We start from the raw sequence: 72,089 nt of genomic DNA on the forward strand, positions 1-72,089 counted from the left end.
TCATCAGCAAGGAGTTTATTTAAAAAGTCATTGCGATGTATATCACTATTTATGAAGATCTGCCTGCGCCACATCTTTCTCTAAATAAGTTTCCTCCTCCTGTTCAAAAGTAGGTAGGCAGCACCAGCATCTGTCTGCACCGACATCTCTGCATAAACTCGTTCAAAAATTAAAGCAACCAATCGCAATGGGCGTAAATGAGTCGGCAGCATGCTGCAATGATTGCTCCCGACGCGACAGCATGCTGCGTGGCAACCAACGATAGCATGCTGTAGGCAACTAGTTGCCTCGGTGTAAAGGCCCCTTAAGAGTCTGTCAGAAACTCCTACTGTTATTTTGGAACAGAGTGTTCCGACCAAGACCTACAGTTCTTTTTTTGGAACGGTTATTTTCTCGGAACTGTTCCGAAAGTACTGCTATATTATTTTTCCCTCTCTCTATCATAGACTGTGGATGTAGATTGTGCTCCTGCTTAGCTTCAGCTAGAAAGGACAGACTGATAATGTGGTGATATACGTAGGTACTGTATAAAAGCAGGAAAAAGTCTGTGTGATTTTTATTCACATTTTCCATTAGTCAGATTTCTCAGGCTTCATCAGCAGCTTTCGACAGACTGTGCATGTTCGAATCCACATTCATATACGAACATAGTTTTCTTTAATGAAAATAAGTAAATCCCATCACAGAACTAGCTAAGTTAATTCATTTGACTACAATCTACAAAATTTTCTCAGTTCATGCACTGGCCAGATCATAGTGTATAATATTGAGCAATCAGTACGCAGCAAAGAGGCTAAAAATGTCGTAAAATTAGCATTACAGAAGATCAGGAAATATTCTTACTAATGGTCATGCATTAAGAAAATGAAAAGAAAAAGTAGAAATCTAAAATGCAGTACAGTATTTAGTTTTATTCAGCTTTCATTTCATCCCTAACTTAACATAAATGTAAATACTAGTATTAGGCATTCACATTACTTTAAGTTTAATTTGATCAGAATGAGAAACATTTATTATCACGAAAAAGCAGCCACCATCGCAAGCCCCCGCTGTGCCCGCGGCAGCGAAACACGAGCGCAGCGGGCTTCAGAGCTGGCTGAGATGACGTCACAGGGCATCGAGTTGATGACCACTGTAACAAAGCATGGGAGACATTTTTATTAACTACCGACTTCTCCAAAAAGTAGAGCACTGTTCAATTGAAACTCTCTTTCACAAATCTATGTATGTCTCTTTTATGGCCTAGTGGTGTTCGGTATGAAAATGTGTTGCTTTTTGTTACGTACGCTGCTCCATACATTGTTAAGGCAGGCAAAATACTACAGGGACATCATTTTATTTTTACTAACATTTTTAATATTAACCTGGCTATATCATTGGATCAAGATTCAGAACCGCAAACACCGTTTGCTACCCCCTTCCACGACTGGAGTTCGATGATACTGGCGTAAAATACAATAAATTATTTTCTCGAAATCTGCTGAAGCTATAGAGCTGACATTTTTACAACACATGGGCACGTATCTTTTTCTTATGATGTAACAGTAGTTGCACTGTTAATTCATTTCCTTACAAACAATTTCCATATGAATATTTTCAAAATATTCAATACACTATCTTCAGTAATACGTATTTACGGTTTATTAGATTTACGAAAACATTCTGTAAGGCTACTAAATAAATAGGCCTATATCTGAAAATTTCACTTTTCTATTTAAAAAGTTGAGAAAATATTTCTTTTCAATAAAGAAAATCAAACTTGTGAAAAATGAACATTAAAATTAAAACTTTCATTCGTATAATGCACTTAAACTTCTCAGGCAAATCTAAAAATTACCATGGATACAGTTTTAATAAGTTCTCTTCCCTTTATCTATTGAATCAGTGCTGGCCATCCCTGAATATAGCTCGACCAAGCGGCATATAAAGGATGCGTCAGAAAGAACGGATGGATTTCAAACTATCGATACGCAACGAGGAGAGAGATATAGTGAGGGGGACCACGACTGTTGGGTCAGCCATAGAATGCAGTTTCAGTTGAGAATATGGTGTTGGTCTGGTGTACAACGTGCTTTCATCGTAGAGACATTTTTGAAAAATGAAGAGTCTGTGATCGCCACTCAGGACTCATTTCGACATCGGATGTCACGCTAGGATTCCAACTCGGAATACAATTTTGCGATGGGTGGCTTCATTTTGTATCACAGGTTCACCATTAAAGAAGAAATCACCTGGACGAAATTCTATTGCACTGAGATTGTCCGAGGCTACGGTAAGATCTCGCGCCCTGCGACTTCTTTCTTTGGGACCATTTGAAGGCGTAAGTTTGTAAACATCGATCACATACACTGGACGAACTGAAGACAGCGATTCGTGAAGAAATCGTGGCAATTGCACCAGCTATGACTGTGAAAGTGATGGCGAACATCAGAAAACGCCTCGATGCCTGTATTGAAAGCCAAGGACATCATATGGATAATGTTGTTTTCCATAAATAAACTGCATGTATTGGTGAATATGTTGATAACATTAAATTTTTGATTTGATGAATCTTTACAATTTTCTTGCCATGTGAAATCCATCCGTTCTTTCTGACGCACCCTGTACTACTTCTTTCGTCTGTCTCTTTTCTTTCCGCTGTAAAGCGCTCAGGCTCTCCTGAGCTCTAAAGCGCGCGCTTGTTCCTATGAGCATCAATTGACATGACTGATTTAAGCGATAGGCGAAGGCGATTCAGCTTTGACAACTTATGATAATATATCGTCGTTTACTGCAACGCTGGTAATTCCATCAATGATGACGAGGTCTGAACCTTGCAAGATATGTACTACAGTACGTCATTTTTCTTTTCCTTCTGACTGTACGGAGATACAGTAGCATGTTGAAGTCGTCTGTTTACGTTTAAAACCTGATGAGCCAATGGTCTGAATGAAAAAAATGGAACATATAGTAAATGTGCACCTACATTCAACGATGTCATCCCGCATCCACTGTCTACTGATGATACTTTGGAAATAAAATGTAAGTTCAATGTAGAATAACACGTTAACGTGGAACATTGATATTGTTAGTATCTGCGTTACATGTTTTCAATATTGTAATATTTCAGATCTTTATTCACATATATTTCGATTGTTGATAGCTAAACGTAATTTTATAGTGTCTGAGGAAATTGCTATTCAGTTCATAAACCTAAGAGGCAAGTTTCATGAACTGTTTACTGGAAAACTGTTTATAAACACAGAATTTGAATTTTCAAAAAATAACAGCTGATAACTCGTATTAAACTGCATTAGGACACTGCATTCTTAATTTCGTGGTACAGCATATCGTAATTTTATGGCTTTTAGAAAAATAGTCCACAGTATAAAGAAGATAATACCACAGTCCAGTATATACAGTCACGAAGCTTGTGTTGTGAGGGTACTAGGGACAATAGACTGTGCCGGTACTATTTCGCATTGTCTGTAATGAGGCGATATTAGCGATCCTAGTGGTTAGCAACTATCTATGGATGTGTAATTACTACGTAGGCCTATTGAGCTTCGTGACTGTATATACTAGACTGTGATGATACAGTGAAACCTCTCATTTACGGATATCGAAGGGACGTAACAATCTGTCCGCATGTGAGAGGTGTCCTTTATTATGGAGGGAGGCTCATCAATCTAACAGTAAATTTATAATAGGCCTATGCATTATGTATCCTTTCACGCTTTAAATGAAATGTATTACTGTAGTTTAATTTTAAATATAGTATAGAGTACTATAGTAAATTCTTTGGGACTTTGAACTACAGTAGATAATACCGAAAGAGGAAAATACAGTACTGTGCCATGCAATTTTATTCTAAGTCTACAGTTATGCAGTACTGTAATTTAAAGTTTTCAACTCAACCTGTACGTTAAGGTGCCATATCTCTAGAAACAGAACAACTGATTGAAGTGAAGAGAATAATCCTACTAACCCTCTCATGTGTTGAATACAATTTCACGATCACGGAAACCTTGGACTCATCAGACAGGTTGTTTATCCACCTGCTTCCAGCTAACAAGGGGTAGCCGGCTGGGCTAGTGGTAGCCTACGAGAACCTTATTGTCTTCTTTCATGTTAAGGAATTTCTGGACTAAATTTTCCATTTTTGTAACACATTAGATCTTGAAATCCAAGTTCTGTCCGCAGTCAGGAGGTAAAACAAGCTTTAGGACTGTGAAACAGCTGTCCGTGTCCGTGTTTGAGACTGTCCGTAAACGAGAGTTAAATTTATCATTATTTCTATATTATTTTAGTTGGGACATAAAAATCTGTCCGTATATGAGGAGTGTCCGTATCTTGGGGGTGTCCGTAAGGAGAGGTTTCACTGTACTGTGAATAGTCTATGAAGAAAACCATGATTCCAGCATATATATTCAAATCTCTCTAGTGTATTGACTCAGGGTTGCCAGATGTCCCGATTTGGCGGGACATGTCCCGATTTTCATGTAAAAGTCCCGAGTCCCGCTTCGATTCTTAATTATGTAGGTTCGCATATTGAAAAAATGAATATTTTGGCAAGTGCAAGGTTTGTAACAACGGATTCAGTGGTAAATATGATATTTTTAAACATTTAAAAAGAGACATTCATCAGAAATGCATGGCACAGAGAATTGAAAAAGCTTCTTGAAAATACTGAAGTCCAGTGATAAATATATGAGAAGCTCTAAAAATGTATACTTTATGTTAAATGATGGGTTTGGAGCAGCAATATGCTAAATCCATGGCGCTACAGCCCTGAAGAGCCCGGTCCGACCAGCCGGCTGCTGGCCTCAGGCCCACATACCGGAGCAGAGGTGGACGATCATCTAACCAGAATGGAGGTATCGTGTGGTCAGCACGATGATCCTCCCAGCCGTTATAGCTGGTTTGTTAAACCGGATTTTCGCTACCTATCGTAGCTCCCCAAGTGCATCACGATGCTGGGTGGACACCGGTCCCATACACAGACCGAAATTTCATGAGAAAATTTCTTCCCCCATGAGGACTCGAACCAGCGCGCATTCCGTAACGCGAGTCCTAGGCAGGATGCCTTAGATCGCGACGCCACGGTGCGGGACAGCAACATGCTAAGACACAAACTAAATATGAATTTAGGTATCAATAAATTTTATGTCAATGTTATCAATTAATAAACTTTAAAATTGGAATATTTTGTCACATGTGATGACAGTCCTTAAGTTAATTTGGCATAACATTATTGCCACAAGCCCTTCAGAAAGACGCCAGACAAACATGATGTAACTTATGGCCAGATGTTTTGTACTTGGAAAACTGTATCCACAATAAGTCTTTTATTTAAATTGCATTTTTGAGATTCATATTACTTTCTTCAGCTGCGGTATAATTTTTTTATTTTATTTTATTTTATTTATATACAGACATGAAAATGTCTATTCTGCCCATATTGATATCACTCTTTCTTTAACACAAAACATTTAAGTACTATAATCCATGTTGAATCTTTCGTACACTACTTTTAACACTTGAATATAAATACTTGATTAAGTGGCGATCTTATTCGTGTTAATTGTGTAAGCATGTGCGGCTTACAGCTGTTTCGGTGCTTCTTCATACCATCCTTAAAGCCTACTAGATCTCGGCGTCATCTCGAACTTCTCGAAATGGTTACAACCCAAACATAATAGACATCATAAGGAAGACAAAACAAAAACTCAACAAACACAAAAACACACAAAACACAACACAAACACAAGAACACAAGAAATACATCACACTAACATACGACAACAAAACCACACACAAGATCGCATCCTCATTCAGAAAACAGAAATACAACATAGCATACAGAACAGAAAACACACTACAAAGACATCTCAACACACAAACAAATGAATAAAACCACACAGGCGTATACAAACTCGCATGCAATAGTTGCGACAGTTTCTACATTGGACAGACAGGCAGATCATTCCAAACTCTATACAAAGAACACATTAAAGCAATAATCAGAGGACACAATACATCTACATATGCCGAACACATAACTAATGCTAACCACACAAAGAATAACATAAATACAGACATGGAAATCCTACACACACACACAACCCAAAAACCAAAAACTCAATACACTAGAATAATATGAAATATACAGACACACTAAAACACACACTCATCAAATTCTCAACACACAGATCAATTTCAGAACACACACACTATTTGACACCACATTTCAACACTTTTCAACAATCAAACGCACCCACACAACAGGCAGCGAAGTTCGAGATGACGCCGAGATCTAGTAGGCTCTGACGATGGTGTGAAGAAGTACCGAAACAGCTGTAAGCCGCACATGCTTACACAATTAACACGAGTAAGATCGCCACTTAATCAATTATTTATAAGTACTATAGCCTATATGATGAAAAAGGATGTCCCTCCTTGGTAGATGTAAAATCTGGCAACCCTGTGTATAGTTCACAAGTCAGCTAGTTGCTAGCCACTAACATGTTGTATAGACTTGAGCTTTGAGACACGCCTCAGTGAGCCTACTATGAACTTTTATAAAATCTTTAAAATAATAAAGAAAACAAAATAATCCTTACAGTGCAAATGTTTATATATTTTAATAGTATCTAATAGTTAACACGCATAATGATGTACAATCTAGTACTTAATTGTTCTGTTCGGTGTGATGAATATGTTCCATTTATACATGGCTACAAAATGTTGTATAATCATTTGGTTTTAGGGCGGAAACCTGTAGCGTCATTTCTGCGTATGCATTTAGCCTATTTCGGTAATTTGTTTTCAGAATAAATACGCATAGAATCTAGATATGAAACTGATAAATATTATATTCATTTTTATACCTTTAATAATATTAATGATATTAATAATAAAGAAGTATAATAATAGTTAATATCTCATTTTATAATAATTACTATTATATAATAATAATAATAATAATAATAATAATAATAATAATAATAATAATAATAATAATTGGTGATTTTTGAGTTCATTTTTGAAAATTCCAATAAGTCCAGTATGAATTCAAAACGAATGGTATTCAATCATATGACTTATTTTAATGTAAATTATACAATTGAAGAGTCCACTGCAAGAATGATGGATGTCACTTTCTTGTCGAAAATGAACCAAGACTGTCAATGCATAGCTTAAGACATATAGAATGTACATAGAGAGTTATATGGCATTAACACTGATAGTCATTGTCCAGTAATGATCGGAAAATCACAGTTAAGCTTTGAGCGCTAAGCATTTCAAACTTTCAATTCTTTCTCCTGAAAAATGTATTCCAAATGACATCCATCACTCTTGCAGAGGACTCTTCATTTCATATAATTATTCGAAAGCCATGAAAACAGATTTGAAATCAGCACGAAAAATGCTATAATAATGACCCATTCTTTATCTTTTAACAAAAAAATGTTTAATTTTGTTGACCAGTGTTATTAATGAATGGTTATAAATTAATACTAGTGGCTTGTAGCAGCAACTGCTGCTTGATAAAAATGGAAAATCACAATAAAATTCCTATACACAAAGTCCCACATTAATCATACTATTCATGACCTTCAAAAAACCTAACACAGCTGTATTAATAACTCAAATGGAGATGAAGTACATTACCGGTACGTGAAGCACTGCTCTCCCCACAACACTACGAAATGAACTGCAAGATGCGATGGACGTACAAATTTTTAAAATTATTTCACATCGTAATATGTAATACTGTCTTCATGCAAAATTTCACGTCTTGAAACGTTGTTACAAACATCATTTTCCACATAGGCTATTCGTTCATGAGTTCTTAATGCAGTTACATTTCTAAACGTCCAACCACATTTTCTTGGTCGACCAGTTACACTCATATTAATGAACTCATGAAGAAGAACTAAATTCACAACTTAACAACACTATTACTTTTTTAGTAACACCAGATAAAAATCATACGTACAATATTGAAGCAAGAAAAAAATACGTAACAGTTGAAAGATGATCGGTAAACAATTATTATCGATGTCTCGAAAAGCATGATATTGTGACGTCAACATCTCGCATGTACAGAAGGCTTCGATAACTACATTTATGAACGTTTTAAGGAAACACGATGTTTTGTTGTTTGAAATTTCATTATTTGAAACGTAGCCTTTCCTCTGCACAAAGCCCCACATTACTGACACCTCAAAAAGCTGTATTAAAAACTTAAATGAAGATAAAGTACATTACATGAATCACGGCCCTCTGCACAACACTACAAAACGAACTGTAAGATTTCCTCTTACGGCATACGCTTTACTGCGACGGTCGTACATTTCTTTTTTAAATTTCAAAGCTTTTTATGAACTTCGCTACAAACCATTTAGATTTTCCCGCAATATTAATATTATTAGCTTTCGATTGAGACATCACACAATCTCACAGAATGTATAATTTTCATAAAATTTTCCGCCACAGTTCAAATTAAATATACAGGGTTAGTTAAAAGTCCCGCACCACCTAAATAACTTTTGAAGCATACGGTTCAGTGGCATGAAATTTGGTATGCGAGGATAACCATATACTAAGAACTCAATAATGGTATTACCGAGTTTTTTGTACTTCCGGTTTAACCGATATATCTAAACCATTTTTAAAGGTAGATTCTTGAAATAGCATGCTCTACAAACTGTCTGTGACAGAATTTTGATATTACTCCCTACGTTTGTAAAATAAACAATTAAAATTTAAAACACTTTTCTGAATTCCTTTCTTGCAAACAAACGGACGTAGTTTTAAAATGAAATCAATTAACAACATTCTGTTACAGAGAAAAGTTTCCTAATAGTCTAAAGAATGTGTGTTCTAAATCTCATGCATGTATCTTTAACAGTTCAGAAATTATATCCATTTTTGTCTGGCAATGCAGCAAAAAATTGAAGTTAACGTAAACCGATAAAAGGGGCAAGTGATTTAAAAATCCATAGCGCAGGAAGTTTAAAAATTGCGTCTCAACATCCGATAAGGGCATAAATACCCACGAAATGTTCTGCAATGCATTCCACATATATCAAAGAGTATTTTAAAGATTTTTTTTTTTTTTTTGAAAATTCAATTAAACCGGAAACAACAATAAAATGGGGCGAGTGATTTAAAAATCCATAACGCAGAAAGTTTAACAGTGGCGTCTCAACATCTGATAAGGACACAAATACTCACAAAATATTATGCTATGCATTCCACACATCACAGAGTATTTTAAAGATTTTTTTTTTAATTTGCTCATTTTTCACTAAAAAATACCATGCTCTCCCCTGAAGCTTGGTGAAACCGGCCCTGAATAACAAATTCTTTTCGAACATTGGCATAATTTTGTATAGTTTATCTCCAATAGTTTTTGTATAAAACTTTTTTCGCGAAATTAAAATTTAAGAAGTTATTAACAATATTCCATGCTTATTGTTCACCCTGTATAAGAGTGTAAAGGTATTTAAGAAAGGATATCAGCAAGGGTAAACGCGATCAAGAATGAGAATTGTGACTTCCTTACAAACTCTCATTTCATCCTGAACAAATATAAAAAAACTATTTTAGACAACTACTAAATTTACATATGCCAAATAGCAATGATTGGGACGATATTCAAGTACAAACTGCTGAGTCATTTATACCCGAACCCACACTTTCTGAAGTCGAAATTGCGATAGAAAATCTGAAAAAGTATGTCTCCAGGTATCGATCACATTCTAGTGCGTAAAATTAATACAAGAGAGTGTTAACACATTATCCGGTGAAATAAGCTTGTACTTGCTATTTGGGAAAAGGAAATTGTACCAAAACAAGTAGGAGTCCATAACTGAACAGCAGCGGTCATCAGCACAGAGCACCCTCGGGCTAGCGTCTCTTACCCGCGGATAAGAGACTGCACTATGGTGCATCCGTAGCTGCTGGTGGGTATGCTCTCTCCTTCTCTGCCTGCTGCGCAACGGGGCATTTGAGGTTGCACCAAATCCCTTTACCCATTTCAGCGAGTACTGACGACCACTGCTGTACAGTATCTAACTGTAGTAACTTTCGAGGAATATCACTTTTGTTGACGTACAAAATTTTGTCCAATATTCTTTTGAGGAAATTAACTCCATATACCCATACAGATAAAATTACCGGAGATCATCAGTGAGGTTTTAGGCGAAAAAATCGACTACTGATCAGGTTTTTTTTTTTATATTCGACAGATATTGCAGAAAAATGGGAGTATAAGGGTACAGTACATCAGTTGTTTATACTTACTTACTGGCTTTTAAGGAACCCGGAGGTTCATTGCCGCCCTCACATAAGCCCGCCATTGGTCCCTATCCTGAGCAAGATTAATCCATTCTCTATCATCATATTCCACCTCCCTCAAATCCATTTTAGTATTATCTTCCCATCTACGTCTCGGCCTCCCTAAAGGTCTTTTTCTCTCCGGCCTCCCAACTAACACTCTATATGCATTTCTGGATCCGCCCATACGTGCTACATCCCCTATCCATCTCATTTAATGTTCCTAATTATGTCAGGTGAAGAATACAACGAGTGCAGTTCTGTGTTGTGTAACTTTCTCCATTCTCCTGTAACTTCATCCCTCTTAGCCCCAAATATTTTTCTAAGAACCTTATTCTCAAACACCCTCAATCTCTGTTCCTCTCTCAAAGTGAGAGTCCAAGTTTCACAACCATACAGAGCAACCGGTAATATAACTGTTTTATAAATTCTAACTTTCACATTTTTTCACAGCAGATTGGATGATGAAAGCTTCTCAACCGAATAATAATAGGCATTTCCCATATTTATTCTTTGTTTAATTTCCTCCCGAGTATCATTTATATTTGTTATTGTTGCTCCAAGATATTTGAACTTCTCCACCTCTTCAAAAGATAAATTTACAATTTTTATATTTCCATTTCGTACAATATTCTCGTCACGAGATATAATCATATACTTTGTCTTTTCGGGATTTACTTCCAAACCTATCTCTTTACTTGCTTCCAGTAAAATTCCCGTGTTTTCCCTAATCGTTTGTGGATTTTCTCCTAACATATTCACGTCATCCGCATAGACAAGAAGCTGATGTAACCCGTTCAATTCCAAACCCTCTCTGTTATCGTGGACTTTCCTAATGACATATTCTAGAGCAAAAAAAATTCAAAAGCAAAGATTTCAAAAAGGCATATGATTCGTTTAAGAGAAAAGTTTTGTGTAACATTCTTATTGAGTTTGGTATTCCCAAGAAACTAGTTCGATTAATTAAAATGTGTCTCAGTAAAACGTATGGCAGGGTCCGTATAGGCCAATTTCTGTCTGAGGCTTTTTCAATTCACTGCGGGTTAAAGCAAAGAGATGCACTACCGCCTTTGATTTTTAACTTAGCTCTAGAATATGTCATTAGGAAAGTACAGGAAAACACAGAGGGTTCGGAATTGAACGAGTTACATCAGCTGCTTGTCTATGCGAATGGCATGAATATGTTAGGATAAAATCCACGAACTATTAGGGAAAACACGGGAATTTCACTTGAAGCGAGTAATGGGATAGGTCTGGAAGTAAATCCCGAGAAAATAAAGTAAATGAATATGTATCGTGACCAAAACATAAATTAGCACGAAATGGGAATATAAAAATTGAATTGGACATTTATCCTTTGAAGAGCTGGAAAAATTCAAATATCTTGGTGCAACAGTAACAAATATAAATGATAATCGGGGAGGAAGTTAAACGCAGAATAAATCGGGAAATGTCTGCTATTATTCGGTTGAGAATCTTGTCATCAAGTCTACTTAAAAAAAAAAAAATTGAAAAGTAGAATTTATAAAACAGCTATATTATCGGTTTTTCAGTATGGTGTGAAAATTGAACTCTCACTTCGAGAGAGGAACAGAGATTAAGGATGTTTGAGAATAAGGTAAAAGGTAAAGGTATCCCCGTAACATGCCATGAAGGCATTTGGGGGGCATGGAGGTAGAGCACCATGCTTTCCATGACCTCGGCACTAGAATGAGGTGCTGTTGTCGGCGAGAATAAGGTGCTTAGGAAAATATTTGAGGGATGACGTTACAGGAAAATGGAGAAAGTTACATAACGCAGAAGTGCACGCCTTGCTTTCTTCGCCTAACATAACTGAAACATTAAATTCAAACATTTCATATGCGTTGAGCATGTAACACGTAGGCCTATGGGTGAATCCAGAAATTCATATAGAGTGTTAGTTTGAAGCCTGAGGGGAGGCCGAGATGTAGATGAGAGGATAATAGTAAAATGGATGAGATATGATGATAAGAGACTGGATTAATTTTGCTCAGAACAGGGACCGATTCGGGTTTATGTGAGGACAGCAATGAATCTCCGGGGTCTCTAAAAGTCATTTGTAATTTATTATTATTATTATTATTATTATTATTATTATTATTATTATTATTACTTCATGAAACTTGTTCACCACACTCTGGAGGAAAAACGTACTTAAATCATTGAAAATAATTTGAAAATTGTAACATACCTTTCTAGAGACACTATGGGTAGATTTCTAAAACGAAGTCTAGACCACGGCCATGGCTTTAAACCCCGTTTAGATTTTTGAAACGAGGACTTTTTCATTTATCTGAGCCATAGCTCGAAACCATGGTCTGAAGCAGAGACCATGGCTGGGGTAGGTTTAAAACCACGGCTTCATGTAGGCTATACAAGATTGAGATAGTAGATCAGCTGGATAATTATCAAAGGAAAATTTGTATCTACGGTATTAGTTTCCCGAATTAGAGTGATGAGAGACTGGAATAATCCTTTGTAACTTTATAACGACGATAATTTCAGGCGAATATTTCGATTTTCGAAGGAATCAACGCAAAATTTAGCAAGAATACTAAATAATAATCTGCAACGAAATGCAAGAGGCGGAGGGTTGATAATTTTTTTTACACCTTTGATTTCAAGGAAGTAAGATATATTTTATACTAATTGAGGGCTTTGCCGGAAGAAAGGCAGATAGACCTATACGCCCTTCTTCGGGAAAACGGTCTAAAATGTAGTGAATTATATTATAGTAGCGAAATTTTGTTTTGATTTACTGTACATACCTACAGGACAGGGCTGCATGCGTGTATAACATTTTATTCAGGTGCGTTTTAAAATCTTAGATTGCATGTATCTCAATTCGCCATATTGACGTATACGCCCTTTTTCCGGGAAACCCCTCAAGTATACCTTTATGCCTATAAGACGATATAACTTAATTCTTAGTCTTTACAGTGGTTGTGGACATTTTATTTAATACTCGAAATTGATGTGGGCCTACAAGAATATGAAATAAACGTTATTTTGTCTTCTTATTTTACGTTTTATGCTACTGGGGCTTTCCACGCAGTACTAGTCTAGTATATGCGAAAATAGAACCATACTACATGTTAGTTTCAATTGAAATTTTAATCCAATTAATATTAGGTTATTAATTCCTTAGAACCGCGTTTTCAGGTAGTTAATGTTGGTAGTAGTTATGAACAAATGATAAACTACAACTCGATTTGTTCTAATTATTTGGGCAATATCATTCTGGTACCTAAAAATCCGTTCCCTATTAAATACTAAATAAACCTAGTATTTTAAACTCACATAGGCTACATTCTGTAAATTAGTAAAAATATAACAATACCTTAGCTGAGAACAAAAGAATGTATTGCAACTTACTCTGCCCTGCTAAGCAAAAGTGCCGTATCTGCAGGAAAATTGAAAAATGGGGTTTTCGCACTTTATAGGGTTTTGTGCTGTCAGAAATTCATTGGACTAAGTAAAAATGCGGTATCTCTAATGACAAATGAAATATAAGCTTTTCATTTTGCCGTATCTGCACAAAATCGCTAGTAAACTAAGCAAGACTGCAGTATGTGTCTCATGCTACGCAAAAGTGCGGTATGTGAGTTGCAGGTACTGCATTGTTGCTTAGTACCAAGTATATACCGCGGTCTTTCTTAGCATTGTCACACTCTTTTTATCCACATCTTTGCACCTGTCAGTGTTATATTAAACAACAATCTCTGTTAAAAACAATTATAATATTATGTCTACTTCTTCTAGATCTAAACAATTAGTGAAATTAGCTTTGGAAAAATGTTCTTTATCCAACATGATAGAAAATTAAAATGTTAATTCAAGTGTTGCAAGTTAACTTATGAATTCTAGCTTATCATGAAACATTCGCTTCAGTGGGAAAGAAATCTAAATTGAAACCTTTTTCCATTTGTATGGAATGAAGTTATATTACAGGAAGAAATAAGGAAAGTATTATAGGTACGTTTTACATGTTCCTGAAAGACTCAGGAATGTCAAAATATGGTAATTTGGGTAGATAATTATTCAAGCCAGAACAAGAATTGGTGTCTGTATTCTTTCTTGGTCTTCATGGTGAATTCCAAGGAAATAGCTGCCCAAGAAATCAACCTTTTTCATTTTGAACCAGGACACACATTTATTCTGCTTACAGTATTCAACACCAAGGTCAAAATGTCTCTCAAAAAGCAGAAAAGAACATACGACTTTGACGATTTTGTAGATGCTTGTCAAGATGAAAATGATGGAAAAATGGAACTAATAAAGATAGATCACACAAACTTCCACAAAGGAAAGATTCCACTGCCCATCAGAAAAAAAAAAAACTGCAAACTACCTTACCTCAAGGATATCGTTCAAGTGAAATAAGTGAGAGGTAACTATGTATTGGAGTACAAAACAACATAAGTTACTGTACAATGAAACTGAAAGTTACAAAACACAGAAAAAACATGGCATGCAATTCCCGGAACATCTGAATAAGCCCTGTGGATTTGATCTTGAGAAGAAATAGAATTGAGAACACCTTGAAAGAAGGCATTCCAGAAAACAGACTTAAATTCTGACGAGATTTACTAATACAGTAAATATTTTGTGCATACTTATGTTTAAAGATTGATTATTATTAACAATATTACATTGTTAATACTATAATTTTGTTCATGAATTACATAAATTGTGATTTTTTGCAACTCATAATGTCATGTTGTGAAATAATTAGAAAGGATTTATCATATGTATTCAATTTTTGTTACTAATGGATTTCTGCATATTTGCTATTGTATATTATTCATGTAGCATTATTAATTAAAATAGAGAATCGTCAACTTCAGAACTTCAACATAAGAGACTCCTAGAATCATAAGGGCCTGAAGCACACTATGGTGAATTTGTATATTTTAGCATATATGCATGTTCTTATATATTTTAATAGATGTCGTGGGACGTATAAGATTGTACCATGAACAAATCAAAACCTAACATATTAGAAATCTGAATAATAATTTGAATATCATAAATTAATGTGAATTTTTCTCAGAACTTCGATTCCGTACTTTGGGCCCTTATGGTTCTGGATGCCTATTCCTTCATTTCTTAATTTTATGCAGATACCGCACTTTTCCATAGCAGGGCTGCAACATACGGCATTTTGTAGTTAAGGCAGATATTTATATATTAAGTCATGCTGTGTTAAAGAGCGGTATCTGCAGTTTCTATTAAATGGCTGAATTAATATAATTTTTGTTTCTTTCAGTAATTTTGTAATGTCGTATATAGCTGGAAACCACATAAATCATGTAATCATTAGAGCGGTGCAGACGGAGCACATGACAGACAGAATGGCATCATAGCAAGGGTTCCGACGTTACTCGGCGTGTTCCCTGTGTACAAGCGACGGTCATGTACACGATGTGTTGACGTACAGACGACACAATAGAAATGACACAGTTCCCTAACGTTTCTGCAATTAATTTTCTACAGATACTTTAATAAGATATAAAAATTGCAAAACTAATTAACCATTTCATCCTAAACAAATAATATATACTTTACATGTATGATTTCATACAGAACGCAAACAAAATCACTGTTTATTTGTAACGGGTTCATGATAGTCTATTCGCAAAAGCACTTGAACTATTGTTTTTTGTCTTTTTATTTTCTTTACAATGAGTGTGAGTTATTAACGCACACGTTATACGTTATCACTTTTCTTCCAAATATTGTTACAGTGCACAACAAATGACATTTGTAAGTTATTAACAGAAAACGATTATCGTCTATCTGATAGCATGGCCTTATATGTGGAGAAGCTTCTTTCTACGCCTGTTGAAACAACTGGGGCATACGTAAAATCCTGTACAACATTTTTTTTTCAACTTCTGTTAGTTCTTCAAAGGAATCCTTATCTCCAGAAATACTGTCACTAATCTTGCAAAGTTTATAATATCCACCATTTTTTTCAACATATTTGTTATTTTCGCAGATATTATTTTAGAAATTTTATCGTCTACTTGAGTCACTTTCTTCCAGATATTTCGCAAAAAAACTGATCAACCAGTTTTGTACCAGACTTTTCTAAAGCTGTTATGCAATCACGAATAAACCAGTAATTCGATTCAATGCATTCCAATTGTTGTTTTATGCTTGAATCAACCAACAAACGTTGGGCTAGTGGTATTGCAAATGTATCTTTCACATCAAATGATTGAATAACATTCTGGACCTGGTCGAAATATTTACAGTAATAAATGCAGGCCTTCAATCAGGAATCCCATCGAGTAAGTATAGGAGGAGGAGGAAGAGATACACCAGGACATATCTTCTTGAATGCTTAACAAAACGCATCACACATTTCTTCATGGAACATGGATGAAGAACTATGACCCTGCTTACATTTTTCGCCTTTTTTTTTCAATTTCATGAGGTCACGTTTGTATACATCCTTATTTACATGTCTTAGAATATTACATGCTCTATTTACTGAAACTGATATTTTACACAATTTGCAGAATAGTTTATCTTCGCTGCAACAAAAAAACATCACCATATTCGGAAATAAGTCTCTTAAACTTCGCCGAACGAATTTTCTCCCCCTCAGGCATCGTAATACTAGAACCGAACTGTTCTCATGTTCCTTCAGTATTGACGTTTGCTTTACTAAGCTGTACCTACTGCTTGCAGCTATCCTGTGTACCGCAGAGTCAGACCTCTGCAGGTACACAAGGTGAATTTACAACCCTTGCCCTGTTGCCGTTGTGTCGAAAAACTGCTCCCTTTGCAGTGCTCTAGTAATCATACTTAAAAATCGAAAGGGGCTGTACAGAAAACTTTAAACTCATTTTTCTCGATACTTTGCTTTTTGTAGATACGGCACTTACCCTTAGCAGGGCATTACTGCAATTCAATAAAAATATTAATCCCGATGTTCATTTATTTCTAATATCGACTGTTTACAAGAATAAAAATCGATTCTAAGCTCCGTTCCCATATATAAAATCCACGAATCTCGGTTCCTTCTCAAGCCGCATCTTGACTTTGTTTTAGAACTCGCATAAGGATGCAGACCTCGATCGCGGTTTGAACCATGATTTCGTCCGAGTTTTAGAAACCGACCCTATGTCTCCACCAACAAAGTTATATTAGTACCTACGAAAAAGATCCATAAAGCACAACCCTCCATATAGGATAATTAGCAAAGCAACATCTTTAGCACGACGCGTAGCGTCGCAACGTGTGCCTCGTGGGCCATCCCAAACTCACCCGACCCTACCTCCACCCCTCTCAATGCGAGTCCTTATACACTCGGTCATTTATGGCAAATAAAACAATTATAACTAGATCGAGAAGACGAAGCCGCGAGCGTAATGTGAACTATCGCGATGCGGTATTACGAACGCAGGAGCAGCAGCGCCACGGCTCCGGACTGCAGGACTCCACTGGCCTTGGTCGAGTAATAACAATAGGTATCTTTGTCAAAATGACTTAATGCAGTGGTCGTCAGCACTCGCTGAAATGGGTATTGCAGGGATGTCGAACAGCGCTCTCAAGCTGTGAAACGATTAGGTACTGCTTACTACCTGAGCTGGAGCGGTGAGACCAGTCTACCCTTACTGCAGCAGTGTTCTGTACGCAACTCTGGCGGCTGGCATGGATATGGAACGATGTTTCAATAGTGAATGGATAGATAAACATTTCTTTATCTTAAAGGGCGGAAAGGAGCGTTGCTTAATATGTAGGAAGAAACTTTGATACATAAGCCATAATAATATTAAAATGCATTTTAATTCAATGCATGCTGAAGCTTATGGAGCAGAAAAATTATTCGGTTCCGCTCGTGAAAAGGCAAAAGAGATATGTCTAGAATGTTTTTAAATCTCTAAGTTTGTCCCGTAATATTGTTGCTGAGCGCATGACAGAAATGGGAGATAACTTAGATGGATAACTGATAGCAAGAATGAAAACTTTTACTTGTTATGCACTAGCTCTTGATGAAAGTACCGACCGCAAAGATACGGCGCAGCTAGCTATATGCATAAGGGATGTCGATTCAGATTTCAATCTTCATTAAGATCTTATAGATGTCATTTTACTATAGGATCGAACTCGAGGAGAAGATATTTTTGAATCTGTAACAAAAACTATGAACAAATTTCAAATCATAATAAGATTAATTAATTTTGTACATCAAAACAGTTTACGTTTTTGAACTTGCACTGCTACAACATACACATAAAGTCTATATTTTAAACATGAATCAGCAACATTATTATGATGATTTATTTCTGCCACTAACGAACAACATTCATGAATGATCCAGTAGATAAAACGATATTATTATTATTATTATTATTATTATTATTATTATTATTATCATCCATCCATCCATCCATTCATCCATCCAGCCTCATGTAGACCTACATTCTTCATTCATCAAAGTTTTCAAGCGAAAATCTAAAATGAGCTCCTAAAAATTAGTAAGATGTATAAAAATTATGTAAGTACCAGCCGCCGCTTTAGTAGTTTCGCTTTTGTTTACGATCATTCTCCCGATCTGCCTGCTACCTGTGTTGAACCGTTGCACGGTAAGGGAGGAGTGAAGGCTCTTCAGTTCACAGCTCGAGAGCGCTGTTCGAAATCCCTGGGGTATTGGGTAAAGAGAGCAAGGAAGCCTGCACCTCCGTGCATGCTTCGAGGAATGGAAAGGAAGGAATCTGGCCTTAGTTGATGCGGACGATCAGTGGAGACTAGAGTAGTAAGTACTATACACTTGTGGGTGGTTTGTGTACGTACATGATGGCAGAAAGTTCATATAGTGATTCAAGTAGATCTTCCACCCCTATGTTGTTTAATCCTTCATGGGAGGAGGCATTTTTTTACAGAGTTTGAAAATGTAACAATATGTTTAATTTGCAGTAAGATACACCATGTGATAGATAAGAAAATACAACCTGCAGCGTCACTATGACAACTGTCATGCTAATGAATACGACAAATTAAAGACGACGAAAGAATCGAAATGGTGGAGCAGTTAAAAACACCAATATATGACAAGCATTATTATTATTATTATTATTATTATTATTATTATTATTATTATTATTATTATTATTATTCCGATACTGATGTGCAGTTAGTCAGACAAGGTTTCCCTAGGCCCGCAGAATACTGCATCGGACATAGTGTCTTGGACGAGACAGTTTCGTCTCGGACCATCTGATACTGGACAAGACTGTTTCGGACTTTCTAGAACTGTCGACAGTTTCGAACAGAGTTTCGCCACGACGTAAGTAGTTTCTTTTCATACATTGCTATTCTCAATTGCGACTTGATAGCAACCGACGACAAAATCGTAGCAACGATCGATTATTTTATGCGTTTAAAAGAAGAAAATCACGTAAATAGAAGTTTGTTCGATTCATCTTCAAAACCCAAAAATTTATATACTTGGTTTCATAAGTACATAAATTTCTTTCAAAACTTCTTTCCGTACTTTATATATTACATTTCTCCTAGTGTTATTTTTTTCAACGTATAATAAAAAGTGGGGGTCCTTGCATGCACATAACAAGTCTATCTGCGTCTGTATCCATTTTTAATCCAATTGGAAAATGCTCGTAAATACAATGTAACAATAACATTATATTATTGAACATAACCCACGCTGGACATACAGCAAATCACGTGAATGAGTGAGTGTACAGCAGAGTTCACGCATGCGAAGAATGAAATGTGCGATCTTGTCCGCTAGTGGACGAAACTTCAGGTGACATCACAGGTCGATACCGTCAGAGACGGTCCGTGGTTGACCGAGGAATTTCCATGCAGTATGCTGCCGGCCTTGCTCACATTAGCGTTCTTGAGGATTTTTAGTACTTTGTGTTATTCACAGGAAGACATTCATGAAGATGATGTCAGTGTTCGAGTTAGTTACAAAATTGCTCTGCGTCTTGGAAGAAAATTCCGACCATTCACGGATGGTGATTTATTGAAAGAATGTATAATAAACACTACCGAAGAACTCTGTCTTGAATAGCTACCTACCATTAGAATAATACATTGTCATAGAATTTAGTCCGGAGAAATTATTTCCTCACATTCCAGTGAAATATCAGGATTTGTGGCTTGTCTCCTCCTTTGATTCGACTTTAGAATTTCAGAGGTGATTTTTTTTTTAAGTTATTTGACATTAAAAACGGAAATCCTGAGTATTTATTAACTATGTAAAATATGCTTACTTAAATACGGATGTGAACATTGGGTGCTTCATGACACTATTAGTACTATTGAATTCCACTGGGTTAGGCCTACGTAATTTATGGTACGAACAAAAAGCCGCCACTGAAATATTACTTACCCGTCCGTTCCCATAAATGCACTAGAGGGCTAGAGGGTAAGAGACGCTAGCACGAGCGTGCACTCCGCTGACGACCGCTGACTTAATGCATTAACAGATGGAACAATAGTCTTGTTCCAGCAAGTAATTCAATAATTCAGAACGATCTATGAACCAATACCGAACTTCTTTCGACGCAGGCGCTAGTTGAGTACGTTCTCAGAACTACTTCGGGATTTTACGTTGTTGGAACGTTTCTTGAATAAAATTGTTCTTTCACGGCCTTCGGAGTTTCTTCTCATATTAAAATTATATTCATCTTTCGAAATTAATTCGTCATAAAATACATCACATTTCCTTTCAAATCACTCAGATCGACTATTTTTCTATTTTAACCTGCCCAGTCTCGAAGAATTTTAACCTCAACCTCAGATTAAATCATCTGAGCATGCGTCAGCAGTTCAGAATTCCCAGTTCCTGCTCTTAATCGAGAACCAATTTCATTCGTTCCGAACGAGTTCCAAAGTGCGACTTCAGGAACAGTTCAGAATCAGTTCAAGTCTTGTTGGAACGCAAGAGATACTGCACATGACCAGTTAGTTCAGAATCAATTCTGAACTGTGCTGGAACAAATCTTATTTATAAAGTAATTACATAATACAAATATGATCGTTTGGTCCAGGCAGCATCCGATTTTGCACAAGGATAAATCCTTCACCATGTTTCTGAATTGAATTAGTATCTTAACAATAAAGTACCATAATTTTAGTCCAGGGAGCATACATCTGGAGCAAGAATAATTCCTTTAAGATGTTTCTAAATCAGTCTTGGATACTGTCCTTAATAAATCACTTCAAACTAATTTCAATAGCGTGGATTGTGTAACCTATGAATGTAATTTTTTGTGTTTGTTCTATTGTGCATAATTGTTTACGTTGTAGGCAAACACAAATAAAAATTAACGTGGAATATAAATATTATTTTAAGGAAAACAAGAAAAATGTGGGTAAATGAAGAGCACAGAAAAGCCATTTCGTAGCACTTTGTTTTCTTAAGCATTAGGATAACCTAGAGCAGTGGTTACCAAAGTGGGGGTCGCGACTTCCTGGCGGGTCGTGTAAAGAGCTGAGGGAGGGTTGCGAGATGATAAACAAAATGCTCCTTATTAACATAAATTTATGTTGCATTTAAAAACATAACGCTGAACATAAAAATAAAAAACGTTTCGGTAGTTATAAAGTAAAAATAATAAAATGCGATAAATGTGCCCTTCTTTAAGACAGTAGCTTCTCAAATTAATCTGAACTCCATACAAACTGTACGATGAAAGAATAATGGAACGGAGAAAAAAATTCTCTCTGGCATCGGGATTTGAACCCGAGTTTTCAGCTCTATGTGTCAACTCGACCGAAAATGGGCAAGGGCGCTCATCATTGCTTCCGTACGGGGCAAGCGTGCATTACCTCGTGCTCGGCATTATACAACCCTGTCTCCCGTTCAGTAGCGGCTCTTGGTAGAAGCTAGCTGCAATGTTGGATAGAAGTAGTATGTCTCAATAGTCGTCAGGAATTTCATTCACAGTTTCAAGACTTGAACGTATGATGTCAGATTTTAAGATTTTCATAGCCTAGCATTGGGAAAAATCGTTCTTTTTCTGGAACTTTTCCAAGAGTTCCGTTTCCAAGAAAGTACTAGTTCCAAAATAACAGCAAGCGCCTGACATAACGTAATAATCACCAACATTTTATATTGTTTCGGAACTAGTTTCGTTTTAAAAAATCTTATACCATAATGCAATTCGAACCACGACAGCTGTTACAGTCAGATGTAACAGTAATTTATACAAACTATAAAACATCGCAATGGTTTGACCATTCCTCCTGTTAAATAAGGGATATTACTACTACGTGATATTAGTCTCTATTAAAGCTTCATAATTTATTTGTAATAATTAGGGAACGGAATTTGTAGCAGTAAAAGCTAGTATTGGCATCTACACAGCCATTTGTTTACAACCCTTTATACCAAGTCCTCCCCTCCATGACATACTCGCAGATCTCTGCACGTCAACAACAGGTGAACGGGAAAGTTGTCGCATAAGAACGTCAACATGCAGGTTTGCAGTTCAGAGTAGTGAAGTGCAGGTACAATGCCGAAAGTGAAACCAACTAACAACACAAAATTGAAAGACTAGCCTATATTTGTAAAAGCTCCAGATTGAGTATCAAAATTCAGGAAACAGTTCCCTAAATTGTCGCTTCCCCTATGTTCACTTCTTAAGAGATGGGGATCATGGTTAGAAGCTTGCAATTATTATGCATATCACCTCAAATCTGTGAAGAAAGTGGTCCAGTCTTTCGATCCCGATGACGCGGCTGCGATTCAAATACGCCAGAAACTGCTAAATTATAGAACAATCGAAAAAGAAGTCACGGATATTAAGTCAATTTTTTATATTTACCGGATGCCATTATTCGATTAGAATAGTCAGGAGTAGAACTAGTTAAGCAAATAAATATTATGAGGACTATTGTAAATAAACTGAGTGTAGTAGAAGGTGAAGTAGGAAAACGTGTTGGTGAAAAAAATGAACACAGTTTTGATTAAAAGTGATGGGTACAATATTCTTAGTCGAATTTCAGATGCACTAACAAAGACGTGTCCCAATGACATCATTCAACATGTGAATTTAATTGACGTATCTTGTTTCAAGTACTCTCCAATTGTCTCTGCAGATGTTAAAAAATGTCCCTCCTTGGAACAGAGCAAAGTTGTATTTTGAAAATTTGAAAATGATATTTACAATTTATTATAACAAGGCACAGCAGGAATAATTGTTTCATCAACAAAACATAGCATTAATTGAAAATGTCATTTCGTTTGCTTCTACATTTTGTTCAACATTTAATGATACTATATTAGGGTATGTTGTAAACATTGTAGTATATTGCATATATTGTAAATACTGTAATATACGTTATATACATATTATCATATTTCATGATATTGTAAATAAATGTTTTAATTTAACACACTCCTGACAGAAAAACATACATATTCGGAGGCGAGTTCCATGCAGAAGACAACTGTCTGTCAGCCATCAAGTTTCCACTGATACGCTAGGACGCAGAGATTGATATTTAATTATGTATATTTGTAATGTTTATTGGTGTCTTGTGGTTGCCAAGAAAAACACATGTAGTTCAAAATGAAATGCAGATTATGTATGTAGGCCACTATACGTCATTAAATTATTACAATTGTTTATTCTGAAATACGTTTACAGCACGTTACGTGTAAGTTTGTATCAAGTGGACTGTACTCGTCCATGCAGCTCGCTTGACAGTCACCGAGCTACGAATATCTATATTACGTTTCACCATTCGTTATAATACTCCAAATCCCTTTCCCTGGTAATAAACATTGAGATTAGCTGGGCTACATTTGCACTGTCATTCATTCATAGTGTTCTGTCCGAGGGCAAGTATTTCACTCCGAATCCAGCATTATCCAGTCTTTCTATTTTCTGCCTTCCTCTTAGTCTCCGCATATAATCTATATAATATCTTAATGTCGTCTATCATCTTCTTCTGTCCCAAAATATTCTCCCGTTCATCATCCCTTCCTTCAGAAGGCAGATATGTTACAATATACAAATTTTATAACACAATACCGTGCGGTATATAAATTTGTATAATTGTTTTCTTCATTTGATATAGTAAAAGAGTGACTTTGAAATAGTAATAATAATAATAATAATAATAATAATAATAATAATAATAATAATAATAATAATAGGCACAATATCACAATTTTATTTTTTTATTCTTATTGCTATATTAGTAGCAAACAATGTAACTGAAGCCGATTGGCGAATCAGAGTGATCATTTAATATTGAAACGCGCCCCGCAAATTCATTTTAGTAAAAAATTTCGCTCTCCTTGCAACTATTCAATTCTGAAGGAACTACTGTACATCCAAGGAGAACATTTAGATTGGAACTGTTATGGTCTCAGAGAGTACCTGGAGTGTTCCAGACAAGATAGTTGGACGGTACGTTACACAGTACTCCAGTTCCTATGAGTAAGAGTCTGTCATAAACTCCTACTGTTATTTTGGAACAGAGTGTTCCGACCTATAGTTCTTTCTTTGGAACGGTTATTTTCTCGGAACTCTTCCGAAAGTACTGTTATATTATTTTTCCCTCTCTATCATACACCGATCTACTGTGGATGTAGATTGTGCTCCTGCTTAGCTTCAGCTAGAAAGGACAGACTGATAATGTGGTGATATACGTAGGTACTGTATAAAAGCAGGAAAAAGTCTGTGTGATTTTTATTCACATTTTCCATTAATCAGATTTCTCAGGCTTCATCAGCAGCTTTCGACAGACTGTGCATGTTCGGATCCACATTCATATACAAACATTGTTTTCTTTAATGAAAATAAGTAAATCCCATCACAGAACTAGCTAAGTTAATTCATTTGACTACAATCTACAAAATTTTCTCAGTTCATGCACTGGCCAGATCATAGTGTATAATATTGAGCAATCAGTACGCAGCAAAGAGGCTAAAATGTCGTAAAATTAGCATTACAGAAGATCAGGAAATATTCTTACTAATGGTCATGCATTAAGAAAATGAAAAGAAAAAGTAGAAATCTAAAATGCAGTACAGTATTTAGTTTTATTCAGCTTTCATTTCATCCATAACTTATCAAACAATTGCTTTCATAAATGTAAATACTAGTATTAGGCATTCACATTACTTTAAGTTTAATTTGATCAGTATGAGAAACATTTATTATCACGAAAAAGCAGCCACCATCACAAGCCTCCGCTGTGCCCGCGGCAGCGGGCTTCAGAGCTGGCTGAGATGACGTCACAGGGCATCGAGTTGATGACCACTGTAATAAAGCATGGGAGACATTTTTAGTGACTACCGAGCTTCTCCAAAAAGTAGAGCACTCTTCAATTGAAACTCTCTTTCACAAATCTAAGTATGTCTCTTTTATGGCCTAGTGCTGTTCGGTATGAAAATGTGTTGCTCCATACATTGTTAAGGCAGGCAAAATACTACAAAACTATTATACTGGGTTAGTTAAAAGTCCCGTACCATCTAAATAACTTTTGAAGCATACGGTTCAGTGATATGAAACTTGGTATGTGAGGATAACCATATACCAAGATCTCAATAATGATATTACTGAGTTTTTTCTACTTCCGGTTTAACCGGAAGTACCTCCAACTCCAACTATTATTTTAAATGGAACACCCAATATATTTTGTAATTTTTGAATAGTGCTCATTAAGAGCTTTTCAAAAAGTACCCACACTTCATACTTCTGTACAAATTCAGTGTTTCTAAGTCAAGGAAAACAGAAAAGTGTCTCGAATATTAAAATAATAAAATACTCCTTCCGTAACAACAACAAAACAAATCTAGCTCACCTTCTAAATTATGTGTTCAAATTGGTATCCCTCAGCTGCTTGACAATGTGTCAGTCGATCATAGAAACCATTTAAGGAATGATTTAACCAGATTTAGAAATATCTTGCACCACTTCCATTATTCGATGCTCCAGATTTCTAAGTTGTTGCGTCCTTCTCGATACCACAATCTAGTATATACAGTCACGAAGCTTGTGTTGTGAGGGTACTAGGGACAATAGACTGTGCCGGTACTATTTCGCATTGTCTGTAATGAGGCGATATTAGCGATCCTAGTGATTAGCAACTATCTATGGATGTATAATTACTACGTAGGCCTATTGAGCTTCGTGACTGTATATACTAGACTGTGATGATACAGTGAAACCTCTCATTTACGGATATCGAAGGGACGTAACAATCTGTCCGCATGTGAGAGGTGCCCTTTATTATGGAGGGAGGCTCATCAATCTAACAGTAAATTTATAATAGGCCTATGCATTATGTATCCTTTCACGCTTTAAATGAAATGTATTACTGTACTTTAATTTTAAATACAGTATACAGTACTTACTTACTTACTTACTTACAAATGGCTTTTAAGGAACCCGAAGGTTCATTGCCGCCCTCACATAAGCCCGCCATCGGTCCCTATCCTGTGCAAGATTAATCCAGTCTCTGTCATCACACCCCACCTCCCTCAAATCCATTTTAATATTATCCTCCCATCTACGTCTCGACCTCCCTAAAGGTCTTTTTCCCTCCGGTCTCCCAACTAACATTCTATATGCATTTCTGGATTAGCCCATACGTGTTACATGCCCTGCCCATCTCAAACGTCTGGATTTTAAGTTCCTAATTATGTTAGGTGAAGAATACAATGCATGCAGTTCTGTGTTGTGTAACTTTCTCCATTCTCCTGTAACTTCATCCCGCTTAGCCCCAAATATTTTCCTAAGCACCTTATTCTCAAACACCCTTAACCTATGTTCCTCTCTCAGAGTGAGAGTCCAAGTTTCACAACCATACAGAAGAACCGGTTATATAACTGTTTTATAAATTCTAACTTTAAGATTTTTGGACAGCAGACTACATGATAAAAGCTTCTCAACCGCATAATAACACGCCTTTCCCATATTTATTCTGCGTTTAATTTGCTCCCGAGTGTCATTTATATTTGTTACTGTTGCTCCAAGATATTTGAATTTTTCCCCCTCTTCGAAGGATAAATCTCCAATTTTTATATCTCCATTTCGTACAATATTCTGGTCACGAGACATAATCATCTTACTTTGTCTTTTCGGGATTTACTTCCAAAGCGATCGCTTTACTTGCTTCAAGTAAAATTTCCGTGTTTTCCCTAATCGTTTGTGTATTTTCTCCTAACATATTCACGTCATCTGCATAGACAAGAAGCTGATGTAACCCGTTCAATTCAAACCCTGCCTGTTATCCTGAACTTTCCTAATGGCATATTCTAGAGCGAAGTTAAAAAGTAAAGGTGATAATGCATCTCCCTGCTTTAGCCCGCAGTGAATTGGAAAAGCATCAGATAGAAACAGCATACAGTACTATAGTAAATTCTTTGGGACTTTGAACTACAGTAGATAATACCGAAAGAGGAAAATACAGTACTGTGCCATGCAATTTATTCTACGTCTACAGTTATGCAGTATGTAATTTACAGTGTTCAACTCAACCTGTACGTTAAGGTGCCATATCTCTAGAAACAGAACAACTGATTGAAGTGAAGAGAATAATCCTACTAACCCTCTCATGTGTTGAATACAATTTCACGATCACGGAAACCTTGGACTCATCAGACAGGTTGTTTATCCACCTGCTTCCAGCTAACAAGGGGTAGCCGGCTGGGCTAGTGGTAGCCTACGAGACCCTTATTGTCTTCTTTCATGTTAAGGAATTTCTGTACTAATTTTCCATTTTTGTAACACATTAGATCTTGGAATCCAAGTTCTGTCCGCAGTCAGGAGGTAAAACAAGCTTTAGGACTGTGAAACAGCTGTCCGTGTCCGTGTTTGAGAGTGTGCGTAAACGAGAGTTAAATTTATCATTATTTCTATATTATTTTAGTTGGGACATAAAAATCTGTCCGTATATGAGGAGTGTCCGTATCTTGGGGGTGTCCGTAAGGAGAGGTTTCACTGTACTGTGAATAGTCTATGAAGAAAGCCATGATTCCAGCATATATATTCAAATCTCTCTAGTGTATAGACTCAGGGTTGCCAGATGTCCCGATTTGGCGGGACATGTCCCGATTTTCATATAAAAGTCCCGAGTCCCGCTTCGATTCTTAATTATGTAGGTTCGCATATTGAAAAAATGAATATTTTGGCAAGTGTAAGGTTTGTAACAACGGATTCAGTGGTAAATATGATATTTTTAAACATTTAAAAAGAGACATTCATCAGAAATGCATGGCACAGAGAATTAAAAAAGTTTGTTGAAAATACTGAAGTCGAGTGATAGATATGTGAGAAGCTCTAAAAATGTATACTTTATGTCAAATGATGGGTTTGGAGCAGCAATATGCCAAGACACAAACTAAATATGAATTTAAGTATATCAATAAATTTTATGTCAATGTTATCTATTAATAAATATTGAAATTTAAATATTTTGTCACATGTGAAGGCAGACAGAACTATTATTAAGTCCTCAAGTTAATTTGGCATAACATTATTGCCACAAGCCCTTCAGAAAGACGCCAGACAAACATGATGTAACTTACGGCCAGATGTTTTGTACTTGGAAAACTGTAATTTATCCACAATAAGTGTTTTATTTCAATTGCATTTTTGAGATTCATATTACTTTCTTCAGCGGCGGGATAATTTTTTATTTTATTTTGTTTTACTTATATACAAACATGAAAATGTCTATTCTGCCCATAGGGTAAACTAGGGTCTGTTGGACAGTCGGGCATGTTGGACACTCTGTACTTTAACGTGTTACCTCGTCACTTGTGGGCACCACATTCTGCTAATAGTCAATGACGTAAGTAGCCCCACTCGTGGCTACTTCCGTCATTGACTGTTAGCAGAATGTGGTGCCCACAAGTGACGAGGTAACACGTTAAAGTACAGAGTGTCCAACATGCCCGACTGTCCAACAGACCCTAGTTTACCCTATTCATATCACTCTTTCTTTAAGACAAAACATAAGCCTATATCAATGGCGGGCATTGCCGCAGTGATGTCAGACCTCAGCGAAGCATCAAACTTACCCCCTACCTTCCCCTTCCCCCACTCCATGAAAATACTGCGCGTGTACGTGGCGGATTATACTGGATTGCTGCATTTTGTTACTGCAGAAAAAGGCAGTTTAAAAATGTCACCACCCAGACTACCATGTAGATCTCTTTTCAAAAATGAAAAGATTATGACAATCTACAATCTATATATTTTTGAACTTTTAATGTATGTAAACAAGAATATTACTAATTATACAAGTATAGCTGATCTGCATCGCTATGAAACCAGAAATAATGATCAATTAAACGTACCACATGTCAGGTTGCAAAAAACACAATCAAGCTATATAATTACTGCAATAAAAGTATATAGTAAGATACCAACAAATATAAAGGCACTTAATGAAACACAATTTAAACTTCAGCTTAAGAGATGGCTACAAAATAATCCCTTTTATAGTATGAATGAATTTTTGGAAAGCGATGTAGTATTTTAGTTATAAATTTTATTATTTTTACTCTTTTAATATTTTAAATATTGACATATTGTTTTTCATATTATTAAATTGACGAGGCCTCTTGTATTCTTGTACTTACAGGCAAATAAAGAATATGAATATGAATTCGGAGCTTCATTAGTGATACAATGTCTTTCGCAGAATCATATGAATCGAGAGGATATCACATTTACAAGAAAGGCGATTCTTTCATTTCTCATGTTTAGGATCAGTTACAAATATTCAGGACGCGGACTTAAATATGTAATTCTTAAAATAGATCACCTGTTATGCGAGTTCAATGAACACACATTCAGTGATTTTCAAGGGATGGGGAAAGATTTCAATATTTTTGCCACTCCTTTTCATGTTTAAATTGAAAATCTTATCCCAGAATTGCAGTTAGAGGTACTGATTTTGCAGAATGATAGCCTCTTGAAAGCAGAATATGAAGGTCTGCTGGGGGTTAAAATTTTTTAAAAGATGTCCAGTACTACATATCTACTAGTTAGACAGTTTGCTTCAAAAATAATGAGTACCGTCATTTCCAATAACTATGGTCCTGGAACATAACTATTGTCCACGATGCAACTATTCAAATTTTGTACTCCATAGCGTAGTACCTCGTTTATCTATATTTCTGCTGCACTGTAGTTTGAATTCAAGTCACTGCAACTATCTACGAACTATATACTGTATGTTACTTCTACAATGATCTTTGAATGGTTGTATCGTGAACCATAGTTGTGTTCCAGGACCATAGTTATGGAAAATGCCGGTATGTATTCATCAACTTACCAGTGCGAACAGCTGTTTTCTAAAATGAAGTTTATGAAGTCCAGCCACAGATCCCGCTTAAGCGATGCTCATCTCCTTGCGCAACTGAAAATAGCATACACAGATATAAATCCCAATTTCGAGGAAATTGCTTTGAAAAATGACTAAATATAACGTGAATGAACTCTTCTAATTACATATGGTAGGTAGTGGCGCAACTGTCTGTAAATCCGTCACAGCACTGTAGAGTGCAACCCCTCCCACAGTATGTAGTTGCCATTTAAATCCTGTCTTGTGAGTTGCGTTCATTTTGCCCACCACTGGCCTATATGATGAAAAAGGATGTCCCTCCTTGGTAGATTTAAAATCTGGAAACCCTGTGTATAGTTTACAAGTCAGCTAGTTGCTAGTCACTAACATGTAGTATAGACTTGAGCTTTGAGACACGCCTCAGTAAGCCTACTATGAACTTTTATAAAATCTTTAAAATAATAAAGAAAACAAAATAATCCTTACGATGCAAATGTTAATATATTTTAATAGTATCTAATAGTTAACACGCATAATGATGTACAATCTAGTACTTAATTGTTCTGTTCGGTGTGATGAATATGTTCCATTTATACATGGCTACAAAATTTTGTATAATCATTTGGTTTTAGGGCGGAAACCTGTAGCCTCATTTCTGCGTCTGCATTTAGCCTATTTCGGTAATTTGTTTTCAGAATAAATACGTATAGAATCCAGATATGAAACTGATAAATATTATGTTCATTTTTAAATCTTTAATAATATTAATGATATTAATAATAAATAAATATAGTAATAGTTAATATCTTAGGCCTATTTTATAATAATTACTATTATGTAATAATAATAATTATTATTGGTGATTTTGAGTTCATTTTTTAAAATTCCAATAAGTGCAGTATGAATTCGAAACGAATGGTATTCAATCATATGACTTATTTTAATGTAAATTATACAATTGAAGAGTTCACTGCAAGAATGATGGATGTCACTTTCTTGTCGGAAATGAACCAAGACTGTCATTGCATAGCTTAAGACATATAGAATGTACATAGAGAGTTATATGGCATTAACACTGATAGTCGTTGTCCAGTAATGATCGGAAAATCACAGTTAAGCTTTGAGCGCTAAGCATTTCAAACTTTCAATTGCTTCTCCTGAAAAATGTACTCCAAATGACATCCATCATTCTTGCAGTGGACTCTTCAATTATAAATTTACATTATATTTTAAAATTGTTAACGTTTTCGCCATTCAGTATGGCATCTTCAGACACTGATATTTCTTTTGAAAAATACAATGCATTAAAATTGTAGTGAAGATTTTTACATAATATTGAAGTATAGATTGTTGATGTCAATAAAAAAATACATTTAAAAACACTTAAGTGTACCAATTAAAATCAAAATTTCAAAAATGCATATTTAATCGAAATTAAGTTAAGTAACGATATCATATTACGTTAAAATAAATATATATATGAACATTGTTAATCAAATGCGTATGTCACTTGTATTACCTTTTAAATTATAATTAGGCCTATTTTATTTACATTAAAATAAGTTATATAATTGAATATAAATATTTTTGGATTATTGGTGATGTTTAATGTCTTTCTTTATTGATTCGTATTTTTGTGGCTTTGCATACATTTTCCACTATTCTCCAAATTTAAAATACTATTTAAATACAATTTACGATTCACAGAATTCCAAACTTTCAGAAACGCTGCATTATACGATTTATTTGGTTTGCATTTATTGATAAGATAGTCATAAAACAATGTACTAATGTATTAAAACCAAAAACCTCATTGTCATCAGTAATTTTTAAATTGCATCGCGCGTGTTCGGTAGTGTCCAGTCGAGGCTTACTTATCAGCCCTTAATATACACATTTATTCCTAGAATCGCGATTGACACTACAAAACGTAAATGTTTTCATTCCCTACTTACTGTTGCAGTTTTCAATCAGGAATCTTAATATAACTTAGAAAACTTACCTCAGTGGGAAGAGGTCCATCCTGGTTGTCCCATGGGAATCGAACCGAGCTCCTGAACACACATATTCTCCATAAACCGCTATCTTTGCTTGATTTAAACGAAATCATATATCATAATGGCGATCCAATACGTAATTTTCATTGTTGAAGACGGCGTTGTTATCGGTTGCTATGTAGAGCGATGAACGCAATTCCATAGAGATTGAAAAAATGGAACTAGCATCAGTGAGTAGAAGATGTAGGCAGCATAGATTATATTCGCTGATGTAGGTAAGAAAAAAATTGTAGTACTTGGGTTGAGAGGCTCTGGTTGAGAACTTTCGATGTTATATGTAGTCAACCGGCAGCAAGGGGATTTAAATATTGTCGTTTTTATATTGAAAACGTATTTTTAAAGGTATGCACCAACTTACCGGAATTGATCCGTACGCCGCGTTCGGATTTTTATTCTTTTCATTATTTTAAATGGAGCATCGCTCACTTGACCGTATTGCCTCTGTCCGCACGACTGGATTCCGATCAGAACTACAGTAAAAGAAATTTTAAATCTTCCATCCGACACGCCAGACAATATGCTTTACTCGCCTAAGAAATACAAAGGACTTCGTCTTTATAAAGCAAGCTGGGAAGCTTTTCTAGAGTTTATCAACGGTTTCAAATTGCTTGCAAAGACAAACAACATATATGTTTCAAATACACGTGATTTGACCAATGAAATACAAGCAAGTCTGGATAAACTTGGATTGGCAAATATTGACTCCTCTGATCAGATAAACGTACCATCTTTACGAAAACTCCTACGAGACAAATAATTTGATTCCTGGTGCTATTCCTATTAGAGTGCTTTATTTCTTCTAATCTTCATATACTTTCTTCTGTTTTATCACCTTCCTACCATATGTTTCTTTGTTTGCCAACATTTCAAACTACAAATTCTTTACGGTATTATAAAACATGCTTTGCTTTCGTCATTTGTTTACCGCATAGATAGTGAACTGAAAATGGCGGTTTCGCTCAAACGTTTTGAAGCTAACATTGGTGATATAGAATTTTAGTAAGTCAATATTTTGTATTGTATTAGAGACCGGAGGGAAAAAGACCTTTATGGAGGCCGAGACGTAGGTGGGATGATAATATTAAAATGGATTTGAGGGAGGTGGGATATGATGATAGAGAATGAATTAATCTTGCTCAGGATAGGGACCAATGGCGGGCTTATGTGAGGGCGGCAATGAACCTCCGGGTTCTTTAAAAGCTAGTAAGTAAGTAGACTAGTTTATTTCTTCTAATCGTGTAATAGTCAATTAAATCCCACTCGAGTTTTGATTTTTCTCTAGTCAGATAATTGTTGATTTTATTTTAGTTTATTATTTAACGACGCTGTATCAAGTACGAGGTTATTTAGCGTCGATAAGATTGGTGATAGCGAGATGAGGCCGAGGATTCGCCATAGTTACCTGGCATTCACCTTACGGTTGGGGAAAACCTCGGAAAAAACCCAACCAGGTGATCAGCCCAAGCGGGGATCGAACCCGCGCCCGAGCGCAACTTCAGACCGGCAGGCAAACGCCTTAACCGACTGAGCCACGCCGGTGGTTTTTACTGTTGATAAAGACTGATACTACATGACTTTTCCTACAATTTAAATTATTTATTAATCTATTCAATTGATTTATTTTTACTGGTAGAGTTAAGGCCATAAGATCTTTTCTTCCAATCAACCAATATAAAAATATATACTTTCTTCTTCTTCTTCTTCTTCTTCTTCTTCTTCTTCTTCCATGGCGTTACATCTCATGGCTGAGACCCGGCCTCCTCAAGAATCTTGAGGTTTCGTAGCATGGTTCTTTTTACGACGAGGGGTCGCTAGCCCCTCGGTCACCCCCATCCTGGAGGGCCAGGGAACCTTCTGTTAGGGTTACCTTTCCTTAGCCGAGTAAGTCTCTTTTTAAAGCGCCAGATACTCGCTCTCACCCCTCCCCTTACGGGGCTAGGATTTGCTAGTCGTGTAGGCAGGTGAAACCTGCCAGCTTGAACATTTCTCGATATTTAGTAGAGGCCCTTGCTCGGCATAGGGACGTCCATCGAGACTCAATGACCAGCCATTCACCCTCCCCATTTTCTGCCTTGGGACCGGCATAGAGTGGGACTAAAATGGCCCACTCCATGGTTGGGTTTACTTACTTATTTACAAATGGCTTTTAAGGAACCCGTAGGTTCATTGCCGCCCTCACATAAGCCCGCTATCAGCCCCTATCCTGTGCAAGATTAATCCAGTCTCTATCATCATATCCCACCTCCCTCAAATCCATTTTAATATTATCCTCCCATCTACGTCTCGGTCTCCCCAAAGGTCTTTTTCCCTCCTGCCTCCCAACTAACACTCTATATGCATTTCTCGATTCGCCCATACGTGCTACATGCCCTGCCCATCTCAAAGTCTGGATTTAATATAAAAATACATAGCAAATATGAATAACAACAATATGGAAAACAATGAAATAATAATAATAATAATAATAATAATAATAATAATGATGATGATGATGATGATGACAATAAGAACAAAATGTAGATGTGTTTTGTTACAAGTAATTCTAAGAGTTAAACAGTTACAATTTAGAGTTAAATAATACAATTTGGACCAAAGGAATGATTAACATAATGAAGAAAAATTGTTAGGCTATATTAAAAATAAAAATCATATTCTATAAAAGTAATATTTCAAGACAGATCATATTCTAGAAACGAAAGCACTCTTTTTGACAATCAGCTTTTAATGTAGTCATGTCTGACGGCTTCTTTACACTTTATAAACTAGAATAAGCTATTTTTATATTTACATTATCATAAAGAATGTAGGCTTACATCAATTGAATATATTTACATTATTATATACTATTTACAAAATAAGTAGGCTATAGTATTATGAAATAAAATACCTTGCATTAAAATAAGCAACACTGCACATGAGCGTAATACTGTAAATCATGTTGATCAATGTCGATCTACAATCTTCATTACAGTATAAATAGTAAAAATAGCGTATTTTAGTGTACATAGTGTAAATATTAGTGTAACTATTAAAATGGTCCACGTTTTGTTCTGCCCAACTTCACCAAACAGAAATGCGATAAGCAATCAGTCAAACACTTCGCTTGCGAGATTCACTCTCGTCGTCGACTTAAGGTATCTGCACACCTTCACATACAAACAATTTTGTTTTGCATAATTTTGCTCGGTAAAATTTTTATGCAATTGAGAATGGTACCAGAAAGAGAATGAAGTGAACAGATCCCTTGAAATTGTATCTAAATTGTTTATAAAAATTATTTTGTTCATAATTTTGATATGCAACTTGAAACATGATAGCTCATGCAGTTTTTCAGATAGAGACATTTTTTCACTGTTTTATAGCTAAAACTATTCTTTAGTGCCTGACATAGAGCTATTTTTTATTTTCATTTACATTAATTAAATATTACCATATATGTAACTTATACTAATATATTATTTTATGTTGCATAAATCATGTAAAAAATCCATAGATAATTATTAACTAATATTAACGTTATTTTACTCATTGTCAGGCACTAGGGGACATTTCAAGCTTCAAAATGACACCAATATCTTCTTGGTATCACCATATTTGGCTGAGATATCTTGTTTGAAAGAATTAAATATTCTAAAATTACTATTTACAGGAAATGAGCCACAAACTTTCAGAGCCTAGAAGACTCCATTATCATAAATGTCACCCCTTAAGCAGCTTCATGTCGGTCCAGTTTCAGCTTCTTTCTGCCTCTCAAATACCTCCGCCTTGTTTTACCTTCAGGTGATAAATGTTTTTTTGGCATTTTTGTCCTTATTTTTCATTGATACAACAAATCCTGCGATGGTGCTTGTCCCAGGGTTTATGTCCATCCTCCTCAGAATTTTAATTTCTACTTTTGGACTCTTATTAAAATGACGTACAACATCACTGACACACACATTTACAGTTTTGTGACTAACAGTGAAAGATTATAAATTACTTCATTATGTAAAAACGTGTTTTCAATCTAATGATCATGCCCTGATATCTAATGCATCTATTTTGGGACTAGAAAGAAGTTTATTTTACAAGCAATGCTGGACGAGGGGATTGACAGTTACGAGGATCACTCCAAAAGTAATCCACAATATTTATTTAAAAATTACATTTTTATCCTATAGATTTGCTATTTTCATAGAATGTAGATACATCCTTCAGGAAGAATACGTCACTTTTCCACATAATCCCGGCACCACTCATCTGCCTTACGCCACCTTGGAATGAGGTCCTGTATACCTGCACGATAAAAGTCTGGACCAACACATCTGAGCCACTCTTTAGTAGCGTGCACGAGGGAACGACTTAAATTTGAATACAAGGGGGAAGAATGTATCTATGACCTCCATAAATTGCAAAGGTTTAGAATAAAAAATTAAATTTAAAAAAATGTTGTACATTACTTTTGGAGTGATCTTCGTGTAAGTGACCGTGGCTGATGACGCAGAATTTTTGAAAATGGGACTTATATGAAAAACCATAAGGCATAAATCGAAAATTCTTATGTCAAATTAAAGAGGAGAAAATTCTCTATCAAAATAGTTATATTTTGAAAATTCTAATTTTTCACCATTTTTTGCGTTTTGTGGGTGTACTTCAGTAATACTTAATCTTGTAGCTCTGTGGAAAAAAGTACAGTCCCTAGTAATAACTATGAATTAGCTTATTTTATCGTCCTATTGTGCCCCCTCCAAGGAAATCGTTCCATCTCCGCCTATGGCAGCGGTGACCAAAACCCGAGCTGCAGTGATTACATGCGACAGACAACCTATTAAGTAAGGAGACGAAGCTAAGGTACTTGGCATGAAAACTACAATCAGTGGTGGTTCCTTTACTAACATTTTGATCAATCCCGCGGATAAAAATCTCAAGCTTTGCTGTATCAGTAATGTCACTGCTGTCATCAAGAGCCAGTGAATAATATACGATTTTTCTTGCTTCTTCTTTTTAACCTTCCTCTTGAATATAATCAGGAATTTTCTAAATTCTTCTCTCGATACTTGGTCGAGAAATTCGTAGTTTTTCAAAATTAAAAGCTTCCTATGGTCAGGTCATTTAAGCTATTGTAATCATTACTCTTTTGAGAAATTCTGTTCTATTAAAAGCCTTTAGTGCACGAGATATTTCAAACCCCGTTAGGTAGCTGATTTCCTCACATTTATTTATCTCATCTTTCTCTTCCTGGCTATGATTTAAGACGTGTCAATTCCTGGCGTTTAACAGTTCGTTGGCACATAATACTGAATCAGTTTTTCTACAATATTATTATTAAATGAACAACTAATAAATAGTTACCCTCATCTAAAGATTAAGAAGATTAAAATTGATATAAAACTTAATAATTTTATCCTTCTAGGGAAAAGATCTAAGTACACCCGCTTTGGTCACCGCTAGCCTACGGCGAGTGATTTCTACAGCTGCGACGTACACTCTCTGTGTAACCTACCAGAGACCTTGCAGCGTCGCCTCGGACCGATTCGTCCTGACAGATTTGTGCGAGGCTTCTTTAAATAGTTTTTTATCTCAAAGATAAAGAAACAATGATGCATTGTAAAGAAGAGGTGTAGATTAGACTTTTTTTCCATTGTTCCATTTTAAATGAATTCACAACGTTTCGAAGATTTGGTTCTATCTCCGTCTTCAGGTGAGAAAAAGACGGGGTGACAAGTACAGCCTACTCGTTGGGGTCGTTACAAACAGCTATTCTACTTGACTGTTCAACGATAGATTGCGGAGAACGGAATATAATATACGCAAAGTATTGGAGGTCAATATAAGGGTTCACAAGAACAGATTATGAAGAAAATAATAAAGTATTCAGGATAATAAAAAAAAACAGAATTTAAATACGTGGAGTAGCAAAGACGGTCTACTGGTCGTAAATAACCTTGCATCTAGCAGTAAAACAGTAACCATACATTCATTATTTTCTGTCCAAGAGCAGGCCTTTCACTGCAAACATAGCATTCTCCAATTTTGTCTAATTTCTTCTTCATCATTAGCTTCCTCTTCCAAAAGTAGTAAACAGACGGCGAGATCCATTGGTCACAACATGCGTTCAGCTACTGATGCACACGAATTCGCAGCGTGAGAACCCATAAGCCTCTTCTCCCACTGCAGTGGATGAGTAGTCAGATCTTCAGCCTGTTACGCAGGCGGTCCGGGTTCGAGTCCCCGTCAGATCTGGAATGACCTGCTCGAAACCTGGATACGCAGCGAACCTTAGTGTAGTCAGCCGGTGTGGGTTTGAGAGTGCACCAAAGCGTGAGGGTTAGCACAATAGATCGTGAAAGGTAGCAGTGCTGGATCATAGTGCCCCTCTCTCGAAAATTTCATTCCCTATCATAAGCCTCGCTACGTCATTGCGAAGCTGGTACGCAGCCTAGGCCGGTTTACATTATGATATAAGTGGTAGATTACACTAGCCTACTTTTTCTCCAGACAACTCTACTCTACCACTTTTGTTAGTGGTTTGGGAGGGAGATTAACAATGAACGTTGCACGCTGTCGAACAGTCCAAGCAGCTAGCCGGGCAAAATCATATTTCACAATCCTGTCTTTAATGTTCAGTTCTTGGATAGGCGTGTTTATAACACTCTACAAAATATAATATCGAAGTGGTAAATTACTTTTTCGGAGAAATGCAACCTTCGTTCTCTTGTGAGGGTCCTATATCAAATGTAAACATATGTCTACACTTGTACAGGGACATCATTTTATTTTTACTAACATTTCTAATATTAACCTGGCTATACCTTTGGATCAACGATTAAGAACCGGAAACACCGTTTGCTACCCCCTTCCACGACTGGAGTTCGATGATACTGGCGTAATATACAAACAAAGTAGTTCATCCATTTACGTAAACTAGGAAATATCGCGATTTTGAGTTTGATAATTTTTATTAGGTTTTGTTTAATCAAAATACAGTGCAGTATTAACAATGTGTTTTTACTCACGAACTGAGCTTTTCATGTGGACGTATTCATTATGCAGTGTATATTATACTGTCTACAGCACATTAGCGTACACTATAGAGAATGAAGTTAAATTGAAAAATAATCATAATATGGATATTTAAACACAATTTTGAAAATGGTGGCCCTTCATTTCGATACAGACTTTAGTTCTAATGTGCATATTATCGCGCTATAGACTATTGTACCTAATTCCAATTACCAGGTTCGTACTTCGTATCAGTAACTCATGTTGAAATAATTCTGTACCTACTCTATAAAAGAGTACCTTACGTACTGTAAATTCAATCTTCACTTCTGCTCGATCCGAAAAGATAAAATTACTCAGACATGCTATCTACTGTCCGTCCAAGTGGTTACGTCGCAGCATCGTAGAAAGGGAGGAAATCACGTGACAGTTAATTACTTAACGAGGCCCTTTTATGTAAGTTATTTTAAACAATTGTATGGATATAATATTACGTAGACGTCCAATTCCTAACAGAAATTAATGTTCTCAGTAAAGAGCTAAGACAGCCCAGCCACTATCATTTACAGAGAGGCGAATAGAAGCAGGTGGGGGAAACCGGGATGCGACGTAGGCAAATGGAGAGTGATGCAATATTGAAAGCTCTTTCGTCACAGGAAAACGCGAATATATTTTTGGAACGTACTGTTTACTATGACCGTAAGGCTACTATGACTGTTTATGCGGTCTTGGATCTGTGTGGAGGACGGTTAAACTTCTTTAGTAGAAGGGGTGGGAGTGAAGTACAGGGACATCATTTTATTTTTACTTGAATTTTTATTGTACCTGCATTTCTGAATGTACTTCACTCTCACCCCTTCACTAATGTCCTTGCTCCCGTCAGACACACAAACTTACGGCCGCTGTTGCAGTCGAAATCTTCAAGCAGTGGAGTAAACACTGCAGTGTATAGTGTATTTCAGAAATATGGTTGCGTTTTCTATAGAAGAAAGAACCTATATTAATAATATCGTACTAAAAAATTATATTCAAGAAACGATAAATTCAATTTCAGAGAATATGCTTCAAAATGTTTTTAATAATATGCGTACTGAATTGAAGCCTGCATTGTAATGAACGGCAACCATTTTCAGCAACTTGTTTAAAAATTCAGATTAGCCTTTTTTGAATTGAGGTGGCTAGAAGCAAAGGAATGCTAGTGACATTTGTAATAACATGAGTTAAGTGCATCCAGTGTAAGCTAAAGTATCTAAAATTTTATTGGCAAAGGGATATTTTAATCGCATCACACATTAAAATTTAAATAAAAAATTTCACCGATTATACGAAAGCTTAAATATTTAAACCCCATTTTCTCAAAAGTAACTTAAGTGCACTTACAGCCCTTTACTTATGACCCCCTCAATTTAAATGCACTCTCTATATTGTATGATAACATCAATAATTAATATGCTAAATAAAGTAGATATTACACAACGAACATAGCCGCCTGAAAAGTTGAGTTTTTGAAAAAAAAAATGTTACTACTCTACTGTATTTTGATAAATTCCGTAAAAGTGATGATCAAACTGAAAATCGTAATATCGTATTTCCCTACAACATAAATGGATACACTACTTTTCTCTCCTCCTATACCTAGTAAAATTATTTGTTTACATATTGCACTAGTAACATCAAACTCCTGTAATGGAAGGGGGTAACAGTGTTTCCGAGTATAGCCAGGTTAATGTTAAAAATGTTGGTAAACATAAAGTGATGTCCCTGTACATTAAAAAACTCAAGTACAATAAAAATTGAAGTAAAAATAAAATGATGTCCCTGTACAAATGCTATCATATTCATGCAACCCTTCACAAACTCTTGCCTTATGGAGAGAAGATCATAGGACACTCTATTATACCTATTGGTCAACTACATATTATCTGAGGAAGCCCAGAAGACGAGAAAGAATAATAATACACGTTTCAGAGAAGTCTTCACGAGAAAACATCAAGAAAGACACAAATACCGATATTTTCCATAGGCTACTTATTTCTTCGGACCCTTATATCACACTTATGGAAATTAAGGAGAGAAAATCGCGGTCGATTTCAAGAGGAGCAACACTCTCCGAGCCTACATTACCCGGTGTTGTCGAACGAGAAACTGACAGCGAGGATTCAGATTGTGATGGCGACGCATGTTACTTCTGAACGAGTATGGTAGCCTAGATAGGAAGATTCCTTCCTCTTACTCTTTCAATTTTAGGCGCATATCACATTATGAATATTAATTTATTTTTTCATTCAAATCGAAAAAAAAATATTCTTTTACAATAATTGCTATTTTTTATAGAATTAATTGTTATTTTGTTTAAAAACTTTACTCACTGTCATTAATTGAAGCTGCATACCAAATTTTATGAAAATTGAGCAGTTAGTTTTCGAGAAATGACTTTTGGCCAGCTAGACTATCTAAATACACTGTACGTCGTCGTATTGCTGTATTGTCCTGACTATTAACCGGCGATTATACTTTTTTCCCCATAAAACGAGTCCCTCGGTGCAAACCACTATATGCTGGGAGCGTACACAATAGCCGAATCACTCCCAGACTTATTGGATGCCCCCCCCCCATTTTTAAAACCTCTTGGTTATAAGTGCACCTCATTTTTTTATTTATATTTCAGTTCAACAACACTAGAGTCTTTTTTGTCATCTTTTAACGTGAAACGTTTTATGTACTTGACATTCGAGAAATCTGGTCACACCACAGTATAATTTCTTTCTTTGAAGTTATTTAAAGTCCAGAGTGAATCAGAATAAACCATAGGCGGAGTTATGGGGGGCATAGGGGGGTACTGCCGCCCAAAACTTGTCTGAACTCTTTTGTTTTCTATAAAATATTGAATGCAAAAGATTTTTCTTGCTTTTCTTTATAATTATGTTTCTGTTGTTTTCAGATCATGTGTCTGGACTGTAATAGGCCTACTGTATTTAGTTTAAATTTCTGAATGTGTAAGAATTTCTATACTCATTTGAGAAATGGAAGCATTGCAATTTTTTTTTGTAACAGCCTATAATCAAATGTTAGAAGTCTGCAGATGTTCAGGCCGCCACTTGGAGAAATATGAATGACATACTGCAGAACAATGCAGAAAAAAGAAAAGTAATCCTGGTATAATGTGTAAACTTAAAAACGAGAGATTAAGTAAAATAATTAGAGATTACAATAAGCTTCAGATAAAAAAGTTTCTGTTAGCACCGTTACGTAGTGTTATTGATGTAGCTATACATGTGTTTGTGTATGAGAGAGAAAAATAGGGAGATTGTTTTAAATGATACTCTATTAAAATTTGTAGTAGATCTACAGTTCAAGCCCTATACAACTCGGTCCAAAACATCGCGGATATGGATGTAAAACTGTAAGAGATATGCCCCTCGAAATAGTACATTATGCAACGAGGCTATAATGGTAGTAATTCAGACGCGAGTATGTTTGTTTATGAAACGAGCGCAAGCGAGTTTCATAATTTTTATACGAGCGTCTTAATTATCATTATAGGCAAGTTTCATACGACATTTTATGCTCGACCATATTTCTAACTTGAAATTATTCATAAGTATTCATGTTATGGTTATCGAAGTGAGGAGCGTAACTGACCTTCTAAATTGTGAGATGTTCGCAGACGCGAAAGTATTGATTTTTTCCGAGGAACGAATGTCATTGACCTTGATATAAACTAGAGAATAACATGAACATTAATCTTGATATAACCTGGAAATTGATTTAGAATTGAAAAACGAGATGACAAATTAAATTTATTTGAATATTATTTACAATTAACGCTAATTATTATAGTAACAGAACATAACCTTCTGCGACAGTATTGGATTTCCAGCCTCCGTGACGTTTCGCTAGTTGTCTTTCGTTTGCATATCCGAGAATAATCGATACTTGCGGTTTTATAATGCTACAATGATGATTTCTCATTGGCTGAACAACTGAACTATAATGAATAGGTGTACTTTAATAAGGTGCATTAAAGGGCTACTTCCAGGTGTATAATTACTACATTTCGGCATGATCGAGCATACATACCTTTATTAAATGATTATATTCCGATATATTCTACCACGGCCAAGGTATAACGGGGAGAGAAGGTAAATAATGTCCCCCATAACCTTGTTATATCGGGATTCTATGGTTTTGGTTCTCCCCCCCCCCCCAAGGAAACTATTCTCTCTTCGCCTATGGCAGGGGTCGTCAGCACAGAGCACGCTGGGGCTAGCCTCTCTTACCCGCGGAAAACAAGGTGCACTATAGTGCTCTCGTAGCTGCTAGCGGGTATGCTCTCTATCTCTCCCGTTGCACACAGGACGGCACCGCGTACCCATTGCACATTCCAGCGAGTGCTGACGACCACTGGCCTATGAGATAAACCGAAAAATACTGAAGACCTAAAGGAATAATTATAATATGAGATGGAACAGGTCAGTCATGTAACTGTGAGGAAGACAACGGACTGTTTTCGTGATAGACATTGTTTGGCTGTGAATGATTCTCATTTTCAGTATCTCTTGCAAAGTTTGGTTAATGATAGTGTTTTGTTTTTATGGTCTACTCAACATGATTTTGCATACTCAAATTTGTCTCAAGTTTGATGACCATGAAACAAGTAAATGAGTAAAATTTATACATATTCATACATAAAATTTAATGGAGATTCGTAATATGTAAATCTTAAAATAGAATACCATTTAAAAAAATAAAGTTTACTGTCACATTCTGTATGCCTGAATAACTTTTCTCGAACACTAGTATCATATTGTATGGTTTATCTTCAACAGCTTTTGTATAACAAATAAAATTTAAGAAGTTATGAGTGATATTCCATACTTAATGAACACGCTGTATAAAAATGATATTCTTTATGAAATTCATTAATACGAGTAGCCATTCTCCTCTTTGTATAGCGAAAAAAATATAAACTATTCTTTCTTTCTGCAAACATAATATCTATGTCAGGTTCTAAATATTAAAGTCAGTATAAATTTTGTTCTTGACCGGCGCGACAGCAGATATTTCATATCAATAAATGCAACAGACGATAATTATATCAAATTAATCCTCATGCAGTCGACTCAAACTCGACACCGCTATAATGTCGGCGCGTTGTAAAAGACTTCCATTGTTGAACATACTTTGATGTAACCGCGGTGTACATAAAACCTATAGCTCAAGATGATAAATTATGACTTACATGGTAAGTGTACTCACGATATAGATTTTCAAAGCATCTTTTTCCCCTTTAAAAATATGTTTCTTTCATATTGTAAGCCAACGACATGAACGAAAAATAAACCTAGCCTAAATGGAACGAATTAACCGTTAATTTTATTTTAATTGTAGACCAACATTATTCTTTCTTTCTTTCTTTCCCTTAGTTTAACCTCTCCCTTTTATAGTCGCGACGCTGTTATTCCCGTCGTGACTCCTCCTCTTTGCTTACGTCTTAGGAAGTGAAGGCTCTATAAAGTCTAGGTAGGTAGTATCGTTCGCCATTTTTGTTCTTTCGTTGCTGAGCTACCATACGACGAATCTATTTGCCACACCGTTAAACATTATCATGTCGTAGCTCCTATGATAATAAATCAAATGCACTGTAATTGAGCAAATAAATTGAGCGGCAAATAACGTCCTCGTGTGCTTTCTGCGAACGCCAAAGAAAGAGCCAAAATGTCGGGCGATTATATTAAGTATTTATCGAGCCTTAACCCATTTGATCCCAAGACACTTTCAATGATTGGAATATAAATATTTCAGAATTGCCCAAATTATTTATGCCCAAATTATTTTTTATTAAAAATGTTGGTGTTTCTTATATATTCCTACTTATTGACACATAAGAAACAAAATAAGATGATTATTGGTCCTCTCAAATCATTTACGCCGTAAATAATGCATGTTCCCATTTGGGAACAGTGGGAGTAAAGGGGTTAAGAAATGAATAACGTCTTCATAAGCGAATCACAAGACGCACACGTTTAAATGTAGCCGACCTGCAACGCGATTGGCTGCCGGAAATTAGAGCGACGGGACTATAGGTTCATTTACACGACCCACGCCACACGGGCCTTACAGGGCCGCGACCTACCGGGAGAGGAATTAATCTATTGGATCACATACATACTTTTTTGACCACACAAGGACATGGAGGGCCTCCCTGGATGAGGGATCAGTTCAATGCCAGGGCCACCTCCGATACAACACAAACATTTAAGACATAACACATCATTCACTCATACATATGAAAGGATTAAGGGAAGGATCGGCGTCCATGGCCGGACTTTCAAGAGGTACAATCCCGGCATTTGTCTGGAAATAACTGAGGAAACCATGAAAAACCTCAGGATTATCGGCCACTGGGATCGAACTCCGGACCTCCCGAATGCAAGGCCAGCCCTCTACCACACCGCTAGCCCGCTCGGTGACCAACATTATAAGTTCCAAAATAATATCTTCCATAGGCGCTGATTTGAGAGGACAAGGCACTTTCTGTCCCCTCAACTTTCATAAAACCAGGGCCGTTGCCCCCATTGACATTAATAGTGGGGTCTCGCCCCTCAAAATAATAATTGGAAGAGAGAGATTCTTCATTTAAAAAATAATTAACTTGTTTGAAAGATAAACTAATACATAAGCCAAAAATGGTTATTTAAAATCCATAGAGAGGGCCAGGCATCGCTGTGAACATGTTAGTGACCAAACTCACATTGCTCCTTCCTTTCTTTCTTCCTGCATTTGGATAAGCTAAATGCTAAATGCTATGTTTTATTTAACGACGCTCGCAACTGCAGAGGTTATATCAGCGTCGCAGGATGTATCGGAATTTTGTCCCTCAGGAGTTATTTTACATGCCAGTAAATCTACTGACATGAGCCTGTCGCATTTAAGCACATTTAAATACCGTCGACCTAGCCCGGGATCGAACCCGCAACCTTGGGCATAGAAGGCCAGCGCTATACCAACTCGCCAACCAGGTCGATTGCATTTGGATAAGCGAATCCCCACACGATGCAATGGTGCCCTCATTTCTTTTTCTATGATTATCATTTTTTCAGTTCAATTAAAGTTTATCAACTATTGCGTACCTCTGATTGAGGTTCTGGCTGATATGTAGGCCTACCTACTATCAGGCAATACATCTCACTTGACGATAGGCTATGTGTTAGATGAAGAACAATAATTGTTTGTACACATATGAAGTCTGATTACTGGAATAATGTTACTAGTCAGCGATGTATGCAATGGAAAGGAAAGGAACTGGCCACCATACTTCATTATCTCCTGGTTTAGTTGCCTCATTAGTAAAGCCCAATATTTGGTCACATTAAACAAAACTTAGGTATGCAGTGACTATACCTACGGAAAGAAGTGCTAGGTACTTCCGTTTCTCTGGTGTATCTTATATGGAGGTACAATAAATAAAATTGTGTACAACTGCAAACAATTCTTTCAGTAAATGTTTGACATACGAAATAATTCTACATAATATAGTCTAGGTCTATACAACAGAGTATTATTGTAACAAAAGAGCTCCAAAAATTATATGACAACAAAAACTTAAAAACAGAATTTAAAACAAACACAAAATTCTATGGAATTACAGTGGACCTTTATATTTTGGTTTTTATGTAATATACATTTGATGATCATGTTGTAGTGTTTCCAATTAAACATTTCTCCCCTTCATTAGAAAATGCTTGTATATAGAAAAACTCCTATCAACCTCAAAAATTAGTTAGTACAAACTGAAAATGTGAAATATCAGGTATGTCTACATCCTTATACTATTATATGGCAATGTTCCGCGGTAACATGACCTACGAATCTCCCAGTTACATCTGTTGTTTCGTATGGCGAAACGAACCTTAGTTATCACTTGACGATATGTGTCAGAGGAAGAACAATAGTTGTTTGTATACATCTGAAGTCTGATTAGTATAATATGTAGCTAGTCGGCGATGTATGCAATGAAGGGGGAAAGAAACTGACCACCCTATTATCTCCTGGCCTAGTTGCCTCATAAGTGGTGTCTTTTTGGTATTACTTGTGAGATTCAGACCTGTCTTCTGACAGTTCACTAAACAACTATAGTTCAATAATATTAACAAATTATTTGACTGTAATAACAAATTATTATTGTTGTTTAGTCAACTGTCTGAAGACAGGTTTGAACCTCATAAGTGACACCAAAAGGTCTGCACACACACACACACACACACACACACGCACGCACACACAGTATGATCAGTAGGGCTATGAAAAGGGAGCAGTTAAAGCTAGTGATGGTACCGAGTATAGTTGCGGCTGGTGGAATGGGGTCACCCGCCTCAGCTATACTCGGTATCATCATTAGCTTTAACTGTAACCTTTTCATTGCCCTAATGATCAGGCAGCTCATGTTCATCATCGCTGCAAGGATCAACGAAGGATAAAAGTGAAAGGGAAAAAGTGTCGTAGTTTTCAACTAGTTATCTTGGGTTAAGCAATTTCCATGGATATTACATGAAAAATCATACGATGTTATTTTCTGTAAAATATATAAGGACATTTTTTTTGTGGCGCGTCCGTTCGGCTACCCAATAATTCACAGAATAGGAGTGGTAAACACAATAAGCCTCAGGCTACAGTGTAAGCCTTCGGACCCCTTCGGACCACTGTTGATCTGATCCGATCTCAAATCAGATGTCGAGAAGTCTCTTCAATGGTCTTCCTTGGTATCTTTGTGCCTGATGGGGTGTAGTGTTTAAGTAATCTAGGCAATCTATTGCGTGGCATGTCAATAATAATTGAATGTGATTGCATTCAATTATTATTGAAGAACTCTTGTTATATTTTTTTCTACTGGTTTAACTATTTGTTATTCATTTCGTTTATTTTATTATACGTTATGTGGCGAGTTTATTGCGTTTTTTTATAATTTTAATTACTTTTTCTGTATTTAATTATAAATGGATTTCTTTCAGTAAATAGTTGTATAAAATTGCGTGGAGTTCGGTCGAACCTCATACGATCATGTACAGTTTCCCTGGAAAAGGATGAGACGATTGAATATTCCTAAGTCTCAGATGTAAGACACTGCGCATGATCGGAGACCAGAGCACCGATACACAAGATAACGAATATTGAATTACTTAAATTCAGGCTATTTGGTTTGTTACTAGCATCGTTCCGAAATTCAATTAAATAACTGCAAAAAATATGATAATATTACGTAAATAAAAGATAAATATATACATAAATCGTGTAGTTAAATCGACAATGGACCTTCATGACTAGATCGACACTCCGCACAGAAAGGAAAGCTTTCATGTCGTTTCCATAGCTCAGACGGTAAGACTTCTGCGTGTTGTGTAGAAGAGTGCGAGTTCGATTCTTAGTCTACACAACAATTTTTTTTTGTCTAAATAACGTTGAAATAGCTAAGTCACGTTGAAATATAGTTTTACAAAGTCCTGAGATTAAGTGTTAATGATCGCAAACAATACAAAATTACAAGTTATAATATTATAAACGTTAATCTAATGAATGCATTTATACACACACATATATACAATGTAAATGCATATATATTAAAAACTAACAATTAAAATTAAATTAAAAAAATATATAATAATAAACAAACTTTTACAAAGGTTTAGAGTCCTTAGACTATGTCATTTGTTGAGTAATTATTACAATAATTTATTAATAGCTTTCCCATATGTGTAAGAAATGCACTCGCAAAAAAAAAACAATTTTTGTTAAAAGTATGGCTTTGGATTATTTCATTCTCACCCCTGCAGTTAATTTTAACTATTTTAGCTACGTGTTTGCAATCAATTTTATTCATGTTATGATTGAATGTATAAGCACTGTTGCAGTTATTGACTAATTACATATATGAATAATAATAATTATTAAATACATCTGTTAAGTAACCAATTGCAGTATCTTTTGCAAAATCTTGAATGTTTAAGTTGTCAATAATATTTCTGTACTATATACTATAATACGTTAAAAGAATTTGCAATAGATTTGGGATCCTCTACTTTATAATCATTGGTTTTAATGAAAAAATATTTTCTTTCTTAGGATATCTACAAGTTTAAATTTAATAATATTACGAATAGGTTTAATTGCATTATCTGAATTTTGTACTTTTCTACTCAAATATATTCTATTTCCCTCTTTCATAATTTTTGATAAATTACACTGTACTTCTTGCAGTATTTAAGAACATGAAGATCATTACATTGCAACTCATTAGATATAGATTCTTCTTTTTAATACATGAGATTTTGAAGTCCCTGCGTTATCTACATGTTTTAACTTTTGAATTTTTTCACAACATTGAGTGGAGAACATCCACTGAAGTGATTATGAAATTAAGTGAAAAATTCAATATATTTACTCTTAATATCAGTAGTACCAGTATCATATATGTTTTTCCAAGATTCATTTTGTAGACATAAATGTAAATAATCACTAGATACAGCAATTGCGATCCTTTCTTAGTTTTTAAATTAATATTTTGAAATTGTTCAGTGACATTGGAAACACATAGGATTTGTTTATCATGGTCAGACAAGCCATTGATTATAGGTTCTGTCGAATAGGAATTCAGTCTAATTCTGTGTACAAAACGTTTATCAATGGCTGTGTTACTTCAGCTTGTATGCTATGGGAAAATGACCCTACGAATAAGGTTTCCAGTTTCAAGGAGTGAATTTAATTTACTTTTACGGAAAAGTTCCGACAGATAATCTATGTTTATGTCACTACAGATCACAAATTCCATATGAGATTTCTAAAGTCTTTTCTTTACAAATTCAATGTTGGCTATAAATATTAATAAATAATGTAAGAAATATGAATGATTGTAGTTAGAAGTCTGATTTACATTATAAAGAGCAAGAAGTTACATTCCTCGGCAAGATTCGAACTTTCGATGTTTGGTTTTGTCGTCCAACGCACAACCACGGACCTATTCAATGCTTATGTTAATAACATACAATTTAGCTGTAGCAATGTGGTGTCATAACTTGGGGTTTGTTTATTTAATGTTATTAGATTTAATTTGATTAGTTTCGCAACAATTGGACTTCCTGTTATATCCTGTTATTTAGATATTTAATTTAGGGTTGATTTATTAACTCTTACTATGCAAGATGCCTCTTATTTCAATAATTCTATATCATGTTAAATAGTCATTGTCTACACTAAAGTATTATCGTCATCTCTCATTTCTCATCGTAATGGCGAACCGACGTGATATGAGACAGCGAGTTATAGCTCTAGTTGAGGCTGGATATGGGGCTAGATCTGCTGGCCGTTTGGTCGGTGTTCCTGGAAGTACAGCCGCGAGATGGGTTCATCGTTACCAAAATTTTGGGGACGTCGAAAATCGCCCTATTCCTGGGCGTCCGCGGATTTCTTCATTGGAAGAGGATGCTCTTTTATTCGAGACAGTTCGACAGTTTTGTAAGCGTTATTAGTAACAAGACAGTTTTGCAGGATTATCACAAGAGGCAAAAGTCGGACTAATTTCACTAATCCCTTCCGTGTTTAATCCTTAACACTACTACCAAACCAGGAACAAGTTACAAAACTCTTTGACCATAACAACTTTCTTCAGAGAATCGCAGGTCAAGAACCTCGGAGGTAAAATCTCGTAATTAACAAAAGCGCCGTTGATCCCAAGCCCGCAGGAAGCCGCTCCTTTTACAAAAGCGACATTTGCTGGTAAGTTCTGAGAAACCATCAGTCCTCATTCAAGGGAACTCTCGAGCGGCAATGAAATCTGCTCACAGCTTTATTTGATTCCTGCCGCAACAACTGAAATACCGACCTAGCGCTCAAGTTATTCCTCCACCAGACTTCCAGCAGATAGCAGGCCGCTGCTTCTGGCTGCATTGCACGAAGATGTGAATGACTAAGTGAAGTTTTATTTGTAAGGCGCTGCTTATTTTTGCAACTTGAAATAAATGTACATTTTCTCTATCAAAAATGAAAAATAATGTAGAGTTTTCTCATTTATCGCTAGAAGACAAAATTTTCTCGACAACAGGCAGGATTCTAAAAATAATCGCGAAAAATAATGTCTTCCTTAAGCTACGTTACGCGGTCGAACATCTGTACCAGCGTCGTGGTACCACCACTGAAGATGGAGGGGCAAACATGTCTGGTTTTTAACCGATTTCATTAATTTTATTCAATCATTAAAAAGTGTTCATATAACTGTAATAAATTTACTTCTATTGTACATAACTATTCATACCACACATTTTATAGGTTCTCTCAGACTTCAAACAAAGATCTCTGAGATGGGAAGATGATACATTACGTCTGTGCCGTCGACGTCATGAAAGCAATCTTGATAGTCATTATTACGACCATAATAATTAACATGACTATTTCGTTTATGTGACGTCATTTCATTTTCGACCAATGAAGTGTAATGAAATTTTGAATTCCAACCGATCACAATCATACATCGCGATAATTTCTGCAGCTCGATTTGTCACTATCAATTTATCGCATGATTGTTCTTCTATTTAGTCAGTCTCACCAACTGTTTCCCCGTAAATCGATGAGCATGAATCCATTGTACTAAATAAAGTGCGAAATCCTACTTTCACACCTACATCTTAATCTTCTAATTCCATTTCCATCGTATCTAAGGAAAATGAAACTCTTTCATAACAATTGTTTATTTAATTAATGTAGATATTAATCAGGTTATTTGTAATTATATTATGAAATGTTTAATATAAATTATTATTTCAGCAGATAATGAAAATGTATTTCAGTACATGTAATTAACATTTTAAATCTGTATTTCGCTTTTCTCAATTGGCATTACTGAATAACATCCAATTTCTTCATTGCAGTAATCGATATTCATCTATTTCAACTTTACAATATCTGAATAGGTTAAGTATTCACAAGTGTACAATTATTAACATTTTATGAGCGAATTTGAGAGATAAGCTTATATTATTTACATTTTTATTTCATTCACGAAATAGTCCTAATAAATGTCACTCGATGTCTGATCACCCAGATACACCCACTCGCTTCGCCCCTGGATTTATCGGGGATCTCAGACCTCTTGTGACATTACTATAAAAAATTTCTGCCCCTCTTCGTTCGTATAAAGTTCATGATATAGGCTATTCAACAATTTCATTGATGAAGTGATAATAGTGCACAAGGGTATAGATAGAAATCTGCTCCTTAAGCACTCTTCATCAATTACAAATCTTACTGGTCGTCCAGGGTTCGCATTTCAATGTCTTTGTTGAGAAATTATGTGACAGAGTTAATATGGTAAATTGATAGCTGGGGCAAGTGAGTACTAGAACTTTTATTGCGATCCAGTATGAGGCTGGCTCTGAATCACAGATGTGGCTGTCTTACTTCCGCACGCAGCAAGTCAGCTAATCCAGGGATTCGGAGACAAGCGAAGGTTCAGCAGACAGAACACAAACACATCAGCGGCGAGACGTAAAACATGGGAATGAAATCAAAACATAGCAAAAAGCGAAGTTTTTATAGTGGAGAGAAGAGGATAGGAGGGGACAGAGGAGAATGGAAGTATTGGCAAAGAGAAGTGTAGTGGACAGAAAAGAAAAGAGTAGTGGGCTTGCTAAGTGAAAAGAGCACGACTTCATAATAATCGAAGGAACCGACATCTGCTTTCCTTTCATTCTCTACACTATCAGACCTATACATTCAACCAGAGCTCGTAGCTCTGACAGCCACGATCCGCCACAGCTCCGAGATCGACTCGGACTATTTCTCCGAGAGGAAAAGCGTACTCCGACGTCACAACTCGACTAGTTGGTAATGACTGCATTACAGCGACCTTCTCTATTGCAGAGGCTATTCAGTGTCCAATTTCAATGTATATGCCCAAAGTACTCTGACAGGTACAGATTTCTTTTACGAGTCGGAAATCTTCTGCACGGACGTCCCAGCTTACTTCCCTCTCATCTGTATAGTCTGTATGTGTACCCATATCATCATCATCATCATCATCATCATCATCATCATCATCATCATCATCATCATCATCACAAAGTGATGGTGTGGTCAAGTCACTGTCATTTGATATTAAATGTAGGCGTCATTTAGAATGATGGGTGAACGGCTGTATCTTCGTAGTCAGTGCACTGTTTACTTGTATGTGTTTATTAGAACACACGATGGCACTGAAGACATAATTACATAGAATAATTACATTTAATAATAATAATAATAATAATAATAATAATAATAATAATAATAATAATAATAATATTTTTAAGTAACTAATTACTTAAAGTAAAAGTTATTTGCCATTACAACTTGCATACATACATACATTACATGATACATATTATAATTTACATTCATTCAATTATTTATTTATTCATAATTTTCTGCAACCCAACTGTCCAATCTTTCCTACACCCTGCCTTCCTCTTGCCCCCGCACATGATGCATATTATCTTGATGTCTCTATCACCTGATAGTTTCTTCTTCTCCGAACTCTTCTCCCGTTCACAATTCCTTCCAGTGTATCCTTCAGTAGGCAGTTTCTTCTCAGCCAGTGACCCAACCAATTCCTTTCATTTCTCTTCCTGACAAGTTCAGCATTATTCTCTCTTCACTTACTCTTTCCAACACAGCTTCACTTCTTCTTCTGTCTGTCCATTTCGCACGCTCCATTCTTCTCTTTGGCACTGATACTCTTTCACCTCACTCTCATCTCACTCACTGCACTGGCACTATGGCACACTTCACTGACGCTATACGAGTGGAACACATTTCACTGACACTATAAACTTTTCACTGATCACAAAATTTCACTATCACTATATATTGTGATCATAGCAATCACTTTAATGATTACAGACCAACTAACCACATAAAAAGGCTATCCAGACGATTTTACGGCGGTATTTTAACATCTCTCAGATGGTAGTTTCAGTCACAACTGAATGCGGAAATTTCATACGAATTTCAATACCAGAATATAAACACTGTTGACTACAAAAATCCACAAAAGGATTTTTTTTTAAGTAGGCTACTGCAACAGAAGATTGCGGCTCGATTTACGAGCTACGTCGTTCTATATAATAATAGTAGGCCTATGGTAAGTTCTAAGACGCTGTTTTTCTGAATGTCACGTGTTACGGTAATCACGTGATACGTCAACACTTTTCTCATACGGTTCGTAGTTTCTTCCATCGAAAAGGAAGAATTAAATATCCCGTGATGATAGAGTATCTCGAAATACTTTTTTTAATTACTATGTTCGTTGTACTTGTTGAAAGACATTCATCTCTAAACAGATTTCCCACAGGAACGTACCCAGTCAATACTTAAAAAAAACTTACCTTACAGTCGACGTCGACAGAGCTGGCTCATGATAGGGACGCTTACCTGCAACAAAACAAAACATCTCACATTAGTCTTATACGACAATATACTACCACTGCCACCACCATTATTATTATTATTATTATTATTATATTATTATTACTATTATTATTATTATTTTCATTATTAATATTATTATTATTATTATCATCATTAATATTATTATTATCATTATTATTATTATTATTATTATTATTATTATTATTATGTTTCTAATGCTTTGTTATTCGAGCTATAACGCATTTTTTTGGAGTAATGACGCAATCATTATTATCAGCTACCCCATGTCGCCGAAATTGCACCAACTTGCACACACGTAGACAGCGTGCTCGACATCACGAATCGCTCATTGTATATATTTTAATATTTAATTGTATTGAATTGCAGAATTGACTGAACATGACTTGGAAATCATGAGTTTGACAGTGACGATAGCGTGAAAGATAAAGCATACGTACCTGGTGAAAACGACCATGGCATTTCCTCAGAAAATGATTCTGATGAGGTTTGTATTTCAAAATTTTACATATTATGTATTAAAAATGGGTAGGTCAAGTAGTTATTACTGTTTTATACCTCCAATTGGTTATACTCTTATACTGTAGTTTCAAACACCGTAAGACGCAAAAATATGAAGTGGTGACATCCCAGTGGCTGGTGGAAAATAGATAAAGCAACGTGGAAGAGGGGCATTAACAAGGAGCGAGTAGGGGTACAGTAAAAATGAACCTGGTAAGTGGAAATGTAACAAAGACAGTGGAAAACGACAAGTGAAGCCAAAATTTTAAATATTTCCACTCTACGACGAATAAAATCAGAGGATGTCCAGAGATACTACAACAGAAATACGCCATAGATCATACACGTTGCATTATCATTTTTTAATTAATGATAAAATGATTCATGTTCGTAAGACCATTTTTCTTAACACACTCTGCATTGGAGAATGGCGTGTAAGGAGCTGGGTGAAAATTGGATACGGGTAAGTCCACTATCTGGTTCTCATAACTAGGCAGAGTGCAATTAATTATTACCGCTTTAAACTCCAGTTTTATTTTTGTTTCATATTTCATGTATTTTTTGTCTATATAGATGTTAGAATTTGTTTTTACTTATTACATTATTATATGATTTTCAATAAATATAATGTTAATAAACAAGAGAATTGTGTTTAGAATTATTAGCACTATAATAATGCTCCCACCAATTTTCCATTCAAAACCTAGTAAGTCCATTTTTGGTTGGGAAGTTAAGAAACAAAATCACGCAGCCTAATTCCATTTATGGCTCAAAATGAAACAGCAATACAAAATCAGATACCTCATCATCAAGAAGACTGATTTTATTGCAACATCGCAGTGTTTCGTTAAGAATGCGTAAAAGCCTCGTTATCTAGATAGTTTCTTGCTTCCCTGTAAAATTTTGTTTCTAGGAGTTATGAAGTTCTGATCATCATGCGACATGCAAGACATTCAGTCTAAACTAACCGGCCTGTCGCACATTCGTAAATTCAAAGCATTCGAAAAGCTTAAGCTAACCTAACTTAACCTGTTTCAACTTCCTGCACTTCTCCGCCAGCCACCACTTTCACAGCAATTTCCGACCCTCATTTTCAGTGTGAAATTGGCATCGGAACTTTTTTTATAATAGGTATGACTCGACTAGAAGCCAAGAATGTATATACAATTGCACCTTAACGTGATACGCAATAATTCAGAAAAACCTAAACTAACCAAACTTCATCTAATCTAATCTAATCTAATCTAACCTAATCTAAGCTGTAACCTAACAAAACATAACTTTAAAAAATCCAGTGTACACTGGCGTGAAACTTTCCTAATGTCACGCTTAGTTATGTTGGTAAGGCTGAAGAAGCAGCTGTACAACAATAGAGGTTTATTAACGGAGTACGATTGGAACTATCTCTGCGCTAGTTTAGCCAAAATTAATTGACCTGGAAACCTACTCGCCCTCAAATTATTATTGTTATTGTTTAGTCAATTGTCCGAAGACAGGTCTGAACCTCAAGTGATACCAGCAAGACACCACTTATGAGACAACTAGGCCAGGAGATAATGAGGTAGGATGGTCAGTTCCCTTCCCTCTCCATTACATACATCACCGATTAGCTACAAGTACACTAATCAGACTTGAGATGCATACAAACAATTTTTATTTCTCTGACAGAAATCGTCAAGTGAGATGTACTGCCTGTTAAGAGATGTACATAGCCTATCAGCCAGAACCTCAATCAGAGGCAAAATTAGTATTGCTGGTATTAAAAGGAAAATGTAAAAAATTACATTATTGACCCTCCTATAGTTTATATACCTACCCCATTATCTCGTGGCTTAGTTTCCTCTTGAGTGATTCCTGATTGGTGTCACTCATGAGGTTCAGACCTGTCTTCGGAGAGTTGCCCAAGTAACTACAACTACAACTACTAAGCTGATAATGGAAACCCAAGCTTATGGTGTGTTTATACCCTTCGATAAATTACAGCAAGTTTTCTGTCGACAGACGCTGCGAATATTAATCAAAATTTGCCTAAGCTATGGAACCTAAGTGCCTTAACATCACATTGAATGGATCATTAATAATAATTTGTTGCAATATTCTCAGACCGAAAAAGTTGCTTTGATTTTTTGTACTATGTTAATCTCACAATAAGTAAAACTTAGCATAGTGACAAAACATACTGAAAGCATATGGACACACTTAAATAAGAGTGTTCACTAGGATGTAGTAAAGGCGTTCCCTTCTAAAGCTATAAATTCAGATATAAACACACACATGCATCACATACTGTAGTTACGTCATACAAAAATTCAAATTCATTCAGTCATTCTGAAATTAAGCATATGATCTTCCTATTCTATTTACGTTATGAATATGTTATATTCATGCATTAATTTAGATAAATTCATACGTATTCATCTTAGTTTTGCGATGCTGCTAACGAATTAAAGTTGGGGACGGAGTCTATGCCTTTTGTATCACACGACAGAATGATGTATTGCGTCTATACTTCGTTCCATAATGTCTGACAGGAGAAGTAAACATTGCCAACAGAGCAGGAGGGACGTATATTGTTACACAACCAATGGAATGAGATCTATGCCATTGGTTGAATAGCAGTTATACTTCTCTCCACCTCTGCGGTAACTTTCACATCTAGTGTCAGACATTATGGAACGGAGTATACTCAAAGAATAAAGTTCTATGACGGCGCAGAGTGGAGAAGGTGAGTTACACAGTAGACTACATAAAGCACTGGACACACCTGCTGAATTCCCAGCAGAGCTTCATGGCTGCAACACGTTTTGGAGTTTTAGAAAATATTATGCATCACTGAAAGCATCTATCGGTAAACGACAGTCAACACGCAACGCACTTCTGCACCGGTACACAACAACTAACTACACTGCTGTCCGCAGAGTCTTTAGACAACTCGAGCGCCCCCAGCAGCTGGCGAGGTAAGTGGAAGGTGCGAGAGGTCAACAATCATAGTTACGTCATACAAAAATTCATATTCATTCAGTCATTCTGAAATGAAGTACATAATCCTGCTATTCTATTTACGTTATGAATATGTTATATCCATGTATTAATTTAGATAAATTCATACGTATTAAGGCTCGTTTAATGTTTCTAGATAGTTATGCAGCTACAGACGGTTTGTTTCCTCTGTCCTGTGCACTCATAAGCCTAACACGGGCAGAGTGAACATGACTCCGATTATAATATGAAATGGTCATTAATCCGCGTTCTTTTCATATAGAGTAGCTTACGTACATATTTACGTAACAAAAATGTTATAATTATTGTGATAGCAGACAAAGTTGCTCTCTGTCAGCCCTATTATACATCTGTTGAATCATTCGACGCTGGCGTTTGACAGTACATGGATCCATCACACTCCAAGGAAATAACGCTCTGTGTCAGCCCTGCACACAACGGAGAAGTGAAAAGTAACTCAGAAGTGCTTTTCGATTACACTGCCTTATAAACAAACGGACATTAGGCACTGTGCACCGGTGATAGATTTCAGGCGACCAGCGAAAGCCGAAATTTCGTAAAAGCCTTATACAGAGACATCATTTTATTTTTACTAACATTTTTAATATTAACTTGACTACACCTCTGGATCAACGCTGTTTGCTATCTCCTTCCACGACTGGAGTTCGATGATACTGAAGTAATATACAAACAAATCACTTTACTAGGTATAGGAGGGAAGAAAAGTAGTTCATCCATTTACGTAAACTAGGAAATATTGAATATTGCGCTTTTGAGTTTAATCATTTTCTTTAGGTTTTTGTTTAATCAAAATACAGTACACTATTAACAATGAGTGTTTTTACTCACGAACTGAGCTGTCCATGTGGACGTATTCATTATGCAGTGTACATTATACTATCTATAGCACATCAGCGTACAATGTATAGAATGAAGTTAAATAGAAAAATAATCATAATATGGATATTAAACACATTTCGATACAGGCTTCAGTTCTAATGTGCATATCGCGCTATAGACTATTGTACTTATTTCCAATTACTAGGTCTTCGTACTAGTAACTCATGTTGAAATAATTCTGTACTTACTCTATAAAAGAGTACCTTGCGTACTGTAAATTCAATCTTCACTTCTGACCGATCCGAAAAGATAAAATTACTCAGACATACTATCTACTGTCCGTCCAAGTGGTTATGCCGCAGGGTCGTAGAAAGGGGGAACTCACGTAACAGTTAATTACTTAACGAGGCCCTTTTATTTAAGTTATTTTAAACAGTTGTATAATATTACGTAGACGTCCAATTCCTAACAGAAATTAATGTTCTCAGAAAAGAGCTAAGACAGCCCAGCCACTAGCTGGCGAATAAAAGCTGGTGGGGGAAACCGGGATACGACGTAGGCAAATGGACGACAGTACCTGTGTGAAAATGATTCAATATTGAAAGCTCTTTCGTCACTGGAAAACGCGAACATATTTTTGGAACGTACTGTGGCTACTATGACTGTATATGCGGTCTTGGATCTGTGTGGAAAACGGTTGAAGGGGTGGGAGTGAAGTACATTCAAAAACTCAGGTACAATAAAAATTGAAGTAAAAATAAAATGATGTCCCTGTACAATCCGTCATTGAACAATGCTTACTTTCCTGTGTACTCTCTCAGCCGGGGAAGGTGGAGTGGAGACTTAAGGGGAAATCTGCAGCGTGTCAAATGAGTTATTAGTGCCCAGACCTGCTCTAGATTCTCTGTTATATGCTAATCAACAAGTCCTTTCGACAACACCGAAGATGAATTGCAATGCTCTATTCACCACCTAAATGTTATGACAAAAACTTAAAATTTACAAATTTCAACAAGAAAAAAATGTCTTTTAAGAGTAAACACCCCGTCAGATGTAAGGTGTACATCGATAATTTCGTAATGGAGCAGGTCAACCAACTCCTTCAGATATTTAGGTTACATCCTAAGATACCTTGAAGAATGTGATAAACAACTTATAATAAATCTTTGAGAATCATTAACCAAGTCTTTTCAGTCACAAAAGTACAAAGACAAAGAAGACTTAAATCATATAAAATTTTGGCATAATCAGTTCTCAGCTATTTGACTCCAAGGTGACCAACGATTGCAGAAATAAGATTTCTACGAAGATCTGCTGGCTATAGTCTTCTAGATTACAGAAGAACACTGACACTGCAGAGAATTAGAAATAACACCAACTGTACAATATATATAAGAATGCGGACACAACTGGCTTCAACATGTACAAAAAATGGAGCGCCCAGACTACCTAGACAGATGCTTCACTACACATCCATCATGAGGGATAAGACTTATTGGAAGACCTCACGAAAGATATTCGAGGCTAACAGGTCCTAGGCTTACTATTTGAGAAGATGATAATTTTATCATGCAAGCGGCAGCTTACTCAAGTGTTATAAATAATTTATTATTATTATTATTATTATTATTATTATTATTATTATTATTATTAATATTATTATTATTATCATTATTATATATACTTAGGATAATTTAGGTGCAAAATAACTTCTTTCCGTAGTCGTGTGGACTTGGCGCTGCCCAAAGTGGACTTGGACAAATTCACGCTATACGAGATCGTTTTTTGTGTGTGTGTCGAACACTGCACATGACCTACAAAACATAATTTTAAAAATTTAAAATAAATTTGAATATTAAATGGCACTCGCAAATCCTTCATTATCAATGTTGACTCTTTGTATTTTATTTATTTTTGTGTGTTCATTTTGTAATAACTACCGATTTAAGTTGGTTAAAATTTTAATCGGTAATTTTAAAGATATAATGGAAAGTTATGATTGGTGAAACTAGGGTTGAAGTACTTCCGGTGATTTAGGAAGTGAAAATCATTGTGAATTTGTGTTTTTTTTTTTTTTTGAGTTGCAATTGATCATATGTGCACGGCATAACATTAACCTAAACTAACCAAACCTAAGCTCTTACAGATTCGTATATGCAAGGTGTTTCAATCATATCTTTAAAATTATAATTTATTCCTGTTAATTTTTATTTTTATATTATTTAAACAGTTTACTGAAAACATAAAAATGAAATAATGCAAACACATGGAAAGACTCGGTAATTTAATTATCACAAAAGATAATTCATCCAATAATAATAACATGGATGTTCAATACGCAGGCCTACGTGTAATCACCAACGCGGCACACGGGAAATGTCACGTAATCATTCCAACAAACTGTGAAAGGCTCTGTGGGACCTGTGCCCATCTTTCCGACCAAAGTCTGTCCTTCCTTATAATTAAATGAAGAACAGACCAGCAGGGAGATTGTTACGCGGTAATAAAAATATTCTCTCATTCTGGGCTGTCTTTCCACAGCTAGTGCGTTAAAATAATCCGTGGCGCTACAGCCCGTGAAGGGCCTAGACCGACCAGCCGGCTGCTGGCCTCACGCCCACATGTCGAAGCAGAGGTGGACGATCATCCAACCAGAATGGAGGTATCGTGTGGTTAGCACGATGATCCCCCCAGCCGTTATAGCTGGTATTCGCAACCGGATTTCGCTACCTATCGTAGCTCCCCAAGTGCATCACGATGCTGGGTGGGCACCGGTCCCATACACTGGCCGAAATTTCATGAGAAAATTTCTTCCCCCATGAGGACTCGAACCAGCGGGTCCTAGGCGGGACGCCACGGCGCGGGACTACAGCTAGTGCGTTTTGCGTAATAATTCATGGCCACAATTTAGACAAAGCTAGCAAACATGTCACTGTGACCACGAAAAAGACTTTTCTATTGCATGCAACACTGAAACTTCCATCTTGAATATTTCTAGGTTCTCCGGTGCAGGAATCTGTGACAGGTTAGCTTACATTAGCTTACTTTAGGCTTTTCGTATGCGTTGTGTAGGTTAGGTTGGGTTAGTTTATACCTTCTGTATGCCTTGCTTATACTAAGTCAAATATAATGTGCGTTTCACGTTTATTTTGAAATGTTCTTCCTCTTCATTGCACGTGTTAAATAATCAGTTTTAGGTTATCTGTTCCGATCAATTATTTCTTCACTTTACCTACTTTCTAGTGTTTTCAAGTCAACTGACGTCCTATACGAATTCTTCACATTCCGAACTGTCTTCCTACTAAAAATTAGACTATTTTGTTTCACAATTTTGCATCAATAAAATCTTCAGTGTCGAATGCTATAGAAAATTCCTTGACAAATGAAGACGAAATGCCTCTACATATAGGCCGTACAGAAATTTTGTGATTCCAAGCAAATATGATGGATCAATTTTGGGCAAAAAAAAAAAAAAAAAAAGATTTTGCTGTATGTTTTGCATCCTAATGTTATCTTTATTGTGGCAAAATATGACTTGCATATTTTATTTCTATGATTTTCTCTCTAACCAATTGGTGTGAAACACGATACTATGATTTTATACAGTCGTTAAAACTTTAAATTCTCGCTCCTGAAAGAATGAGAAAATTACATCATATTTGGCTTGGAGCAACAGGATTCGTGTCTAAGGAAATGTATTTGTAACGTAACTTATTATATTCCCTGGCTGATATAAGACGTTTGTAGCCGGTTATTTAACGACGTTGTATTAGCTACAAGCTTATTTAACGTCGATGGGATTAGTCATAATGAGATGTTTTTTGAAGAGTATGAGGTCGAAGATTCGCCATGTGATTATCTGACATTCTGCTTACAGTTCGGGAAAACTTGAGAAAGCAAAGCCAGTTGATCAGCCGAAGCGGGAATCGAAACCACGCTCAAGCGCAGCTCCACATCAGTAGGGAAGGGAACGTGTGCTTGAAGCAGTGTTATAGTAGTCTCTAAGATGGATGTAATACCCCTGCAGATCACAATGATGCAGTTCTACAATAAGAGTGTAACCACCGGACCAAGGTCCCTACCTAAGGAAGTCTAAGATAGCCTAGACCTACAGGTTGTGTTAACGTTAAATTGCGTTATTTAATCCAACTATATCCTTGGCAATACCAAATTCAGTAAGAATATTATATAGAACTTCTCTCTTAACCGAGTCATATGCCTTTTTGAAATCTATGAATAACTGATGTACTGTATCCTTATACTCCCATTTTTTCTCCAATACCTGTCGAATACAAAAAATCTGATCAATAGTCGATCTATTAACTCTGCCAGTTAAAATAAACCATCATCATCATTATTATTATTATTATTATTATTATTATTATTATTATTATTATTATTATTATAATACGTTCATGTTCTATAAGCGCAATAAAGACAAACAAAATTGAGAGACGTTGTGTGAAATTTGGCTGTTCAGAAGACCAAAGAATGAGAAGTGGTATCCATTTCCATAGTTAGGCCTAAGTTTATTCTGCTTTTGTTACGAGAAAACCGAAGGTAAAACGAAGTGATACTGTAAGCCTAGGCTAGAATCTTGATTTTATATATATATAAATTTTGCATTCTTGTCCTGAAACCCTAAAACAATGGATCCAAGCAATACGAAGAGAGAATTAGTTCGTCTCCAACACAGTTACACTAGCAGAAATTGCACAAATGAATGTCGCCCTGGAATGCAAGTAAAATTACTGTTTCCTGTTCCATGCTCACTTGCAGAAGAAAATTTCAGTAAGGGGGAAACTTGTACGTTGTTTTCCTCTGCTCTAGCAGGTTTCATTGTATTGTTTCTATTAATTATTTTTTGGTATTTTAGTGATTATTACTAGCACTTCTCTTATGTACTGATAAATTCTACTGCATGTATATGATCAATAGTGTAAGTAAATAAACTAAACTATGTAACTTTGATTTATTATGTTTTGTAAGTATTCAGTACGCGCATTGTATCTACCAATTACACTACTCAACAAATTTTGGAAAACAGACGTAGGAAAACTAGAATAACATCATTGTATAGAGCACATCTAGGTCAGAAAGCATGGGTAGACATAACGGCTCGGTTAGAAAAGCCAACGTACTATGGTAGGAACGATCATGATTTTAAAATCAAATGTAGGAAACAGAAAACGGATGTAGGTAAATTCTCATTTTTAAATAGAACTATAAATGATTGGAATGACCTACCTGCAGCGGTCTTTGAGGGCTGTCCTTCCTTAAGGAGATTCAAGAACAATTTAAAAAGTTGTATATAAAGTGAAAATTAAAATTAAGGTGACATTCAACATTTAATTTTTTAAGGTGACATGTATTTATCTAGGCTGACGAGTTTATTTCCTCGGTTTGAATTGTAAATTATTTAAAACTAGCGTGTAAGAGGGCCTTAGACTAGAAATGTTTAGTTTAAATGTAGTTCTGTTTATAAGTATGCATAAGGATGTAATTATTTGACTTATTTGAATTGTTGTATCAGTGAAGCGAGGTGAGTCAGTGAAGTTATGGTTTTACAGTGCAGTGAACAGTTCCGATCAGTGATAATTTATAGCGTCAATGAAATGTGTTCTATAGTGTCAGTGAAATGTGTTACAGAGTGTCAGTGAAATGTGTGCTAAAGTGTCAGTGAAATGCGTCATAGTGCCACTACAGGGAATGAGATGAGAGTAAAGTGAAAGACTATTGAAACTTACGTAGGACCTATAGATAATTATGTAGGTTGTATTGTAAAATTAGGTATTTTATTTTATGTTTTATTATTATTGTGTTAAATTCTATTGTGTATTATTATTGTATTGTGTGTAAAATTGTATTATGTATTGTAATTTTATTGCGTATTGGTTATCATTTTATTGTGTATTGTTAATATTGTATATACCACTGCCACCGGGTGCTTGCCCACTTGCAGTGTAAATAAATACATACATACAAATTTGAACTTTTTTTCCATAACATTGATAAAATTGGCTGATCTTAACTAATTCGCATGCGCTGAACACGAAAATGATAGCGAAAGGTTCGTAACACGTCACATTCTTGTGTTATAGATACTTACTTGATACATTGAAAAATCAGGATTTTTTACCTATTACAAATTACTTTGTTCTCATTTCTTGTGTGAAAATTTCCAAGGGCAGCTTAGATATGATAAAACTGATACAGTAATAACGGAACAGCTATTACGACTTATAAAAGCCACTCTTCATGCAATAAAATAAAAAAAAGATAAAAAACTACCTTAATTTTTTCTCTTATGAGAACTGGAATCTTCTCTTTTCAAAAACTAGCAATAATTGCCCATCATCGCTGGATCCCATCTTTCTTGATACCGTTGCTCCATTGTAGCAATGCCTTGGTGAAATCGCTCTCCCTGCTCATCACTTACAGTCCCCCAAGTTTTCAGGAAAGAAGTTCAAATGTGAATATAAGAAGTGGATCTTCAGTAACATACTGCAGGCCATTTTTTTTAGTTTCTTAGAAACGTCTCTATTAATTGGCGATAATTTTCTGCCTTATGATTCTCTAAAAACCTTTGATGCAAAATATTTCCATGCTGGTAATTCCTTGGGGTTAAGTCTTTTCTCAAAAATGCTGTCCTTCAAAAGTTTTCTAATTTATGGACCAACAAATATGCCTTCTTTTAATTTAGCATCACTGATTTTAGGGAACAGAGTCTTTAAGCACTGAAAGGCTTCTCCACTCTTATCTAGAAAAGGTAAAGGTATCTCCGTAACATGCCCTGAAGGCACTTGGGGAGCATGGAGGTAGAGTCCCATGCTTTCCATGACCTCGGCACTAGAATGAGGTGGTGTGGTTGGCACCACGCTCTGATCGCCTTTTACCCCCGGGAAAGACCCGGTACTCAATTTTATAGGAGGCTGAGTGAACCTCGGGGCCGTTCTGAAAGTTTGGCAACGAAGAAATATCCTGTCACCACCTGGGATCGAACCCCGGACCTTCCAGTCCGTAGCCAGCTGCTCTACCAACTGAGTTACCTGGCCGCCCATTCTTATCACTCTTATCTAGAGCTTTCAAAAAATTGATCATTAGCCCTAGTTTTATATGCAGTGGAGGAAGAAGCACTTTTTAACGTTGCATTAGCGGAGGATATTTAATATTACGCTCACCAGGAATATAACCTTGTCTGATAGGCCAGTTCTTCACCACATAATGTTGTGCTGTTGCTCGACTGCCCCACAAACATAAAAAACAACATAACCTAGTAAACCCTCCTTGTAATCCAAGCAAAAAAGCTATTACTTTCAAATCCCCACAAATTGCCCAGCGATGTTCATTACAATTTACTGCATTCAATATTAGTGGCATGTTTTCATAAGTTTCTTTCATAGTGACTGAATGAGCCACTGATGGAAGGTTCTGTATTGCCATTGTGCAATAAAACTGCTTTTAAGCTTAGTTTTTACAAATCGATGAACAGTCTCCATTCTTCTCAATTATATTCAATATCTAATTCATTCATAAGCCCGTTCACATTTTTGCAGGCACAAACAGAATTTTCCATTACAAAATAACTAGTCAGTTTATTGTTTCGTTTTCTGAACACGGACAGCTTGATATCTTTTGCTAATAAATCCCATTTTTATAATCTAGAACCTAATAGTTCAGCGTGTTGCTTGGAAAGACCTAAATCCCAAACAGGGTGGCGTATGCTACTACTAGTAAAAGCGAATGCGAAGTTATTATGTGGGAATACGACTATCCGATGAACTACTCATAGTAGTGGCCTACGGGAAAGAAATATTTACTAACGTGTGAGACGATAGAAAAGGTGAACCACACAACAATGGCAACTGTATTTTCTAATGCCATGGATATTTTGTGGCCTAATGGTATCAGGTATAATAATGTACTTCTTTAAGCTCAGATGCTGCGCCCTTATGATAAAGGCGGCCAAGGACACAAAAATAATGTACCCTAAGTTGGTTCACCTAGCTTGACTAGCACATGGACTCCATAGGGTGGCGGAAGTAATTCATTCTTCTATAGTGACGTCGATAGCTTTATAGGTAATGTTAAGAAAATTTTTCTGAAAACACCTTCCCGAATACAAAAATTCAAGGAAATCGCTCCCGGGGCTCCCCTTGCACCAAACCCCATAATAACAAGATGGGGTAGTGGCTGGACGCTGTCTTCTATTGTGCGACATATTATGTTCAAATTGTGAAAGTGATCAATAGTTTAGATTCTACAGAGGCACATGCAATTGAAAATCCCTAATTTCAGTTGATCTTTCGAGCAGTTTAGATTTCATACAGAATAACTTTTGTCAATTACCGAAAGCCATAACGTTGTTACAAACATATGATTTACACATGCCAAAGACTATAAACATAGTGGAAGAAGTGCCTTTAAAACTTAAGGAAACCAACGCCGGAGAAGTTACGAAAAAAGTGAACGAGAAACTTTAGAATGTGTTAGCAAAAAAAAAAAATAAATAAATAAATAAATAAAAATAATTTCAATCATGTGTGTTGTGCGAGATGTGTTGCTGCAAAAACAAACAGAACCCTCCAGATCAAAAAGTGAAAGAAATATATCAGATATTGATATAAATTAGTATATTATTCGTATTCACCTATTACGTCTTGCGATGTCGAAGGGAGTTTATCACGATATAATTTTTGTACCATTATTGTCCACTGCAATGCACAGACTACGTGGTATTCACTTTACACGTAAGTACAATGTAGTGTTTTATAACGGAGTACAAATTCACAGCCGTCATGTACAGCACAGTGTACGCATTCTTTTGATACAACTGTACGGACATTGCAGGTGCGCGCCCGTTGTGTACTTCTGCAGTCACCGTCTCTGCTTCAACATAAACAGACTATAGTAAATGGTGAGTAAACTTGTAAGAACAATCACTCTGATCCGTCCTTTGATCATTACGTTCTGCCTGTCGTATCAGATGTGGTGTTCTACGATGTTCAGGAATGTGGATGGCATCAGCGGAAGTTGAAGAGTAGTCTGAAGATTCTGATAGTTCGTGTTCCTCTGGAATGACATAATCTTACCCACTGGGTGGAGGGATAGGGACAAAGTTCAGGAGAATGTGGCACGGGTCTTATGGCTGGTGGGAGATTGGGATACACAATTTTATATTCAGTGTTCTTTGAAAATCCCTCTGTTTTGGTAATACAGAAGTAACAATCTTCCATAAGACTGGTAGGCTGTCGCAAAATCATTGGAATAGCAAAAGACATGTTATTTTCCCCCTGCAGCCACTCTGTTAACTTCACGTAACATGCTACACAACACACGTGTGGTGCCAAATTTTTGTCTTGTTCATCCAGTTTACAGCCAAAATACAAGTAATATGTCTCTTTTACATTGTCTGTAATTGATCGATGTTGTGATTTCAAAGTTAATTCCCCATAAACAATGCACAAACTATTTGGAAAAATTTTTACATGAACGACGACCGCGATCCATTTAATAATATTACAGAATAACTAGTACCGCTCACAACACTTCCACAATCGAACTAATCGCTGAATTGTTCATTTCTTGTCTAACGATACAACAGCGAACGTATTTCTTCCTTTCCCTTAGTCAGTTCTAGCCAGATGTGACCTACCCTCCGTGCAGCTGCATGATAAGGGTAATAAAACAATAAACCATCGCTAAGGGTAACACTCATTCAACCCACAAAAGTGAAAATATGTTTCAAATGGTACCTTAAAAGAACGGAAATAATATATAATTGTGTAAAAGATCTATGTTAAAGAAAAGAACCTCTTTCAAAGTGGCTAGATTTTAACACATTTTTATACGATTCACTAACTAAAAATGTACGTTTCTGAAAAAATGTGACGTGTAGGCACTTTTTCAATGCCATATTCGTAATCAGGACATACAAATTACGTAAAAATAATTATTCTTGTCCATGTTATGAAAACCTTGTTGAGTAGTGTTATTTTTACCAACCAATCGTTTTAAGATGTTACAGTATTTATTGTATACATTTAAATTTTGATATGCTATATTGCAGCGTTTCTCAAACTATGGTCCGCGGACCACCTGTGGTCCTCGAGGTCTGCCCTTGTGGTCCTTCAAAAAAGACAGAAGAAACAATAAAATTCAAACGAACTGAGTATCACTCCATAGCTGAAAATCTCAGAGTCTGGAATGACACATGGCAATCACCTTTCACTTTTTCTCCTAGTACTGACATTTTATGAAATTTATTACCCTATCCATCTACCGACTTCCCACTCTACTCTAAACAACAAAAGAGGGATTTAAAGCATTATGAACATGGTGTTTCTCGCCATCTGGCGCCGCCCCTGCAACCTAGCCAGGGACCACCCAAATTCGTAACAGAGGACCGAACCTTTTCATGTATTGATGACTTTCTTAATAGTTCTGCCGACACCCGTCTGCACATTGAAATGGTCACATACACCAATAATACAACTCTGAGGTCACAATTTGAAACTTATTTTCCAAGTAAATATGACGAATTTTCATAGGTTCTTGATCACTTTCATTGCGATATTGAAACTAAGAAACTTTCACTGAGTGAAAGAGAACAGTTAATTGAACACTCGAATGAGCCCGGACTTAAAATTAAATTCCAAATGAAAGGTATGGTCAATTTCTGGACCTCATCACAAGTGAAAAGAGAATACAGTAAACTGTACAATGGTGCTTTAGAGATTGTAATTCAGTTTGCTTCCACGTATCTGTGTGAGAAAGGGTTTTCATCACTAACTCTAATAAAAACAAAGTAGGGTACCGAAATCGAATTTTGTTATTTTTTCTTGCAATTTTTATTATTATTATTATTATTATTATTATTATTATTATTATTATTATTATTATTATTATTATTATTATTATTATTATATACAGTATCAGTTCAATCACTCGACGTTGGCGTTTGACAGTATTAGGATCCATCACACTCCAAGGAAATAATATTCTAGATCAGCCCTGGGCACAAAGTAGAAGTAAAAAGGAACTCATAACTCCCAATCCACCCCATGTGCTTTTCGATTACACTGCCTTATAAACAACGGGCAGCAGGCACTGTGCATCAGTGAAGGATTTCAAGCAACCAGCAAAAGCCGAAAGTTGGTGAAATCCTTATACAAGGACACCATTTTATTTTTACTAACATTTTTAATATTAACTTGCCTATACCTCTGGATCAACGCCGTTTGCTACCCCCTTCCTCGAATGGAGTTCGGTGATACTGGCGTAATATACAAACAATCACTTTACTAGGTATAGGAGGGAAGAAAAGTAGTTAATCCATTTACGTAAACTAGGAAATATTGCGCTTTTGCGTTTGATTATTTTCATTACTTTTTTGTTTAATCAAAATATAGTACAGTATTAACAATGAGTGTTTTTACTCACGAACTGAGCTGTCCATGTGGACGTATTCATTATGCAGTGTATATTATACTGTCTACAGCACATTAGCGTACAATATAGAGAATGAAGTTAAATTGAAAAATAATTATAATATGGATATTTAAACACATTTTTTAAAATGTGTGGCCGTTCATTTCGATATAGGCTTCAGTTCTAATTTGCATATTATCGCACTATAGATTATTGTACCTAATCCCAATTACCGTTTTGTCCTTCGTACTAGTAACTCATGTTGAAATAATTATGTACCTACTCTATAAAAGAGTATCTTACGTACTGTAAATTCAATCTTCACTTCTGCCCAATCCGAAAAGATAAAATTACTCAGACATACTATCTACTATCCGTCCAAGTGGTTATGTCGTAGGGTCGTAGAAAGGGAGGAAATCACGTGACAATTAATTACTTAACGAGGCCCCTTTATTTAAGTTATTTTAAACAGTTGTATAATATTACGTAGACGTCCAATTCGTAACAGACATTAATGTTCTCAGAAAAGAGCTAAGACAGCCCAGCCACTAGCTGGCGAATAAAAGCTGGTGGGGGAAACCGGGATACGACGTAGGAAAATGGACGACAGTACCTGTGCGAAAATGATTCAATATTGAAAGCTCTTTCGTCACTGGAAAACGTGAACATATTTTTGGAACGTACTGTTTACTGTGACCGTAAGGCTACTAGGGATCTGTATGGAGGACGGTTGAACTTCATTAGTAGAAGGGGTGGGAGTGAAGTACATTCAAAAACTCAGGTACAATAAAGTAAAATAAAATGATGTCCCTGTACAATGCTTACTTTCCCTTGTGCTCGTCGGTGGAGTGGGGATCTGCAGTCTCAATCGAGTTGTGAGTGCCCGGGCCTGATCAAGTTCCTTTTGGCTATACCGAAGATACTATAACCACCATCTAAATCTTATAACAAAAACTTACAATTTAGAAAGTTCAACAAAAATAATGGCTTTTAAGGGTAGACAACCCGTGAGAAGTAAGATTTACATCGCAAATTAAGCTTTCAGGTATAACTCCCTACACAGTTGATTTGAATAATTTCGAGGGAAAAATTGTTCCGGAGCCGGGTATCGAATCCGGGACCTTTGGTTAAACGGACGATCCCTCTATATCCACAGACCTGAAA

The sequence above is a fragment of the Periplaneta americana genome, chromosome 15 (genome assembly GCF_040183065.1).
Source record: "Periplaneta americana isolate PAMFEO1 chromosome 15, P.americana_PAMFEO1_priV1, whole genome shotgun sequence".
NCBI lineage: Eukaryota > Metazoa > Arthropoda > Insecta > Blattodea > Blattidae > Periplaneta > Periplaneta americana.